Source organism: Drosophila erecta, unplaced genomic scaffold (genome assembly GCF_003286155.1).
Source record: "Drosophila erecta strain 14021-0224.00,06,07 unplaced genomic scaffold, DereRS2 tig00000246-arrow-arrow-pilon, whole genome shotgun sequence".
NCBI classification, from domain to species: Eukaryota; Metazoa; Arthropoda; class Insecta; order Diptera; family Drosophilidae; genus Drosophila; species Drosophila erecta.
This window is the reverse complement of record NW_020825214.1, coordinates 864,100-936,188: the sequence shown is the minus strand read 5'-3', so window position 1 is coordinate 936,188 and position 72,089 is coordinate 864,100. Positions and strand designations below refer to the sequence as shown.

General features: G+C 38.1%; 1 protein-coding gene across 5 annotated transcripts; it reads right to left on the bottom strand.

Annotated features, from left to right (window-relative positions):
* Positions 1-12,800: 12,800 nt before the first annotated feature.
* Positions 12,801-48,143, bottom strand: LOC6548607 (probable chitinase 10). Of its 5 annotated transcripts, none has more exons than XM_026982872.1 (9): positions 48,069-48,143; positions 45,960-46,011; positions 36,926-36,992; positions 33,286-36,858; positions 33,048-33,233; positions 18,001-18,280; positions 16,556-17,935; positions 16,315-16,498; positions 12,801-14,147 (listed from the first exon to the last, which is right to left on the bottom strand). In XM_026982872.1, the coding sequence occupies exons 3-9, from the start codon at positions 36,953-36,955 to the stop codon at positions 12,854-12,856; spliced, it is 6,927 nt and encodes a 2,308-aa protein (XP_026838673.1). In that variant the 5' UTR covers positions 36,956-36,992; positions 45,960-46,011; positions 48,069-48,143; the 3' UTR covers positions 12,801-12,853. The 5 variants fall into 5 exon arrangements, with proteins under 5 accessions (XP_026838673.1, XP_026838672.1, XP_026838674.1 ...); XM_026982871.1 differs by lacking the exon at positions 48,069-48,143 and adding an exon at positions 46,762-46,823; XM_026982873.1 differs by lacking the exon at positions 48,069-48,143 and adding an exon at positions 46,742-46,819.
* Between the last annotated feature and the right edge of the window lie 23,946 nt (positions 48,144-72,089).

The window sequence follows — 72,089 nt, the reverse complement described above, 5'->3', positions numbered from 1 at the left end:
CTGACACTCCCTCGCTGCTGTCTATTTCTGGGTTGTTGATGTCTTCTCACAAGTTCCCAGGCAGTAAGGACTCCAGATTCCTTCACAGTCCGGTGGGCAGGTCTTCTTTGGCTTTGTTAGTGCCGGTGCTGGTGCTGGGCATGCCTTGGGTTTCGGAACTTCATTAATAATTGTTATATTTCTTATATTATCTGAGTGAGTTTTCTCGAGTTTTTGGGTTTTCAGTTTTTGCTGATATTGCAGCAAGTGGTCTAGCTCTGCATGTAGTTTTAGAGCTTTCGACCAAACCGGTGGCGTTTGTTGACCGTATATTAGCCACCTTACGTGGGCTATGCGTTTGTTTAATTTGGTCTTCAAACCGCCACGATGTTTTCCCATATCTCAATAAAACTCTACTCACTCAGATTTATTCCCAGATGAATTGTAGTCCATTCCAGCTTATTGTTGCGAGTAGTGATAGTTTTTCTTTTAATTGTTGTAGCTGTTGCTGCTGATTCTATTGCCGCGTCTGCTGCATCTTTTGTGGTTGCTATTGCTGGCTTGGCAGTGTTGCTCCTATTGTTTTTTGTGGTTAAATTTAATATCCTCCTAGGCAGTTTCTGTTGCTCTTCTATTTGTCCAACGTTGGACGACTGTCACGGTCGCCATGTCGTGTGTTCCATCATACATAATAAGACTTCTTTCCTTGTTTGCAAATATGTTTATTGTAGGGCAGAAAAAGGTTCTGCCCGTTCAAACATTCACAAGTATCTGCCGATACCTTCTTAAGTATATTTCGGCTAAACCTAAAACCGCGTAGCTGCGCTGCCAGATCCGCCAGCAGCGGCTCTCTTATATATCTGTGCTTATAGAGAGAGTGAGTTATGCACTTATGTATTATGTATTTGATCGGCGTGAGAATGCTGACCATGCACTTATACTTGTAGCCTTCAAGTGGACGATCATGTTACTTCCACTTGAAGTCGTCAACATAAACATAGCAACAAAGTGTCGCTATGTATTTGAATGTTTATTGTGCTTTAATGTTCTTAACATTACATAAGCGCACACTACAGTAGGTCAACCAGAGAGCATCCAACGTGGTCTGAAGATATGTGGAGTTGGAAAGCCCACTATACTATGAAAAACGTCTATACCGATGCAGACATTGAGTCGACGGGATGTACTATTGAACAAAAAACTTGTTGCCACGCCCAATCTAACGCCCATAAACCGCCAAGAGCTGCCTCGCCCATACTTTCGAAAATTATATTCATAATTTTTCATTTGCCTGTTATTTTTGTAATGTTCTATGGATTTGCCAAAACCCTTTTTAAAAAAAATTTTAATTTGTTTTTAATTTTATTCTTTTTTTTCCCAATTGCTATCGGTATTTGAGATAATGTTTAAATTTCTCGTTTGCACTTCCACTAGCTGAATTACAGGAATCTGATAGTCGGGGAATTTGGCAATAGCATTCTCTCTTGTTTCACCCGTTACTCGTAGAGTAAAAGGGTATACTAGATCCGTATGTAATAATCAGAAGGAAGCTTTTCCGATCATATAAAGTATACATATTCTTGATCAGGATCAATAGCCGAGTCGATCTGGCCATGTCCGTCCGTCTGTCCGTATTTTTGATCTCAGGAACTACTATAGATATAATGTTGAGATTAAGCATGCAGCTTCCAGAGACATAAACGCAACGCAAGTTTGTTAAATGATGTTGCCACGTCTACAAACTGATTAAAACTGTCACGCCCACACTTTTGAGAAATGTAGTAATATTTTTTCACTTTTTTATATATTTTGTAAATTTCTATAAATTTACAAAAATATGCCACGCCCACAAACTGCCCAAAACTTTCACGACCTCACACTTGAAAAATGTTGTGATATTTTTTTATATATATATCTTATAAATTTTTATAGATTTGCCGAAAAACTTTTTGCCACGCCCACTCTAACGCCCCAAAACCGCCCAGAACTGTCACGCCCACAGTTTCGAAAAATGATTTAATATTTTTTCATTTTGTTTTAGTATTATACATTTTCTATAGATTTTCCAAAAATCGTTTTGCCACGCTTACTCTTCCATCCAAACTCACACGTTTGAAACAATTTTAAATTTTTTTGGCATTTTCTACCGATATTCCACTCCAGCATGAGTAACGGGTAACCGATAATCGGGGAACTCGAGTATAGAATTCTCTCTTGGTTTTATATTTTTTTACTACCTATCATTTGTATAACCTGTGAGGAGTTTTAAAACTCCCCACAAATGGAGGTGCAGGAAAGCTGCCTAGCAACAGCGAAGAAGGTTGGAATGAATGCAGGAGGAGGCAAAGGCAACCAGGTCAAACGGGAAATGATGAACCTTGAACTCGAGCAAAGCGGAGAGACCGTGATCTAACGGTACCGCGCTGGATTCCATGCGGCCAAGGGCACAGAGGACGAACGCAAACGGTGTGGACTTTGGTCGAGCACAAAGAGGACGCACCGTAAACTAACGGGACATTTGGACCTTTTACCAAAACGGGCCGTGCGCAAAAGGGGAAATAACGGGGTTCCCGCAGCCTATAAAAGGGACGGCGCAAGCGCATCTCGAGACAGTCAGTAAGAGTACGCGAAGAGCTATACCCCGGGACAAGTGGACAGTCATACGTGCAAGAGGATAATCGGGCAGGGCACGGGTGCAGTCCCACTACAGCCGCGCGACAGACAGTCAGTGAGAATACGCGAGGAGCTATACCCCGGGACAGGAAGAATACTCGAGGAGCTATACCCCGCGACCGACAGTCAGTGAGACGAAGGTAGACGATCCCTGCAAGTGAAGAACTGGCACGGTCAGAAGGGTCAGTGAAGTCAGTGGTCGGCAAAGGTGGCTTGGGGAAGGGCGTTGGCTTTACCCACGGACGTGACACCTCCCCACCATAACATCCTAAGCCCGAGGACGGCGCAGGAAAAGGAAGTATATCAGGCAGTGCATAGGATCCTGGCACGGTCAGAAGGGACGGTGGAGTCATTGGTCGGCAAAGGTGGTTCGGGGAAGAGCGTCAGCTTGACCTAACGTTAAAGCCCCATTCGAGCCGGCACGGTAAGCGGTCGAGAACAAGGGAAGGACGACTAAGGAGTGACGCCGCCCAGAGAACGGCGAGGACTGTAGGAGTCTATCGTTGAAGAAGTCTGCAAATAAAGCTGTTCGAACCTAAAACTCTGTCTTCTCTTTGATCGGGCAATCAGACAAATCATAAATTTGGTGGGACGAACAAACAAACTCTCTGAGCTAGCCGTTGCTATTTGTAGGGATCAGAACCAAGAATAACAGTTCGTTACAATAGTTCCTCAGATCTCGGCGCTTATACGGACAGACAGACATGGCCAGATCGACTCGGTTTTTGATCCTTATCAAGAATATATATACTTTATATGGTCGGAAACGCTTGTTTCTATCTGTTACAAACTTTTCAACGAATCTAGTATACCCTCTTACATTACGAGTAACGATTATTAATATAAAACGTCAATTACCGCTAATGAATAACTAAGTACCACAAGCTGAACTCGCTATATTAGCAAATGTAAATATTTTTAGGATAGAAATAGGCATTCAAACTAGTTTTACTTTTCGTTTATCTTCGGTAATCATTGGATATCTGTATACTTCCACCAGCTAAAGTTAAAAAGGCGCACCCAAGAAAACAAATTCACATTAAGTAGGTGTTGCTGAAGGTATTGCTTTAAACGTAAAATAAATATTAGGCAAGAATTTCCAATATATCGAGTAGGTGCCCACAGATCGAGGAGACTAAGATTTCCAACGAAATCCACCACAGGTAGTTTTGCTAGCTGATCCTTAAAGGAAATCAACAACGAAAGTCGTCAGTTTAACAGAACAGAGAGAAATCCAGAACCAAAATCAAAATGGATTAAACCGAAGAAGGGTGATAAGTTCTTACTCAGGGAAATCAAATGATCGTGAGGCACATAACAGATTTGGTGGCCAACGCGGAGCCGAAAGACATTACCACAAGATCGAACAACAGATCGTAGCAGAGTAGCAAAGTGTTCACGCCAATTTTTCAGTTCTGACCAATCCGGGGTTATCTTCTTGGAATATGGGTTCTGAGTGGTCATTAAATGCCCGTCATAAGTATTAGAAAAGTAAGACATTAGCACAAGATCGAACGACAGAGTAGCAGAGTGATCAGGCCGATTTTTGGCGATTTTTCATTGGTTACCATTCCGAGGATAACAACTTTGAACATGGCCCAGAAAGCTTCTGGGTAAATATAGAAATAATAAATATGAAATATATAACAGGAAGTGTTACCCTGGCAACTGAGAGACGGAATGAAATATTCTTAGAAGAAAGGGATGTTCAGGAAATCATCGATAAGAGGCTATCAGGTACCTATAAGGTCAAACGAGGTCGAAACCTCAACAACGAAGCCAACGAAGGAGGAAGGTAATCTAATTGAAATCAGTCGACGACGCGGGCTCCCGTAGTCGAACAAATTATTGGTAGACATATGTTTCTAACGAAAGTAGAAATAGTAGGACAAATTTAGACGGAACACCATTGAATAACCAAAGAAGGTTGAATCCAGAACGGATTTACCAACTCATTCATCGATGAATTGTAATGATTGATGGATCATGTATAATAATTAAAGCTTAAGAATTAATTTATGTATCTTCACTGTTTATTGTTTAAATAAAGATTTTACACATATTATTAACACGTAATGCTAGCAAATAATATTAAAAATCGGAGATCGGTAAGAATCAAAGACAATTAAATGGAAAGTCGTTTGTGATGCATTACATTATTAGTGTCTACCATAGTAAGCCGAGGAACAGACAGCTGATTTTATGTGGAGGTATAGTTTTAGATTTTTGTGAATTTATTATATACGGGAACCAGAATTAGCTACATGGGCTCTTCATTAACTTCAGAAAATGAACACATTTCATTCAATCCCTACACACAGCAGACGGAATACCATCAAAACGGAGGTCACCTACCGAGAGCTGGTAGTGCTGGTACGAAATTCGGTTGTGCCTAGATGTCAGGAAAATGATTTCGTGTACCGTAAAATATGCGGTACCGAGCATTGACGGCATATTCGCGAGGCCACCGAATGCCACTATTATTTCCAAGGACGCCTAATGGCTGGTCTCATGTTCCTATGCTGTTATAGCGCTTTCTTTCGCCTTTCGGATTCTGTAACGCTCCGCAGATTACATATCGGCTCAAACAAACCCATTCGCTATGTCCCAATTGCTATCGGTATTTGAGATAATGTTTAAATTTATCGTTTGCACTTCCACTAGCTGAATTACAGGAATCTGATAGTCGGGGAATTTGGCAATAGCATTCTCTCTTGTTTCACCCGTTACTCGTAGAGTAAAAGGGTATACTAGATCCGTATGTAATAATCAGAAGGAAGCTTTTCCGATCATATAAAGTATACATATTCTTGATCAGGATCAATAGCCGAGTCGATCTGGCCATGTCCGTCCGTCTGTCCGTATTTTTGATCTCAGGAACTACTATAGATATAATGTTGAGATTAAGCATGCAGCTTCCAGAGACATAAACGCAACGCAATTTTGTTAAATGATGTTGCCACGTCTACAAACTGATTAAAACTGTCACGCCCACACTTTTGAGAAATGTAGTAATATTTTTTCACTTTTTTATATATTTTGTAAATTTCTATAAATTTACAAAAATATGCCACGCCCACAAACTGCCCAAAACTTTCACGACCTCACACTTGAAAAATGTTGTGATATTTTTTTATATATATATCTTATAAATTTTTATAGATTTGCCGAAAAACTTTTTGCCACGCCCACTCTAACGCCCCAAAACCGCCCAGAACTGTCACGCCCACAGTTTCGAAAAATGATTTAATATTTTTTCATTTTGTTTTAGTATTATACATTTTCTATAGATTTTCCAAAAATCGTTTTGCCACGCTTACTCTTCCATCCAAACTCACACGTTTGAAACAATTTTAAATTTTTTTGGCATTTTCTACCGATATTCCACTCCAGCATGAGTAACGGGTAACCGATAATCGGGGAACTCGAGTATAGAATTCTCTCTTGGTTTTATATTTTTTTACTACCTATCATTTGTATAACCTGTGAGGAGTTTTAAAACTCCCCACAAATGGAGGTGCAGGAAAGCTGCCTAGCAACAGCGAAGAAGGTTGGAATGCAGGAGGAGGCAAAGGCAACCAGGTCAAACGGGAAATGATGAACCTTGAACTCGAGCAAAGCGGAGAGACCGTGATCTAACGGTACCGCGCTGGATTCCATGCGGCCAAGGGCACAGAGGACGAACGCAAACGGTGTGGACTTTGGTCGAGCACAAAGAGGACGCACCGTAAACTAACGGGACATTTGGACCTTTTACCAAAACGGGCCGTGCGCAAAAGGGGAAATAACGGGGTGCCCGCAGCCTATAAAAGGGACGGCGCAAGCGCATCTCGAGACAGTCAGTAAGAGTACGCGAAGAGCTATACCCCGGGACAAGTGGACAGTCATACGTGCAAGAGGATAATCGGGCAGGGCACGGGTGCAGTCCCACTACAGCCGCGCGACAGACAGTCAGTGAGAATACGCGAGGAGCTATACCCCGGGACAGGAAGAATACTCGAGGAGCTATACCCCGCGACCGACAGTCAGTGAGACGAAGGTAGACGATCCCTGCAAGTGAAGAACTGGCACGGTCAGAAGGGTCAGTGAAGTCAGTGGTCGGCAAAGGTGGCTTGGGGAAGGGCGTTGGCTTTACCCACGGACGTGACACCTCCCCACCATAACATCCTAAGCCCGAGGACGGCGCAGGAAAAGGAAGTATATCAGGCAGTGCATAGGATCCTGGCACGGTCAGAAGGGACGGTGGAGTCATTGGTCGGCAAAGGTGGTTCGGGGAAGAGCGTCAGCTTGACCTAACGTTAAAGCCCCATTCGAGCCGGCACGGTAAGCGGTCGAGAACAAGGGAAGGACGACTAAGGAGTGACGCCGCCCAGAGAACGGCGAGGACTGTAGGAGTCTATCGTTGAAGAAGTCTGCAAATAAAGCTGTTCGAACCTAAAACTCTGTCTTCTCTTTGATCGGGCAATCAGACAAATCATAAATTTGGTGGGACGAACAAACAAACTCTCTGAGCTAGCCGTTGCTATTTGTAGGGATCAGAACCAAGAATAACAGTTCGTTACAATAGTTCCTCAGATCTCGGCGCTTATACGGACAGACAGACATGGCCAGATCGACTCGGTTTTTGATCCTTATCAAGAATATATATACTTTATATGGTCGGAAACGCTTGTTTCTACCTGTTACAAACTTTTCAACGAATCTAGTATACCCTCTTACTTTACGAGTAACGAGTATTAATATTAAACGTCAATTACCGCTAATGAATAACTAAGTACCACAAGCTAAACTCGCTATATTAGCAAATGTAAATATTTTTAGGATAGAAATAGGCATTCAAACTAGTTTTACTTTTCGTTTATCTTCGGTAATCATTGGATATCTGTATACTTCCACCAGCTAAAGTTAAAAAGGCGCACCCAAGAAAACAAATTCACATTAAGTAGGTGTTGCTGAAGGTATTGCTTTAAACGTAAAATAAATATTAGGCAAGAATTTCCAATATATCGAGTAGGTGCCCACAGATCGAGGAGACTAAGATTTCCAACGAAATCCACCACAGGTAGTTTTGCTAGCTGATCCTTAAAGGAAATCAACAACGAAAGTCGTCAGTTTAACAGAACAGAGAGAAATCCAGAACCAAAATCAAAATGGATTAAACCGAAGAAGGGTGATAAGTTCTTACTCAGGGAAATCAAATGATCGTGAGGCACATAACAGATTTGGTGGCCAACGCGGAGCCGAAAGACATTACCACAAGATCGAACAACAGATCGTAGCAGAGTAGCAAAGTGTTCACGCCAATTTTTCAGTTCTGACCAATCCGGGGTTATCTTCTTGGAATATGGGTTCTGAGTGGTCATTAAATGCCCGTCATAAGTATTAGAAAAGTAAGACATTAGCACAAGATCGAACGACAGAGTAGCAGAGTGATCAGGCCGATTTTTGGCGATTTTTCATTGGTTACCATTCCGAGGATAACAACTTTGAACATGGCCCAGAAAGCTTCTGGGTAAATATAGAAATAATAAATATGAAATATATAACAGGAAGTGTTACCCTGGCAACTGAGAGACGGAATGAAATATCCTTAGAAGAAAGGGATGTTCAGGAAATCATCGATAAGAGGCTATCAGGTACCTATAAGGTCAAACGAGGTCGAAACCTCAACAACGAAGCCAACGAAGGAGGAAGGTAATCGAATTGAAATCAGTCGACGACGCGGGCTCCCGTAGTCGAACAAATTATTGGTAGACATATGTTTCTAACGAAAGTAGAAATAGTAGGACAAATTTAGACGGAACACCATTGAATAACCAAAGAAGGTTGAATCCAGAACGGATTTACCAACTCATTCATCGATGAATTGTAATGATTGATGGATCATGTATAATAATTAAAGCTTAAGAATTAATTTGTGTATCTTCACTGTTTATTGTTTAAATAAAGATTTTGTTAAATGATGTTGCCACGTCTACAAACTGATTAAAACTGTCACGCCCACACTTTTGAGAAATGTAGTAATATTTTTTCACTTTTTTATATATTTTGTAAATTTCTATAAATTTACAAAAATATTCCACGCCCACAAACTGCCCAAAACTTTCACGACCTCACACTTGAAAAATGTTGTGATATTTTTTTATATATATATCTTATAAATTTTTATAGATTTGCCGAAAAACTTTTTGCCACGCCCACTCTAACGCCCCAAAACCGCCCAGAACTGTCACGCCCACAGTTTCGAAAAATGATTTAATATTTTTTCATTTTGTTTTAGTATTATACATTTTCTATAGATTTTCCAAAAATCGTTTTGGCACGCTTACTCTTCCATCCAAACTCACACGTTTGAAACAATTTTAAATTTTTTTGGCATTTTCTACCGATATTCCACTCCAGCATGAGTAACGGTTAACCGATAATCGGGGAACTCGAGTATAGAATTCTCTCTTGGTTTTATATTTTTTTACTACCTATCATTTGTATAACCTGTGAGGAGTTTTAAAACTCCCCACAAATGGAGGTGCAGGAAAGCTGCCTAGCAACAGCGAAGAAGGTTGGAATGCAGGAGGAGGCAAAGGCAACCAGGTCAAACGGGAAATGATGAACCTTGAACTCGAGCAAAGCGGAGAGACCGTGATCTAACGGTACCGCGCTGGATTCCATGCGGCCAACGGCACAGAGGACGAACGCAAACGGTGTGGACTTTGGTCGAGCACAAAGAGGACGCACCGTAAACTAACGGGACATTTGGACCTTTTACCAAAACGGGCCGTGCGCAAAAGGGGAAATAACGGGGTGCCCGCAGCCTATAAAAGGGACGGCGCAAGCGCATCTCGAGACAGTCAGTAAGAATACGCGAAGAGCTATACCCCGGGATAAGTGGACAGTCATACGTGCAAGAGGATAATCGGGCAGGGCACGGGTGCAGTCCCACTACAGCCGCGCGACAGACAGTCAGTGAGAATACGCGAGGAGCTATACCCCGGGACAGGAAGAATACTCGAGGAGCTATACCCCGCGACCGACAGTCAGTGAGACGAAGGTAGACGATCCCTGCAAGTGAAGAACTGGCACGGTCAGAAGGGTCAGTGAAGTCAGTGGTCGGCAAAGGTGGCTTGGGGAAGGGCGTTGGCTTTACCCACGGACGTGACACCTCCCCACCATAACATCCTAAGCCCGAGGACGGCGCAGGAAAAGGAAGTATATCAGGCAGTGCATAGGATCCTGGCACGGTCAGAAGGGACGGTGGAGTCATTGGTCGGCAAAGGTGGTTCGGGGAAGAGCGTCAGCTTGACCTAACGTTAAAGCCCCATTCGAGCCGGCACGGTAAGCGGTCGAGAACAAGGGAAGGACGACTAAGGAGTGACGCCGCCCAGAGAACGGCGAGGACTGTAGGAGTCTATCGTTGAAGAAGTCTGCAAATAAAGCTGTTCGAACCTAAAACTCTGTCTTCTCTTTGATCGGGCAATCAGACAAATCATAAATTTGGTGGGACGAACAAACAAACTCTCTGAGCTAGCCGTTGCTATTTGTAGGGATCAGAACCAAGAATAACAGTTCGTTACAATAGTTCCTCAGATCTCGACGCTTATACGGACAGACAGACATGGCCAGATCGACTCGGTTTTTGATCCTTATCAAGAATATATATACTTTATATGGTCGGAAACGCTTGTTTCTACCTGTTACAAACTTTTCAACGAATCTAGTATACCCTCTTACTTTACGAGTAACGAGTATTAATATTAAACGTCAATTACCGCTAATGAATAACTAAGTACCACAAGCTGAACTCGCTATATTAGCAAATGTAAATATTTTTAGGATAGAAATAGGCATTCAAACTAGTTTTACTTTTCGTTTATCTTCGGTAATCATTGGATATCTGTATACTTCCACCAGCTAAAGTTAAAAAGGCGCACCCAAGAAAACAAATTCACATTAAGTAGGTGTTGCTGAAGGTATTGCTTTAAACGTAAAATAAATATTAGGCAAGAATTTCCAATATATCGAGTAGGTGCCCACAGATCGAGGAGACTAAGATTTCCAACGAAATCCACCACAGGTAGTTTTGCTAGCTGATCCTTAAAGGAAATCAACAACGAAAGTCGTCAGTTTAACAGAACAGAGAGAAATCCAGAACCAAAATCAAAATGGATTAAACCGAAGAAGGGTGATAAGTTCTTACTCAGGGAAATCAAATGATCGTGAGGCACATAACAGATTTGGTGGCCAACGCGGAGCCGAAAGACATTACCACAAGATCGAACAACAGATCGTAGCAGAGTAGCAAAGTGTTCACGCCAATTTTTCAGTTCTGACCAATCCGGGGTTATCTTCTTGGAATATGGGTCCTGAGTGGTCATTAAATGCCCGTCATAAGTATTAGAAAAGTAAGACATTAGCACAAGATCGAACGACAGAGTAGCAGAGTGATCAGGCCGATTTTTGGCGATTTTTCATTGGTTACCATTCCGAGGATAACAACTTTGAACATGGCCCAGAAAGCTTCTGGGTAAATATAGAAATAATAAATATGAAATATATAACAGGAAGTGTTACCCTGGCAACTGAGAGACGGAATGAAATATCCTTAGAAGAAAGGGATGTTCAGGAAATCATCGATAAGAGGCTATCAGGTACCTATAAGGTCAAACGAGGTCGAAACCTCAACAACGAAGCCAACGAAGGAGGAAGGTAATCGAATTGAAATCAGTCGACGACGCGGGCTCCCGTAGTCGAACAAATTATTGGTAGACATATGTTTCTAACGAAAGTAGAAATAGTAGGACAAATTTAGACGGAACACCATTGAATAACCAAAGAAGGTTGAATCCAGAATGGATTTACCAACTCATTCATCGATGAATTGTAATGATTGATGGATCATGTATAATAATTAAAGCTTAAGAATTAATTTATGTATCTTCACTGTTTATTGTTTAAATAAAGATTTTACACATATTATTAACACGTAATGCTAGCAAATAATATTAAAAATCGGAGATCGGTAAGAATCAAAGACAATTAAATGGAAAGTCGTTTGTAATGCATTACATTATTAGTGTCTACCATAGTAAGCCGAGGAACAGACAGCTGATATTATGTGGAGGTATAGTTCTAGATTTTTGTGAATTTATTATATACGGGAACCAGAATTAGCTTCATGGGCTCTTCATTAACTTCAGAAAATGAACACATTTCATTCAATCCCTACACACAGCAGACGGAATACCATCAAAACGGAGGTCACCTACCGAGAGCTGGTAGTGCTGGTACGAAATTCGGTTGTGCCTAGATGTCAGGAAAATGATTTCGTGTACCGTAAAATATGCGGTACCGAGCATTGACGGCATATTCGCGAGGCCACCGAATGCCACTATTATTTCCAAGGACGCCTAATGGCTGGTCTCATGTTCCTATGCTGTTATAGCGCTTTCTTTCGCCTTTCGCCATATCGGCTCAAACAAACCCATTCGCTATGTCCACGTTTTTTTCCTTAAACTTTAGGAATATGTTATCATGGGCTGAATTTTGTTGCTATTTTAAAGTTTATGCCTATATAAAATGTAGTATTTATAAATCAAATAAGATTCTAATTTATAATTTGAGACAGTAATGAACATTAAACAGCGAGGAATTTTATAAAAATTTAATTTCTATTAAACGATAACGCAAGTTTTTAAAAAAATTTTCGAGTGGAAATACGCCTATTGAATAAGGTAACGGGTAATAGTAACAGGGGAATATTCGATTCCGTATAAATCTTTCGGAAGTGAATCTTGAGACAATCCCGATATATTTTTTAACACTGCTTCGAAACTGAAACCTTACCATCCGTTTATGTTCAAGCCCCGAATATGGGTCTCTTTGTAAAACAAAAACCTTTCACTAATATTTGGAAAAATCTTTGATGGATGGATGCTCTATAAAGCTAGGAAAAGCGAAGTAAATGCTTAAAACCAAATTTTATAAATTATTTATTATTATATTTCATATTTCTTACGTATTTAGGGCATTCGCATTTGTTTTCTTAAAAAAATTGCACTTTAGCTTAATGTTTTGATTAATGCCCATCCATTTTAAATGTTTCAAAACTGTGAAAACACTTTATTTAAATAGTTTAATTGGTAAATATGTAGTTTTATAAAATAAATTAAAATAGATTGCAAGCTAGGCTATTGTGCAAAAATTATTAAGTGCAGTCCTTAGCTTTTTGTCCAGGAAGTCCTAGCAGCTCCTGATTAAGAGTCCGAAGTAATGGGTGCTTGCCGCAGCCACAAATTCCACGAAAGTCGTCTAAATCGAGAGCCCAAATCATGCCACCACCTAGCTGCAAGCTCTTAATAAACTGAGCTTTTCTTCGAATAGTTCTTACATCATCGTATGATATCCACTGGTTGCCACTGTATGCATAGGTTCCGAATATTCCTTCTTCATCCCTCACCACTTCCCAGTCACCGTTGCCGACCTTTTCGCAGATTTCATAGTATGCTAAAAATCCATTTGCTCGAGTTAAGGTTCCTGCCTTCCCCGGACCCACTGTTTTATCATTTAGTGACCGGCGATTTGGGTCAGCCAACGTGAACGTCTGACCGTACATTGGCATTCCCATAACCAGCTTTTCCCTAGGAATACCTCGTGCCAACCAATAGTGAATACTGAAGTTTCCGTTAAGATATAGGTCTGCGTCACCCACTTTGTGGAAGAGCGGGGATGCATGGCCCGTCCGCATAACCCAATGACCGTGAAAGTCGTATGTCATGACGGCCAGCCAGTCAAAGTGTGGAGAGAGTTCAGACACTTTGTATCCGGCATCAATAACCATTTTACTGGGCGAGACTGCTGCCGAAAGAATAAGGCCTTTTGCCTTAAAGGCTTGCGACAGTTCCTTGACAAGAGCAACAAATCCTTCCTTTTCCGTGGGATTACCTTTGTCACAGTCCACTTGCCAACACACTGGGAATTCCCAGGCGAGGTCAAGACCCTCAAAACCGTATTGTTCTACAAAACTTATCACACTTGCTACAAAGCGCTTCCTGGACTGTGAATCGAGTACAAGGCGCGAGTACTTGTTGCCCATAGAGTCATTCCACCCACCGATGGCTAACATGACTCGAATACCTCTTTTTTTGTATTTTACAACCCGCTCATAAAAACGGTTGTCAATATCCGTCCAGGAGTCATCCGTCTCAATGGTTAACGAGTTGCTATCGAGCACCGCGAAGCTGTATATGATGTGGGTGCACAAGTTTGCGTCTATATCTTCAGGCACATACTTGCCCTGGGATGGGCGGTACCATGCCCAGTTCGTAAAGTAACAGACTACTTTGTATGCATTATTGGTAGTTAGGGGCTCTGTGATGGCGTTTGTAGGATTGGAGCTATGGATCGGTGGCTTCTGAGTTATCTGGTCCGATCGCAACGGGCATTGGACATTGTTAGGCCAGTCGCAGAAGTTTTTATTCCATTGAAGTCCTTCAGGGCAGCTAAAAAAAAAATAAATCGATAAAAACAAGATATGTTATAGTTACATTGATTGATTACAAACTTAAATCGAGTTATGATTTTAAAATAAATTGTTTTCCTTACACTATAAAGAAAACGTTTAATGAAATGAAAAATACAGTATTTTTTTATGCAAAAATTAATTCATTTGGGGCTCTGTTTTTATGGGTTTTGGATAGGCCCTCCGTAGGGAATACTTTAAGCTTGAGGGTGATAGTTCTAAATGTATGCATTACCAGAGTCAGTATGTTTGATTCCAAACTTTAAGCATTTAGCGATTTTAGCGGCTTTCATATGAATGGGCTTTGCTAGATGGACTCTGCCGGATGAAGATTATAAGACATCATAGAGCCGAAAACGCTTTTTTCTAACTTTTACTGTATAAAAATGAGGTACAGTTTCTTTTGGTAGACTAAAACTTTAAAAAGAACTCCAACTTTTAAAAACGCCAAAAAACGAGGCTCGCACAAAAAAAAAATATACAAAGTGAGTTCAGAACTTAAAAGAAATGGCATAATCACCTTTGAACATAAAAGGGCTCACAGGGATCTAAAGGTATTAACAGCATACAAATTTAGAAAACAATTCCAGCCAACTGACATTCAAATTTAACCAGGAAAAATAGTTCACATAGACATATTTTATAATAAAATAAATTGTCTTAGACGGATCAAAATATATTCCGCAGCTAAAATTCTAGATTCCAGAGCATACAGAGATATTAAAAATCCGCCAAGGGACATGGCAATACCGTACGATATGCTGAAATGAATAATAATTTATAACGAAGGAGCCTTACATTCAGCTGCCATGATGTTTAAGTTTAGAAAAAAATCTGTACACGTCACATTTAATATTAACTGAAATTATGTGGTAAGACTTTATTCACAAGATGTTTAGTAATATATTTATTCAATGTTCTCAGTAAGAAAAGAAAGTCCTATAGACATATTTTTCAGAAGTAATTTTGAGCTTACCAAAAGACATAGAAATGACGTGAACAACCGATATAGACTATTTAAATACGACCAAAAAGCAATCGATACAATGTACACCAACCGAAAGAGTTATTTTTCAAAATAGATTAAAAAAACAAAGAAACTTACACCGAGGTATAAGACAGAAAACTGCACAACGTCAAAAATCATACATACAAATAAAATGCTTGGACATAGCCCTAGTCATCGACTTTTTCAGCTCACTTTATTATTATTTGAGTATAGTTTGAGTATTAATTATTTATTTATTTATAAATATCCTCCTTGAAACCTAACTAGGTGCAAAGCAAAAGAGACATTTAACATCATCCACATTTTCAATCTGTAAAGTAACGAAGAAATACTTAAAAGAAGAACTTCATTCACTTATCCTAACTCACACACTTCATTCATATCATTCATACGAACATTCATAAGACAGATCCACACTGATTTACACACAGCCTCCAAATCCAACAAAGACAAAAAAGGCAATAGAAGAATTAGGTACTGCGCGGAAAGGTTTCATCATGACGATGAAAACTTGGTAAATAATAATATAAATAATAATATAAAAGAAGAACAATAGACAAATAGTTATAAGCAGATAACTAGATCACCAGCTTACTAGTTTTGCCTATGCAATATTAATAGTAGCTCAGGGCTCAGAAGAGAATATCTCGAAATATACCCTTCCGCTTCCGCTATATACCGATCGCTATTATCCGGGTGGTACTACAGACGCAAAAAGCATTTCATAAAAAGTCCTTCAGTAATTTGCATTTCTCGGTAAACATTACTCTATTCTTATGAGCTTACTGCCTCCAATACTTGAACCAGTGGACTGGTTCCTGATGTAATGGATGGTGGCTCCTGTATTCCTTCTTGCCTTTCTGCATGTTGTCTCGTCTGCTGGAATGATGCTTAGTGTGGGGACTTTTGCGTTCTTGCCGATACGAGGATCTCCCTTTGTTATCGTAAATTTTGGTGATTGTTAGCAAATAATAAAACAAAACTTGAACATTTTTTAAAAGGTGCGGCGTGGCAGTTTTGGGCGGTTTGTGGACTTTCTAACGTTTTAAAACAATCTTGTACAGCTTTTGCGTGTTATTTTTCCCGAATTAATGTTTCCAATGTTACAACAAATGTTCTTCGCAGTTATAATACATACCTTCGCTCCTCGTGCGTTCCATTGTCGCATATATAGTACTTAGTGCAATCGCGTTCGTGAGGCAAATAGTTTTTGCTGCGGCATTTGATGGACATAACATTTAAGGATAAATTTTGCGTACCAGAATGAAGATTTGGTCCAGGTTGTGCATTTATGGTGGACCTGAAGGAGTCGTCGTTTGGCTCTGCGGAAATTGTATGAAATTAGCCTTGTTTCTTGAAATATACTTAAAGTTTCTTACTCATTGTGTTTTTGCGTTGTTCAAGCCAACACTTTGAATGTGGACCCCCGAAACCTCTGAGAACGCGATTTATAGCTTTTAGCAAGGGATATGTTTCGCATCCGCAGACATTTTTGAAGTCGTCCAAATCTAGGGCCCATATCATAGCTCCACCTAGACCCATTGCCTTGATGTACTCGCTTTTATGCCGGATCATGGGTGCATCATCGAAGGAAACCCACTGATCCCCATGATATGCGAAGGGTCCCATACGTCCCTTGGTATCCCTGACAACGTTCCACCTATGATGTCGGATTTTTAAACATATTTCATAGTATGCCAAAAATCCTCTGGCTCTTGTAGCCTCTCCAGCTTCACCACCGCCATAGGTGGGAGCATTTAATTGGTGGTTACTAGTCTCAGCCAGAGAGAATGACTGGCCGTATAAAGGCATTCCCATTACTAACTTTCGCCTGTCAGCTCCCTTCGATATCCAGTAGTTCATCGAAAAATTGGCGTTAAAATTTACTGTTCCTTCAGGGTGGGCGTACATTGGAGCTACGTGACCAGTCTTCTTATCCCACTGACCATGGTAATCATACGCCATCACAGATATCCAAGAAAAGTAATAAGAAAGCTCTGCAACTTCGTATCCAGCATCGATGACCTTCTTGTTAGGGGACACGGCAGCCGACAGAATTAACCCCTTGGGCTGGAAGGCATAAAAAAGCTCCCGCACCAAAGCTGTGAATCCAGTCCTCTCGTCTGCACTCCCTTTTTTGCAATCCACTTGCCAGCAAACGGGATACTCCCAATCCAGATCCAACCCGTCGAAATTATATTCCTCTATAAATTTCAGGATATTTCGGACGAACCGAGATCTTGCCTCTGGATTCGTTACTAGTCGGGAGTACTTATCGCCAGCAGAATCATTCCAACCGCCAATTGCCACAGTTACCTTAACGCCTTTTTTTCGGTAGGCTACAATGCGCTCATAAAATTTGTTATCTAAGTCAGCCCAAGAGTCATGAGGTTGAATCGTCAGCTTTTCCCGACTCAACACGGCGAAGCCATAAATTATGTGAGTGCACAGATCTGCATCAATATCCTCCGGCAGGAACTTACCACCACCTTGGCGGTACCACGCCCAGTTGGTAAAGTAGCAAACGATCTTAAAATCCGTAGACATATCAGAAGCTTCTATGTGCTCCTCCTCACTAACGTTGTTTGGGTCGACTTCATGTAGAGGCTCTAAGAGTTCATGTTCTTCATCTTTATCATTGGTGGACTGCATCACTGATTCAATGGACTGCATCTCCGTATCCTCTCCTCCAGACTCAGGTTTCATTCCATCCACGCCTGGGTACTCTATAGGTTTCGATTCAATAGGAACTAGACCAGCTACAAGAATTTAGTGACAATGACACTGAGAAAGGGTAAATTTAATTGTTTACGATTTAAGTTACCCGGTTTATCCAATGAACTAGGAGTATCCTTAAGCACTTTATGAATTTCACTTAGCAGAGGATGTACGCCATTTCCACACCGATTGCGAAAGTCATCCAGATCGAGGGCCCACACCATTCCGCCGCCCAGGTTCAATGACCTCGCCAGATATGCCTTTTTCCGGACCATATATGGGCTATCGTAGGACACCCACTGAGTTCCCTTGTAAGCATAAGGTCCCATGCGATCAAATTCATCATGCACTACCTGCCAGCCTTGTCGATTAACTCGTTCGCAAATCTAATATAAAGCAGTGAAATTAATATCTTGCAAATAAAGCTATACACAATTAAACAATTCACAACAAATTAAATATTTATATGACAAAAGCAAATGCTTTTAGTATTCTACCCATTGCAAGTGAAGCTATTGTATGTATCGAAGGCTAACCAATCTGAAAAAAAGCCTGAAAGTGTCAATACATATTGTCAAGATAAATAGTAAAATAATAATAAGTAAAATTAAATAAAAAAAAACAATAATAAAACAAAATTTCGCTGCGTCTATGTCTCTGGAATCTGCATGCCTAATCTCAACTTTCTAGCTTTATAAGTTCCTGAGATCTCGACGTTCTTACGGACGGACAGACAGATGGACGGAGGGACATGCCCAGATCGACTCGGCTATTGTCAGGATCAATGGTATCAACTATATATTTACTTTATATAATCATACTTTTCAGGACCTTCCTTCCTTCAGCAGGAGAGAGAAGGAGAGTCCTAGACCCAACCAGAGCCAGTCTGGTAACACTAGATCGCAAAACAATTCAGGAAATGGTCCTTCCGCCTTGTTGGAGGAGAAAAACACCTCGAATTCTTGGAGCAAGTGGAGTTCGCATGGTTCGTCAACACATGCGGATTGGACCTAAACATGATTGTCCAAGCGCTGCCGGAATTAATACAGGGAAAAGCTTCAAAATGGAGGACTTGGGCTGAGTTCATAGGGAGCTTCTACGTCATGCCCAATGGGTTCTTTGCCAAATTTGCAAAAAAGGAAGGACTACATGGTCGAGATGCAGACTGTGATGAGGCAGACGAGTACAAGAAGCTGCACAACGGGTAGCGTTTTCAAAAGAGTATACGGAATTCCGAAACAAAGCCCCAGTTACAGCACCTGTCACATGCAGAAGGTAACATGGGACACAGATCCAGGACCAGTGGACACCACCCAGAGGTTGCCGAAATTAGCAATTGCTGTTCTACCGGATGTGCGGCAAAGAGGCCAGCGGCGGTCGCAAGGTGATACCTCTCTAAGCCAACTGGCAAATTAAGCAGCAGTTTTCCGCAGCGGTGACTATTGGTGGGGAAGCCACAATCGACACGGGGCAACATCAAGCTCTGTTAGCGAAGAACTTGAAAAATAATTTATTTTGTACCATTCGTAGGACATCAGTCCTCACTGCCCCATGAGCTCAGCATGAGCTCAGATTCCTTCCCCTTCGCAATACGATCTCAATTCCCCTAGATTGTCTGTCAATAGTTTGTTATGTAATCGTATTTGACCTATTCCAATTTTATTAAATAAATTAATTGTCAGGTGACTCGCGTATCCGCTTACGTAACACTCGTGGGGTCGCACGGGCGTCCGGTTGCGGAACAAACGCTGTACCTGCACAACATAAATGTGCAGACGTAGCGTCTGCCCAACTTCCGTGAGCAGAGCAGCACCGACGTCAGCAGCATAGGTGGGCAGGCGAAGTTAGGTAGGGACAAATTTGTGAAACTAAAATTAGTTCTGTTTTTGCAATCAATGAATAAAGACCTTATGGTCACAACACCACATAAAGAAATATATTTTTTTATTAATTGGAACTTTATATGAGTTAACTGGCGCCCAACGTTAAGAAGGGCTTGTGCGCGGTACTAAAGTCAAGTTAAACAACGCGAAGTACGCGCAACTTGTAAGTGCACCCGATTAGCTGCCCTGGTTATTGTAATCACGTTCGAAAAAAGTTTTTCATCATATCCGTAGTGAACTGAAAAACCGAAAAAAAATCCCATAAGTGCACCCATTTGGCTGCCAAGGATTAAAACTAACTGCCGCTGATAAACGCACCCAATTGGCTGCTCCAGCGAAACAATCAAGTCCAAGAAGCAAGCGAACTCACTTACATCGGTCTGCAGACGTTGGTCGCAGACAACTGGTTCGATGGTGCTGGAAGAGGTACCCCAGTAGATCAGCGAAAAGGAAAACTACCTGCCAGCCAGTCCAGGATGTATTTTTATAATGTAAGTAGTATTAAGTATTAAGTAAAACAAATCGAGAAAGAAATAGATAATCAAATTAAACAATTGAAATTCTAAAACAACAGGAATAAAACAAAAAATAAAAATAAGAAAAAAAGTCAATTCTAAATAATTAAAAGCAAGCGTTTTTAGAAATACTGAAATTGAAGTAAAAAGTTAAAATAAATTCTAGTAAAGTAAATGAATTCAAATATTAATTCTTAAATATTAATTTAAATAAAGATATCTAAGAAAACTGAAATAAAAATTAAAATAAAAATTAGAAAAAAATCATTTTAAAAAGAAATAATTGTTAAAATAAAGCATTTTTAGGAAAAAAACTTCTTAAGAAATCAAAGTTTTTTTAATTAAAAACAATTAACAGAAATTACAAATAGTACATTTTTTTGAAAGAACTTATAAAAATCATTATCATACTGCAAAGCAATTGCAATCTACAGTATCATTATTTATTAATTTTTGCCAATTCCGCTCACTTATTTTTGCTACTGCCGAACTAAAATTTAAAAAGAAAAAATGGCTAATCCAAATAACCTTGTAAGACCCCCCATTTTAAACGCATCTGCAAACCAGCAGCAGAATCAAGTCCTTCCCATCAATATGGCTGGTCTGCAGGACGAAATACGGGTAATGGTACTGAGAATGATAGTAGATAAGTTAAGCCCAGGGGTCCCTCAATTAGTAGACCAACCAGTAAACATCGAGGGGAATAACATAAACAAACTGGACAGAATTCCAGATGTAGTAAAGTGCCTTAGGGAGTTTTCAGGACAAGCAGGAGAATTCAGTTCTGGATTCTTAACGTCATCAGGAACAAGATCGTGGGAATCGGGATCGGTTTTAGAATCATATCAAACCCCCTTAGACTGGACGGCTATCTCGAAATGCTTGCCGACTCATTACGCTGACAAACGAGATGTCACTACACTCGAGTACCAAACGACGTCTCTAATACAGGGCAACCAGACGGTATCAGAATTTTATTAACGCGTCTATCAACTCACTTGTAGCTAATTTTGAATAAAATTACCTGTATGGAAATTCAATGGATCAATGGATCTTTTTGCTAAATCTTATCGAGGCAAGGCATTGGACACCTTTGTTAGAGGTCTCAACGGCGATTTAGCAAGATTATTGGGATCCAGATGACTTACCATCGGCTCTCCAGTTATGTGAGAAGTTAGAAAATCAAAATTTCAGAATCAATTACGCCAATAATAATCAGGCCAATTCGAGAAAATTCAACGATCCTCCTGGACCAGCACCACCCTTGCCAAGACGAAACATACAACCAAACTCTCAAACATCTAGGCAACAGTTCTTTCCCCAATGGGCCTATATGCCACAAACTCCTCGATGGGCTTATAACCCACCACAGCAACAACAGCAATATTACAGAAGTAGTAACCAACCACAGGGAAACCACTCGGCACCCCCTCCACGCCCATCGGCACCAAAGCCCCAAGCGCGGCCGGAACCAATGGATATAGATCAAAGTATGCAGACAAGACGCATGAACACACCTTTTAATGACACCATGACTAAGAGACCAAAACTCCAAAATGAAATTGGTTCGAGCTGGAGTCCCCCAAGGTTCAGTGCTCGCGCCTACTCTTTTTAATGTTTACATGTATGACATACCGACATTCGTCAATTGTCGTACTTTCATGTTTGCAGATGACACGGCCTTACTCTGTACTGGCTCTTCTTCTGACATTTAAAATATATTACAATTATTACAACTTAATGAAATATCTGATTATTTAACTAAATGGAAATTAAATTAAATGCCAACAAAACAAAAGGAATTTTTTTTACAAAAAAACGTGCTAATAAATTCCTACCTAATCGTGATCTTGTTATTGACAATATTAATATTTCTTGGAAAAACTCCGTTAAGTACCTTGGTATACACCTTGATAAAAAGATTATCTTCAAGGAATATATTAATAAAACAGTTTACAATATAAATAAGACCATTCGCATATTATATCCGTTTACAAATTGGAACTTTAAGCTATCCTTTAAAAACAAATTACTAATTTACAAACAAGTTTTCCTACCCACTATTCTTTACGGTTCTGAGATTTGGGGAAATTGTTCGCATACTCATATTAAAAAATTGCAAACCACTCAAAATAAGATTTTAAAAATAATCCGCAATCTTCCCTTTTTTTTCAACTAGTAAATTGCACGATAAAGCAAAAATAAATTTAATTTTAAATTAACATCTATTATACACAATCAAGTGCGAGCAGATCCTTCACTCACTAGCCCAAGTTAGTTTTACTGAAGTTTTGGCTCTTATCAACTAAGTTAGTTAAATAATAGTTCTAAGTTCATCTGCTGAAGTTTTTTTGTACCACTTTTTCCTTGCTTAAATCATGTTGAATCAATAAATTGTAATATTAAATATAATTTAAAATTTTTCAGTTGTAAAGATGCCTTAAAATCTTAAAGTACATTTAAGCTAGCTTTAAGCAAAAATATTATAAAAATGTTATGAAAATAAAGCAAACTCATTAATTAAAAATAATTAAATAACTAAAAGACCATTGGCACAGCAGACATTTGGACAGACTGACAAAAGACAAATGAACTTCCATGTGACAACTGAGGACGAACAGAAATACCTGAAAACGCAGAACAATATGTGTCTGAAATTGAGGGAGCATCAGCTTCCGAATATAGTGAGGCACAAGAATATAATCAAGAACAAGAGCTAGACAACAACGAACCATTGGAATCCGACTTCGTTGATCTTAATTTTTTAGAGTAACATCCTCATCCTTACCGTACATAAACTGTAGAATCGGTGGGTGAGGAATGATCAAAATACTGATAGACACAGGCTTCAATAAATATTACATGCACCCAAAATATGCAATAAATCAAAAAAAAAAAATTAAAAACCTTTCCATGTAAGATCTGTTGGTGGCACCGTTTTAGTGACTTACCACTTAATAGCCAACCCGTTCGGATTCAAAAACAGTAACCTCAAATTTTTTCTCTTGCCAGCACTCGAGTCCTTTGAGGCGCTGATAGGAAAGGACACAATTAGAGAAATAGGAATAGACATATTTTCAAGACAAGGATTCATAATGTTAGCAAACAAACTAAAAATTAAATTAAATCAACAACCCTCACGAGAAGTAAACAATATCCTACTAGAACACGCCAATAACACTCAAAAACAGATTATGAAAAAGATCTGCTCAGAATTCCCAAAACTGTTCAGTGACCCAAACGAAAGATTAACGTTTACAACAATAGTGGTAGCAACGATTAGAAGTACTAACACCGACCCTATCTATTCAAGACACTATCGAGAAGCACGCAGGAAAGAAGTAGGGAAACAAATACAGGAGCTACTCGAAAATGGAGTCATAAGACCATCAAGATCACCCTACAACTCTCCGATATGGATCGTACCTAAGAAGGTAGATGCATCGGGGCAAAAAAAATTCAGAATGGTGATTGATTATAGGAAGTTGAATATGGCCACCGTTCCCGATAGGTACCCGATCCCAGACATTAATTTTGTCCTTGCACAGTTAGGAAAACACAGGTTCTTTTCCGTTATAGATTTAAAAAGCGGTTTCCATGAGATTCCCCTTAGGAAATCCGAAATCAGAAAACTGATTTTTCAAGCAAACATCAAACTAAAATCATATGACCCAATATTACCGTTTATCATGGAGGAAGTTAAGAATTCCCAAACATTAATCGACAATCTAAGAGTTAAGAATAAGAAGAAAAGGCACATCGAAATGTTAGGTAGCGCATGGAAATGGTTAGCCGGATCTCCAGATAGCAGGGATTTCGATAAATTACAGGAGGAGATTAACGGAGTATTGACAAAAAATAATAACCAAGTCATTTTAAACATAACATTACTCAGGTTATCAATAGCATTACCAACAGTCAAAATATGAGGGAAATGCACAAAGAGACATAAGCACCACCATTATGTTCCAGACCCAAATGCTAAAGGAAGAAATGCTGAATCTCAACCATGTAGTACAATGGGCAAAAGCTGAAATAACCAGTCCTCTGATATTAGGCGATGAGGAAACTAGACAGATAAAGAAGGTACTAGAAACAGATCAAATGCCAAATGCCAACAAATTCAACAGCTTCTCGGGCACAATAAATATTGACGGGACGACCACCAACCTCAACGGTACGTTCCTCGTAACCTACAACAGTTCCACCATAGAAGCAAAGAGTCAAAAATTCGAAGCAAAACATGGAGTCTACGCCAAGCCAATGCCAGCAATCTTGCAAACTGAAGTGGCCATAACCCAAGTCGAAGAGAAATTATCATTGGAAAGAATTATCATTGAAAGAATTAAATGCCAAAAACATCAAGACGATAAGTTTACTGAAGACGACATCACACCTTGTCGACATATGTTTTGGAGGCGTTATTACCATCATTATCATCTTGGACCTAATCCGAATGACGATCAAGAAGAGGGGAAAGATCAACATTGCCGAAACTCCTACCATAATCAACGTACCCGACCAGAACGAACAGGGATGTTCGTTTTTGAAGGTGGAAGAGTTAACACCACAAATGTTTGGATAAGAACATTTGGAGCTGCACGCGCAACTTATATGTTACTTTATCTGATATTTAATTATTGTAGAGGTACCAATTGACGAGTACATAACATTGCTCTTGGGCTCTAGTGCTTGTTCGCAAAAAAAGAACCACCGCTGAAAAATTAACTTAAATAATTAAAAATTTAAAAAATTAACATGGTGTAAAGATAATACACCAGGAAGTGGCTTGAAAATTTATATTTTCTATCTGAATTCTACGTTTATTTTAATCTTTGAATACACCAAAGAATAACACTAAATACTAACAGTTTAGAAGCTTTAAGTGCGCCGAATACGATTCAATTTCTGAAGCAGATAATTGACCTATGGGATTGCAATAAGAGCTATTACTGACGAATTATTAATCAATAGCAACTCAATTAAAATTATATTAATTTTTACATTTACAGCTCGGTTTAAGGTCAAAACTAAAACAACGAAAGATGTTGTAAGTTCCAATGGTAAGCACTATTCTAATAGGATAATTGGGAAACGGGCTTGAAGATCTTAAATATCTGAGCTGCACATGGCAAAAAAAAAAATGTTGTGTTAAGGAGAGGTACTTCAGATTTTGCTTGTAGATCTAGATGCAAGCACCGCACCATTGCAAGGGCAAACTTGTGCAGTCTAAAACTGAAACACGTCGGTCAATGCTCTATTTTCTAGGCAAAGAATGTAACTCTTAACTTTGTTTGAGGGTTTTTGAGGCCAAAGCAGATATTGGTGCGAAATGAAACAGTGTGGACTACCTGGCATTTTCAAGTCGAGTTCCCCCGACTATCAGATACCCGTTACTCAGCAAGTGGAATTGCGGATTGTAGGCGTTAGAAGAGCAATGGTCAATGTGCTTTTGGTACACCGGTAGATTTTGGCAAGTCAAAGAATAAAAATATAAAAAATTTAAAAAACAAAAAAAAAATCGTTTCAGTTTCAGGAAAACAACTTGCGCTGTGTCTACATCTCTGGAATCTACATTCCTGAGATCTCGACGGTCTTCCCGACGGAGAGGCAGACGTACGGACTTGGCCAGATCGAATCGGCTATTGATCCTAATCAAGAATATATGGTCGTTACATTCTTGTAAACGAACTTAATATACCAAACAATTCTATGAGTAACGCGTATAAAGCGTAAAAGTATAATGGGTATAATTATGTACAGATACGGATTAAATTATATCCTGATAACGTATTCTTCTTTCAAATGGTCGGGAAAATGTATTGGTTAATGAACATTTGGAAAAGAAATGTTAATAAAATTATTTGTGTACCCACGTAGTGTCGGCGAATGCTGCTGGGCACAATAGTTCATATATGGTCTAGTTAAGAAATGGTATGCTTTTGCCCAAAATATTGCTTCAAATTTCATGTGCAAAATAACGCATTAGTTACTCTACGAATATATGAGGAATATGTACTTTTTAAGGTGGGAGATGCCCGTGTCCAGGAGAGTGTGTGAATGCGACTATTATATACAGGGTGCGTTATGAAAGTAATGCGCATGGTTTCGTAGCACGCTCGGACCTGTCTGAAAATTTGGGGCGGAGTCTCTCCTTTCCAACGCGCTCGGTCTCAGTTCGCTCTGAGCAATAGAAGTGGTAGGACGTGTCGTAGAGCGAAGTCATTTTTTCTGTTGTGTCACGGTGCGATGGAGCGTTCGCTGGAACAGCGGTACGCCATAAAGTTTTGTGTGCGACTCTCAACGCGACCGAGCGCGTTGGAAAGGAGAGACTCCGCCCCAAATTTTCAGACAGGTCCGAGCGTGCTACGACAGGTAGTTACGTGACAATGAAACCATGCGCATTACTTTCATAACGCACCCTGTATATGTACACGAAGAAACGAAAATCTGAAGTGATTGTTCAATCTTAACCAATCGAAAAGTATCGCCAGTGCTATTGGAATAACCTAGGAAACCTTGAAAATTATATAGTTCATGAGAAAGAGTGGTGAAGGTGTAATGGACGTAATGTAATGTGTACTGCAATAATAAACGTAAAATGCGCATCAATTGGCAACTTATTTGTAAAATTCCGCTGCTCTGTTCAAAAAATATTCCTACAACAAGATTGTTGCGAACTATTCGAGAAGAATACAAATCTGTGAGTTCAACGATAGCAGCCTGATAGCACGATAGCAGTACTGACTGATAGCAGATTAGCAAATCAATCGATCATGTCGAAATAGAAAATATTTATTTTATACAATATAACTATCAGTGTGCAATCTTAAAAGCTTAGTGAGAAAACCTTGGACACTTTGATCACTTTGGTTGCTTGCAGTTCTAGTGGAGATATTGAAACCTCCAATTTGGTGAAGAGTACATCAGGAACAAAGATATGAAGAAAAATACTTCTTCTTAAAATTGAAATTGTTTAAAATTGAATTTGATGATAAATCTATAGAAATATCGAGATTCATATCGGAAAGAACTAAAATGGTGTTTTACATATAAAGCTGTCGCCGACGGTACGCACACTGGTCAAGAAAATTTTGAGGATAGGTTTGCAAAATGCTCAAATAGTCTTCCTTTAGCATAATCCCGTAAATTTTGTGCAACGGTTTAACGTGCGAATACGTGAAATACCCCATGCCAGTACTTTGCCACCTCAATGTATCACTGTTTGCTTCACATGATGAATTTAAAGGTTGTTACCAGGTCCCCGCCAACAATATTGCTTTCCATCCGATTGAAAACTATTAAATTTAGGTTCGTCCGACCAGATAACACGTTTCCAGTCTTCTATTGTCCAGTTCTTATGTTCCAATGCGAATTTTAGCCGAGCCTTAACAATTTCCTCGGATAAAGTGTGGTTTGTTTTTTTTTCACTGCTGCGATGTACTCAATCGTACTAAGCGCTCATCTAGCTGTCCATGGACTCACGCCTTTATTTATTTGTGTAGAAGCATCTTTTGGCGTTAAAGGTCTATTTTTTCTCATTTTAGACATCATAAGTCGAGCGTCAGAGTCTGTTAGAAGGCGACGGCGAGCATTCAACTTATTTTCATCACAAACATTTTGTCTTTTCTGGAACTTAACAACCACTGATTGACTAATTTGCAGCTAGTCTGCAATAGTGAGGGTCGAACACCCACTTTTAGTCAGGGAAATAATACTATTTTCCTTATCAGAAGAACTATTTTGCCTTTTCAGTGAAAAAATAAAGACTAAGTTCCAAATTGAACAAATCAACTATAAACTTGTCGAAGATAGTGTTTTTTTGCATTCTGACAACGTATTATAAGTGCAAAAGCCACTTAATACAAGCCTGGACATAAATAAGCACTAAGAGTAATTAGCGGTGAATGGCACCGGTTTAAGGGCTGAGACTGAACTTGGTGCAACAGTTTGAACAGTAGTAGTAGCAGTGATAACAGCATCTGATCATTGAAGTCAATAATACGAGGGTACATATATATGCTTGTAAGGGCGTTGAAGGCATTGACCAACTGGCAAGACGTTGCTCTCAAAATATGAAATCCCTTTTCCAAAGTCAATTTGAATGCCAAATATGACCAGACTTGGCGGGAGACGTATAGGAAAAATTGTCATATTTGAGGGAATAGAGTACAATGCTTGGTCAATACAGGTCAATACAAAAGTTAGCTTTCGGATAAATTAGGAAATGCAATGAGCGGCTAATTGCTGTATATTTATAGATGTGCAGATTCAGCACATCTCGTAAGAGGGACCATTTAAAGTATAAACCATTTTAAACCAGGATCTCTAACCGAGGCTTTCGTGCAAACCTTTTTTAAAACGCTGCCACGCGCACTTTTATGCCCAAAACTGTTACGCCCACAAATTGCAAAAGCTGTAATGTCAAACGGTTTGAAAAAGATATAGAGCTTTTCATATTATTTTACTTTTTTAAATGGCCAATTTGGAACATGTTGGCTACGCCCACAAGAATGATTCAATGTAGACAAACAGTAAATATTAAAAGCCTATTTCAATAGTGCTTCGCTGTGGGTAATTTTTTGTTTTGAAATAAAATTCCCACTGTGCATTGTTATACCTGTTACTCGTAGAGTAAAAACAAAGACACTAGAATAACAAGTGTTATTCTTCCATTACAATTGTAAAGGCCATTACAATTGTAAAGGGGTCGTATATTTATATGTCCGAGTCGACTTGAAGTACTTAAATGTTAAACAATAAATTTTTTCCATGTTCCCTAACTAAGCTAGTTTTCTAACTTTCCCTCTTCGATATATTCTGGTCTTTTTTTTTTAATTATATTATATTTTTTTTCCTATATAATTTATAAATACATATATATCTATTTTCAGTCTTTAATTATTTAAATATTTTTTAACATTGGACTCCTTTCTTTTATTTATGAGATAGAAAGCTGAATTTTGTCTATCAGCTATCAAAGTCTACTCGCAATGCTTAAAAGGTAAATATTTTATAAGTTTGCTTAAAAGATTAATTTTATTCACATAACACCATATTATTATGTTAATGTAATACATACATTTTTAAAAAGAATAACATATATTTTATAAAAATAATTCATATTTAAAAATTAATATTTATTTAGTATTTTAATAAATATTTAGAAATTGATATTTACATACAAATATGAAACTTGTTTATTTCAAAATTGATTTCTTGTGGCCGAACACACAAGCACCTAAGAATCACAGCCGAAAATCTTTCAAGTATAGTAAGTAATTTATGAAATTGATTATGTTGTATTATGTACATATATTGAGCTATTCCCATTTCTATTTTGTATTCGAATAATTATCATGTTAAGACAATGAAAAAATTGCAGTTTTTTTCATGGTGGCAATTGATCAAAAATAATATAGACTTAAAGCCCATCAACTTTTAAAGTGAAGGGCATATTTAATCGTACATTACATACACACTGCAGTGGTCGACTGTCGCGTATATGCGTACAAGAGAGCTGCTGCAGCATGCTGGCTCTAGAGCGATCTCTCCCTGGTTCTTGCACAAAAATTCGACAGCCTGAAGCCAACAATCTAGAGGCAGCATAAAAAAAACGTGTGCAAGAAAATCGTATGGCGTTACCCATCGAGTTCTTCTAATGTCTTTGGTAAAAGGGTATGTAACATTTTCTATGTAACTTTTTCGTTGAAAAGTATGTAACATGCTGAAGGAAACGTTTCCGACCATATAAAATATATATATTCTTGATCAGGATCAATAGCCGAATCGATCTAGCCATGTCCGTCCGTCTGTCTCTCCGTCCGTATGAACGTCGAGAGCTCAGGGAGTATTTAAGCTAGAAAGGTGAGGAGGTTTAGCATACAGAATCCAGAGACATAGACGCAGCGCAAGCTGTTTCCAAATATTGCCACGCCCACTCAAACTTCCACTAACCGCCTAAAACTGCCTTTTGAAAAAGGTAAACCGCCCAAAACTGTCATGTCCACACTTTGAAATATTTATTTATTTATTTTCATATCATTAGTGTTGCCCCAATTTCAATCGATATGCCAGAAAAATGTTTAATCCTCTCGCATTTCTCACATGCCCACATTGCTGGAAGTCGGTGCACTCTTCCAAGATAAGCTGCTTATCGAAATACAGTGGGGAGCAAAAGTGATTCCACGATCAAAGTTTTCATGTTTGGGAGCACATAAAAACTAAACGAACGAAGTAAATGATACAACTTTTATATTTTTTTAATAGTAGTTCATTTTTAACAAAAAGGCGTATGCAATTAAATAATTGAAGAAGCTATAGAAAAGTAATAATTCAAAAACAAAAACAAGCGGCATGTACTCAGTTTTGCACCATTTAAAAAAAAAATCAAAATAAATGCATTATTAATATTTTGTTCAGAGACCCTTAATATCCAAGACATTTGTTAAACGTTTTGGCATACTTTCAACTAATTTTTTGAATATTCTTTTCGAAATATTATTTCAATCTTGTTTTACACGACCCAAAGATCGTCCAAGCTGGATGGGGCTGACTGTTACTGTCTGAGCTGCCGATTGACCATAGGTTTTCAATCAGATTGAAGTGCCGACTTTGCGCTGGCCACTCCATCACCTTAAAATTTTGGTTTCCGAGCCATTCTTTAAAAATTTTCGCAGTGTGCTTGGGATCTCTATCATGCTCAAAAGTGATTTCCTGCTCTTGGTACGCACACTGGTCAAGAAAATTTCGAGGATGGGTTTGCAAAATGCTCAAATAGTCTTCCTTTAGCATAATCCCGTAAATTTTGTGCAACGGTTTAACGTGCGAATACGTGAAATACCCCATGCCAGTATTTTGCCACCTCAATGTATCACTGTTTGCTTCACATGATGAATTTAAAGGTTGTTACCAGGTCCCCGCCAACAATATTGCTTTCCATCCGATTGAAAACTATTAAATTTAGGTTCGTCCGACCAGATAACACGTTTCCAGTCTTCTATTGTCCAGTTCTTATGTTCCAATGCGAATTTTAGCCGAGCCTTAACAATTTCCTCGGATAAAGTGTGGTTTGTTTTTTTTTCACTGCTGCGATGTACTCAATCGTACTAAGCGCTCATCTAGCTGTCCATGGACTCACGCCTTTATTTATTTGTGTAGAAGCATCTTTTGGCGTTAAAGGTCTATTTTTTCTCATTTTAGACATCATAGGTCGAGCCTCAGAGTCTGTTAGAAGGCGACGGCGAGCATTCAACTTATTTTCATCACAAACATTTTGTCTTTTCTGGACCTTAACAACCACTGATTGACTAATTTGCAGCTAGTCAGCAATAGTAAGGGTCGAACACCCACTTTTAGTCAGGGAAATAATACTAACTTCTTTATCAGAAGACAGTTTCCTTATTTTTAAGTGAAAAAATAAAGACTAAGTTCCAAATTCAACAAATCAACTATAAACTTGTCGAAGATAGTGTTTTTTTGCATTCTGACAACGTATTATAAGTGCAAAAGCCACTTAAAAGTAAATCTGCATTTATATTAGCTGATAAGAAAGTGAGAAGATCAAAAATATGAGCTAATAACGGATGGTGCATAGCTGAGTACAAGCCGCTTGTGTTGCTTTTTAAATAATAACTATTCAATTTCTTATTTTTCTATTTTGCTATTTACACCTAATTTTAAAAAAAAGAGCTAGGTATTCAAAAAAAAAAAAAAAAATTTTTGTCATTTACATTATTCGTATAATATTTATGTGGTCTCAAACATGAAAACGTTGATCGTGGAATCACTTTTGCTCCCCACTGTATATAACACAACCGAACTAAACGAACCGAACTTACAACTAAAACGAACTGTATCAACATAACAGTTTAATAACTTAAGTTCTAGTCATCCTTCCAAGCAAAACTGTGTTTTCATATTTTCTAATGTTTTATATAATTTGCAAATTATTTTTTATAAGCAATCTCTTTTTAATTATTTAATAATTAAGAAAAAGAGAATCTTAATTATTAAATAGATGTGATTTTGTTTAAGGACACTTATTTGTTTCAGCCCGGGATAGAACTACAATTTAGGAAGATTTTAAAGATTTTGTAATTCAGTAAATCATTAAAACTTCATTAATTCTAATGAAATTTACTTTTGGTACCCTTCACAAAGCACTCTACCTAAGTGTTGTGTTGCTGCACCTCTTCATTTCCCTATATTAAAATCTTGAATCTATAGATAAATTATACTTTTTGAGCAATTTATGTGCAGAACTTGCTATAACTTGCTTTTCATAGAGAGTACTTAATTTAATTAAATTGTAGATTTTTTGTCTATTTATTTTTTAAATCATCTTATTATACATTATGATTTTAAGACTTTTATGACTAAATGTCATAAACGTTGGAATGTTGACCTGGAAATAATTTACTCTACGAGTAAACGAGTGTTCAAATTTAACTTTAAAAGGTTTTTCGATCCTAAATTAAAAAATTCAGAAGATAACAAAAAAAAGGTTTCCGCAAACGATAATTTTAAAGGTATAATTTGACGTTTCCTATACAGTATACATATTCTTGATCAGTATCAGTGTGATGGCCATGCCAGTCGTGTAACGCAACAAAATGTTGAATGCATACAAGCTATGTAACGGGTATCTGATAGTTGATGAAATCGACTATAGCTTTCTCTCTTTTTTTTTTCTATAATTATTTGAATTAAGTGGAAAATGTTTAAAAACTAGTTACTTTTAAAAATTAGTTTACCTCATAGTAAGCAAGAAAGCCAGCTGCTCTGGTGAATTCTCCAGCTTCACCTGGTCTTGGGGCTTTGGCATTTAAGCCACTGCTGTTAATGTTTTCCAAAGTGAACGACTGGCCATATAGCGGAATACCCATTACTAATTTTTGTGATGGTGCTCCTTTTTCTATCCAATAGTTTATGGAAGAGTTCTGCCAAATAAGGAGTTAAAACAGTATTTTACTTCAAAGTTCCAATGCTTACCACGTTAAAATGTTCAAAGTCATCATCGGGATGATGATACAGAGGTGCCACATGCCCTGTTTTCTTATCCCAGTGCCCATGGAAATCATATGTCATCACAGCGATCCAATCAAAATAGCGTGAGAGCTTTTGAACGTCGTATCCGGCATCAATGATTTTCCTGCTAGGAGAGACTGCAGTGGACAACAAAAGTCCTCGAGGGCGAAACGCATCAGATAGCTCCTGTACCCAAGCAGTAAAACCCTCCTTTTCCGCGGTAGAGCCCTTGTGGCACTCCGTTTGCCAGCACACTGGGTACTCCCAGTCTAAATCAAGGCCCTCGAAGCCGTATTTTTCAATGAACTCCAGGGCGTGGCGCACAAAACGAGCCCGGGCCACTGGACTTCGAACTAGGCGGCTGTACTTATCGCCTTGCGAATCGTTCCATCCACCAAGTGCTAAGCTGACCTTAATGCCCTTGCCTTTGAGGCTGCTGACCCTCGTATAAAAGCTGTTTTCAACATCGGCCCAAGAATCATGTGTTCGTAGTATTAGTTCGGAATGGTCTAACACTGCAAACCCATAAATTATATGAGTGCACAGATCCGTGTTTATGTCATCAGGAGTATAGCGACCTATTCCCTTGCGGTACCAGGCCCAGTTCGTAAAGTAGCAAATAACTTTGTAGTGGCTACTAAGAGGTTTAGGCACGGGTTTTTCTGTGGGGTACGTTGGACGCGGAAGACCACTCGGGGCTTGTGAAGTAGGAGGCTTCGACATAGCGTTCATATCTGCCTCTCCGCTGCTCTCACCTCCTTTTGGATCGCATTTCGCAGCTGAAGGCCAGTCACAGTTCCCAATTACTTCATTGTAGTGAAGCCCCGGTGGACAGTCACTAGCCTGTAGGCGATTCCATAGGCAGAAGAGATATTTTGAACAGTTTCCCGGATAGGGTACTCGCTCTTCGCCTTTGCAAGGGTCCTCTTCGTTGGCGCTACTCGATTGGATTATTTTAAAATATTTTTGGATTGTTACACACTGAACGTTCTCAGGCCAGTCACAAAGCTTTTTGATGCCGTCCCACTGCAAGCCTCTGTCACATTCACTGGGTACCAGTGCCTTATTAACGCAGATGTAGTATTTCCTGCAGTTTCTGTGGGGGTAGTACTCCCCTTCATTGCACTCCAATATAGTTGGACGCAAATATTGTGGTCCGCTTGAAGAGTTACTGACCTGATGATGCACAGAAGACGGTTTTGTCTCCGGCTTTTTAGACGTTTTAATTGGTTTTGGATAAGAAGTGTTTAGGTGTTGATCGAGTTTATGTGAGCATCGGGCGGACGACGGCCAGTCACATCCCTTTGCCTCGTTGTTCCAGTGAAGACCGCCTGGACAAAACTGTTGCCGCAACTCTCCCGCAGTAACACAGTGATAGTAAGCGTTGCAATTATTTGAGTCAGCGTAGAAGTCGCCGCTTTTGCAATTCGAGGGCTGTACCACTGGGTAGATCACTGCTGGAACGGGAATTGTGGTTGGAGTTGGTCGTGCCGTAGTCATAGTCGGCTCGCGGGGACGTTTCGTAGTTGAGCTCCACCAGGGGATGATGCTAGTAGCAGTGGTGCTTACAAGATTCGGATTTTTTGTAGTGCTGAACATGAGGCTACTGCTGTCCTCCCAGCTCAGCGAAGAAGTTGTATGACCGTGATTTTGTCCCAATCCCCCAGAACCATCGCTACTAATTGTTGTCATTTGGGGCGGCATCGGAGTGACCAATAATGTAGGACGCTTACAGTTTGGATGAGCTGGTGGCTTTGACTCCAAGCGACCCAATTCTCTGTTAATGGCCCTAAGTAAAGGATAAGATTCACTACAACATAGGTTTCGGAAGTCATCAAGGTCAACGGTCCACGCTGCCACTCCGGCAAAGTTATTGTTAGCCGCATATCGAGCCTTTGCTTGGGCACTGGTCGGATCTTCATATCCCACCCACTGGTCGTTTAGCATAGCATAAGGACCGAATTTCAGGCTTAAATCCCGATCACTCATCCACTTGAACTTTGTTAGGCGCTGACAAATCTCGTAGTAAGCTAGCATTCCTGGCTGCTTTGTCAATTCACCGGCCGCTCCAGGTCCAGTAGCTGCCACGCCTGGGCCTACAAGAATTTTCTGCTTTTGTGCCAATGTGAAACTCTGGCCGTAAAACGGAATGCTCAATACAAGTTTTTCCCTGCGCGCGCCCATTTTTAGGAGTAACTGCATGGTGTAGTTTGTATTGTACTGCGGATACGTGTCCGTTGATAAGCCGTAAAGTGGACTCACATGACCTGTGTTCTGTTCCCAGGCTCCGTGGTAATCATAGGTCATTACTGTCATATAGTCTACAATGTCTGACAAAGCGGGAAAATCATAAGCCTCTGTTATAATCTCCTTGTATCCAGAGATGGCTACTCCCAACTGAAATTTCGGATTAACACCCTGAAACTCGGTGCGCAGCTCACGCAGAAGCTTGGTCAGATTTGGCCTGTCGGTCGCAGGTCCCCTTGAGCAATCGCTCTGCCAGCACTTTGGGTAGTTCCAGTCTAAGTGCAGCCCGCTGAATCCATGACGCATTAAAAAGCTGCTCACACTGGATGCAAAAACACGTCGTTTAAGTTTGTCACTAACTAAGCGTGAGTACTTGGAGCCGCTGGAGTCCGTCCATCCACCCAAGGCTATTAGTACTGGCACTCCCAGCGATGTCACCCGACGGTAATATTGGTTATCCAAGTCCACCCATGAATCGAATTCTCGAATGGTAAGGTGATCGGGATCTAAGGAGGCAAACGAATAGATAATAGCAGAACAGAGTTTAGGGTCAATCTGCTCAGGGACAAAATGACCTTCGCCACTTCGATAAAATGCCCAGTTCGACATGTAACAAAGAACTTTTGTAGTCACTTTGAAGTCATTCCTGTTCACCAATCCCAAAGCTCCATAGGACTGCTGAAGGTTACTTTGTCCTAATACACCGTAAGACTGCAGCTCTGCGTACCTATCAAGTTTATCGACGTGCTTAACCGGTTCGACGTTCATCATTTTGAGCAACTCCTGATGCGGTGAGCCGGCTCGGTATGACTTCGGATAAATGTCGTCTAAGTTTCCGGAGTCAATAAATGAAGCGTACTTATCGGAAATGCTCCAGGGATCTACATGTACATTTTGTGTTAACTTTTTGCTTTTCAGGTCTACACCTACAACATCATCGCTAACACCATTAGAATAATTTGTGGAAAGCTCCATGTGTTCCAGTCCATCTTCAACATTTGGCAATGACTCTATAGAATCACGTACAAAGGAACGTATATCAGGGTTCTGCCTCAGCTTAGACGTGTTGCTTTGATAAGGCGTTGGAATACTCTCCACAGCACTCCGCAGCGGTAGAAAAACGTCCCCAAACTCAGGTTTTGCACTGTTACGGACTAGGAGTCTGGCGTCAGTATCCAAAGGAATGCTCTCTATCGCAGAACGAATGAATGAAGGCTTGTAGTTCGATTCAACATTGACCTCCAGTTTATCCATGCGAATGTGGGCTTTTACGGCTATTGCCAAGACTACCTGTTACACAATACGAAACAGCAATGGGTTGGCATAAGTAATGTATGGGATGCAGGAGATGACTTACCACAAGCATACACGGGGCATTGAGTTGCATTTTGAAACCTTTTATAGGACAATACAATTGTATTACACTTTACATGTAAAGAGAAACAGGTAATTAATGTATTACTAACAGTGGTACATTACTACATTATTAAATAAGAAATTATTACTCCAAACCAAATGCTACATATCTCTTATAAAAATTTGCATACCCCTTACTCGTAGAATAACGTTCATCTGCTTGTCCATGTAAACGGCAGAAAGTTGCGGATGCTAGGGAAGCATATGCAACGTAAATTAGTTTTTACTGCCTTGCAGAGGGTATGTACATATATTGATTTCAGTCAGAAGAAGTATGAGACCCGTCCGTCATACACAAACTAGTCCCTCAGCTTTAAAGCACTCAGCATGGAACTTTCGCCAAACTCTTTTTTTTTTAGTAGTTATATTGCTGCCTTAGGGAAAATGGAAAAAATGTGTAACCTTGTGGTTTCTAGTATTATTCTTTCGAAATAATAAAAATTCAATTTTAATTTAATTAAAATTAGACTACATGCAGCTGTGTTAAAAAAACCAAAAACAAGAGAGAATAATATAGTGGAGTTGCCAGACTACCAGATACCCGTCACTTAGCTAGTGGAAGTGCGAACGAGAAATTTAAACATTTTCTGGAACGTCGGTAGAAATGGCGAAAAAATTAATAAAATGAAAAGCAATTTAAATGCCTATGAAAAGTGTGGGCGTGGCAGTTTTGGGCGGTTTGTGGGCTGTAGAGTAGGCAAGCTTTACAAACTTGGCAAAAAAGTACAACTTTAATAAAAAAGAAAAAATATAAAAACATTTTTCAAACGTGGCAGTTTTGGGCGGTAGAGTGGACGTGGCAAAAATATTTTTGGCAATTCGATAGAAATTTACAAGACTAGCAAAAGAATGAAAAAATATCAAAACATATTCCAAATGTGTGTGCGTGGCAGTTTTGAATTTTCAACTGAGAATTGGTTTACTCCAGGCCAAGCAGTTTTTCGAAAATTCTGGTATGAGGATACTCAGTTGCTGACGTAATGCTTTCGGCAAGGGCTGCTGGACTGAGCAAGAGCCAAACTGCAAAAAGTGACCCGATAAATAAGGAGACGCGGTTTTGCAACTGCAACGGGAGACTGGCCAAAGGACTGCGTCAAGCCGAAGAGAACTCCCTGGGTCGTGTTATGGATGTGGCGCGTTGGATCACCTCATCAGTGAGTGCCCCCTAACTAAGAAGAATGGTGTAAATAATTGTGTAAGATTGTTTAAAATGTTTTGTTAAAAAAAAACCTAACCAGCCAATTATTATAATACGCCTAATAGTTTCAGGAAATTCGGTATCTTCTATTAAAAATTTCATATGTACCCAAATATATTAAAATATAACCTCAAGGTTAATATTTTAAACAAGAAATTTGAAATGAATTATAAAAAAAGATTTAAAAAAGTAATAATTTAGAAAACGATATTTTAGAAAGTAAATGGTCAGATAATAATATATCAATATAAGGATATCTGAAGAATGGATATTTTTAAAATGAAATAATGGAAATCTTAAAATATTGCTGAACACGTTAGTTATGATGATCAATATAAGTAAATTAAATTGCTAAACACAAATTATGTACAGGCAGAGCGACCTGAAATTCCAAAAATAAAATGTGATTAATTTCATTTTGGAATGGCTTAAACCATTAAGCTGCGTAATTTGAAACGAATATTTAAAATTTTTACATTTTTAAATTTTATTACACCAATTTTTAAATTTTTATAAAAGTCGGACTATGGTAGTCATGTAGCAGCTACGATATGCACGAACCATATGAAAATTAATAGAAAATATAAAAGGAGAAAAAATCATTGCACTAGTTTATTGGCAGTATTTAATTTCGGATTTAAATTATTCAATATGGGTCTATAATATATTATTAGGAAAGATATCGCAGTTTCGGTTCTTTTGAATATAATTCTTTCTTATTAACATTGTTAATATCTTGGCTTAAAATTTATCGAAATCGGATGACTATATCATATAGGTAGTTCAGCAACATGCGGAATCCTAATTGACTTCCTATTAATACGATTTTATAACTCGTGGAGTACATGGATATACTAGATTCGTTGAAAAGTATATAGAAGGTAGAAAAAAGCGTTTCCGACCCTATATTATATATATATAATATATTGTAACATATCCATTCTTACACCCACAACTCCCCATAAGATAATTATAAGCAACATACACTAGTATAAACTCATATACACACATTAATGTATAAACACAAAATATTAAAGTATAAGCACAAAATGTAATCATAGAACAAGAGCCCTTCGATTAACCTTGGACACCAATTAGTTTAGTACTGAGTACGTTCAACCGCGATAACTCCGCTAAAGCCAATTTAAACTTCCAATAATAATCACAAGGCTCTACTTCTTTCCCTAAATGAAATAAATAAAAAGGTTTAATAAAACATAAAACTCAATCGTGTGTTTTTTTTTTTTTTTAACCCTCGGTCTGAATTTGTAAATGGCGCAGTCGGTAGGATAAAAAGAAAAAGAAAGTACGACTCGTTTACAAATATCAATCTAGTGACAAAAGATCCTTGTACGACCAAGCGTATCTTTTAATGATTGAACCACGCGAATCGGCGCTAAGTGAACGTAAATCGTAATACAATAAACTCTATTTATCCGCATAAGAACTACGTATAATCGGTGGTTGTCACACAATAGTCAACCTACTGCATACGATTAATAAAAGTGTAAAAACAAAAAACCAAAAAACTCTACAGAAACAAAAATCAACCATGGCAACCGAACAAATCCAACTATTATCAGAATCCCACTTGAATCAAGCCTTAAATCAAATTAGGCAAATACCTTCATTCAGTGGAGACACCCAAGAGCTCAGTGCCTTTATACGAAGGATAGAGTTCATACTCCAACTGTATTCAACAACGGACCCCAGACAAAAACATGTATTCTTCAGCGCAATAGAGATGCAGCTCGCAGGAGATGCTCAACGATTGTCACAATTATCTGGAGCAACAACCTGGCCCACTCTAATGAACGCACTCATCAGCGAATATAAAACGCAAATACCATGTGAAGAATTACTCCGTCGCCTCTACTATACACCCTTCAACGGAAGTATCCGTAAGTTAGTCGAAGAATTAGAAACTAAATCATTCACAATATCAAATAAGCTTATGCTAGAAAATAACATTAACAACACCTTATTATACACAAATGCATTAAACAACACAGTTAAGGATGTGATCATGAGAAAATTGCCCGAAAGGTTATTTATGACCCTTGCTAGACATGACATAACGGCAGTATCTAAACTCAAACAAATAGCACAACAAGAAGGTGTATACGAAATAACCTTCAATGACCGAACGAAACACCAAAATAACTCAAATTCTAACACAAATCCACCCCAAACTTCTAAGAATAAAGGAAATTATCAAAATTTCGCGAATAATGTTATGCACAACCCAAATAAATCAAATCCCAACAATAATTCAAAACCTATTGTATCAAACCAGCAGGTTATGCAAGAATTTAAGCAAAAGCTAAATCAGGGTAGAGCCCAGAACCCTTTAAATTACCCACAACAAAATAGTAAGGCACCAAACCCTCCCGTCAAACGGCAGAGAGAAAGTGCTAGTGACCAATACAAAATGGACAAATTTTCGAAAATTTTCTTCAACCAGCCTCGGAATCAGAAAGCGATCCAGAGGAGTAGGTAATCCATTCTTAAAAATTAAATTCAATAATATTACTCTCAAATATTATGAAACAAAATTTCTTTTATTTCCCAATCAAATTCTCTAAAATGAAAGTCCACACTATAAATGGCACTATAGTATTGAACCAAAGCGTTTCATTGCATTCAAGCTAACTTTGTCCGACTAAACGAACATTTTTTATTCATAATTTCTCAGAAAAATATGATTTATTATTAGGCAGAAACTATTTAGAGTCAACCAACATTCAAATTAACTATTCAACACAAACAGTCAACATAAATGGCTACCCATTTAAAATGTGGTACGATCACATCCAAACAGATGAGTCAAAGGTTACCAATGATTTAATAAACAAATCAATAAAATGATAGAACAAAAAATAATTAGGAAATCTAAATCCCCCTATTGTTCTCCAATTTGGATTGTCCCAAAGAAAAGCGACGCTTCTGGCAAACCAAAATTTCGATTAGTCATAGACTATCGTAATCTCAATGAAATAACCATTGATGACAAATTTCCTATTCCCGTAATGGATGAAATATTAGACAAGCTTGGACGCAGTAAATACTTCACAACTATTGATCTAGTAAAGGTTTCAATCAAATTCAAATGGACCAACAGTCAATACCCAAAACCGCATTCTCAACAAAACATGGACATTATGAATATACTCCCTTCGTATGCCCTTCGGTTTGAAAAATGAACCAGCAACCAGCAACGTTGCATGAACAATCTTTTAGAAGATTTAATCTATAAGGATTGTTTAGTCTACTTAGTTGATATTATCGTTTACTCCACTTCACTGGAGGAACACTTAATGTCATTGAAAAGGGTATTTGATAAGCTACGATCAGTGAATCTATAAAACCAAACCGTAACAAAATAAATGCAATTGTTAATTTTCCTATCCCAAAAACTACAAAAGGAATAAAATCTTTCCTTGGATTCTGCGGATCCTACCGTAAGTTCATTCCCAATTTTGCAAAAATAAAAAACCCATGACACTTAAATTGGAAAAAGGAGCAATAATGAACACAAAAGATAATGACTACATGTCCGCCTTAGACTTAATTAAAGAATACTTCTGTAATAAAAAAAATTTACTTCCCTAATGAAATCGACTTTCAGATATTTCAAAATGCTTATATTCAAATCATAAGTCTCGACAATTTCACTAAAACCATGAAAACCAGTAGCAAACTAATAGACATTCAAACATATGCCCAATTCAAAGAAATCATTCTTAAAACACATAAAGAATATTTACACCCTGGCATAGAAAAACTAACACTTCAGTTCAAAGAACTTTATTATTACCCCGATTACCAAAAGCTTATCTAAAACATCAAAAACGAATGTGAAATCTGTAACATCGCTAAAACCGAACATAGAAACACAAGATTAACTAATGAAACAACCCCAGAAACCTTCAACCCCAGAGACAAATATATTATGTCATGGATTTCTACTTAATAAACAATTCCTATCATGTATTGACATTTATTCTAAATACTCCCCCCTGATAGAAGTAAACAGTAGAGACTGGCTTGATGCTAAAAGAGCTATTTTACGTATATTCAACGACATGGGTAAACCCATAGAAATAAAAACCGACAAAGACTCCGCTTTCATGTGCATTGCATTTAAACTCTGGTTAGATTAAGAAGGAGTAACCTTAAATATAACAATTAAAAATGGAATTTCTGACATCGAGACATTTCATAAAACCGTCAATGAAAAATTAAGAATAATATCAAGTGAAAATAAACCCGAAAACCAATTCACAAAATTAGAGAAAATACTTTACGTATACAATCACAAAACAAAACAAAACACAAATGGTCCTGCACCAGCAGACATCTTTATTTTTGCAGGAACCCCTTTCTATAACACACAAAAAAAATAAAGTAAACAAAATTAACAAACTCTATACACTATAAATCTAAGTTTAAAAAGAAAATGAATAGAAGTAAATATAATAACGATAAATCCAGGCCTACTCCCGAGCATGATACTCATGTTATGCCTCCTATCGACAATTAACACACAATACTTAGAAATAACACCTATCCAGGCCAAAAACGGTTACCTAATCTTTCAAACCGGATCATTAGATTTACCAATAAACTATGAATATCACTACTTATCTGTTAATTTAACTAAAACCGAAAACACTTATGAAGAACTTATCAAGCAAGCTCAAATTTTTGAAACTCTACCACAAATTCAGTATCTAACAGAAAGACAACAGAGAAATGAACGGTATAAGAATTGCAAAACGTAGTAAACGCCGTCTCGCTAATTTTATAGGAACAATGTACACATACTTATTCGGCACTTTAGATCAAGAAGATAAAGAAGAATTACAACAACAAATAGGTGACATCTCTAAAAAAAATGTACAAGTAAGCAAACTCAACCACGTAATAGAAGCCATTAATAAATGAATTGAATTGACCAATCATCTAAATAGTAACTTTGAAGGAGAACAAATGTTAGCCTTAGTAATTTTCAACCTACAACAATTCACTGAATACATAGAAGACATAGAACTTGGTTTGCAACTGACACGCTTAGGTATCTTTAACCCAAAATTTTTGAAACACGATTCAATAACTCACGTCAATTCTGAAAAAATTCTTAATATCAAAACTTCTGCTTGGCTTAAATCTGATACGAACGAAATTCTGATAATATCCCACTTTCCGAGAGAAATAATTAAAACACCAGTTTTTGAAATAATACCATACCCAGACGAAAATAGTAACATACTGACTGAAACAATACATGACAAATATTTTTTAAATAATCAATATAATCAATAATAATCAAATAATCAAACTTACACAGCAAGTTCCCAAAGCTTGGTCATAAATAAATGTATAACAGGCATACTTAACGAACTCTCAACACAATGTAGATACAGTAAAACACATTCTGATTTTGAAATAAAATATGTAGAACCTAATATAATTACAACTTGGAACCTTCCCAAGACTATTTTAAGCCAAAATTGTATTATTAGAAAAATTTTAATATAAGGTAATAACATGATAAAAACATTTAATTGTTCCGTTCAATTAGAAGATATAGTAATTACCAACACAATGTTAGATTATACTCAAACTATATATGTAAACAATAACGTAACAAAACTTGAACCACTAGAATACATTCACACAAAAGAAATAATCGAACAACACAATCAGACGAATAATATCTTTCAAATAATAACACTTACAGCATTAATCATACTAGTTGCATTGTACTTTATTTATAAATATAAAACTATACCCCAAAAATTAATTGTAAAATTCAAAAATCAAACCCCAGAAAACGAAACTATTATACACCCTGAAACAGAAAACGTTGTTCCCCTCGTAAATTATCACTCGTTTTCAACCGCGATAACTCCGCTATAGCCAATTTAAACTTCCAACTTAGTGATAATCAAAATGCTCTAGTTCTTTCCTTAAATGGAATAAATAAAAGGTTTAATAAAACATAAAACTCAATCGTGTGTTTTTTTATTAAACCCTCGCTCTGAATTCGTAAATATATAATATATTCTTATATATATATATATTCTTGATCAGGATCAATGTCCGTTTGTCCACTCGTATGAACAAATTGACCTCAGGAACTATAAATGCTACAAAGTTGAGATAAAGATTGATATGAAGATTTCAGAGACATAGACGCAGCGCAACTTTGTTTCCTGGTCACACCCACACCCACTCAAACCCCAAAACCGTCTCAAATGTTGCACCTTTGCAAAATTTGATGATTTTTTCATTTTATAATTTTTGTTGCCAATTTCTGTCGAAATGCCAAAAATATGCTATGCTTTGTGCTTCTGATAGGCCGGTACACCTAGTGTAATACCTTGGACAGATTGGAGAGAAATGGTTATTTTGATTTTGCGTATGGAATTCCTAATTTGCCTTTTCTATAGCGCGTTAGATCTTCTTTAAAATACGATCGTTTTTTTACACGCATAAGTGTAATATTTGAATTGTATTATATGTGCTTTGTTCTTAAGTTTCTTGTTCAAAAGTTCCTTTTGTTATTTCAAGATTGGGCTTTTTCCGTCTATGGGAATTTTCCTGTCTACATAGTCAGTTTGTGCAAAGACACTAGATTATTCTAGTGTCCTAAGAATTTTTCTTTTCCCCATGATTTCACCTCGTGGCTGCTAAATTGAGGCGCATTATTATTATAAAACACAACAACTGCAAATTAGCCCAAAACCAAGGAGAAGTGTGATTAAAACTCGTCGTCCGAAGTTGGTCATGAGTTGGCTATCTGAGATGATCCTTATAAAAGGTGTCGCATATTTTTGTTTACTTTTATACCCGTTACTCGTAGAGTAAGAGGGTATACTAAATTCGTTGAAAAGTACGTAACAGGAAGAAGGTGACGTTTCCGACCATATAAAGTATATATATTCTTGATCAGGATCAATAGCCGATCGACGATCAATAGTCGATCTGGCCATATCCGTCTGTCCGTCCGTCTGCCCGTATGAACGCCTCGATCTCAGGAACTACAAAAGCTAGAATGTTGAAATTTAACATGCAGGTTCCAGAGGCATAGACGCAGCGCAAGTTTATTGCAATGTTGCCACGTCCACTCGAATGCCCACAAACCACCTAAATCTGTCACGCTCACAATTTTGAAAAATGTTTTGATATTTTTCACTTTTGAATATATCCTGTAAATTTCAACAGATTGGCCAAAACACTTTTTGACACGCCCACTCCAACGCCCACAAACCGCCCAATACTACAACGCCCACATTTTTGAAAAATGATTAAAATTTTTAAATTATATTTGTTTTTTATATTTTTATTGATATGCTAAACAAATTTAGGCCACGCCGACTGTAATGCTCATATACCGCCCATAACCGCCACGTCCACACTTTTTTTTTTTTTTAATTGTATTATTTTTGTGCTGATTATGCCAAAAACGTTGCCTAACATTCTCGTTCGCATTTCCATTAACTGAGTAACGGGTACCTAATAGTTGAGAAACTCGACTATAGCGTTCTCTTTTATTTTTTCATTAAATACATCTAGTGCAAAAAGTTATTGGGTTTGTCTTTTCCAGACAAGCATTGACTGTTATTTACTCGAAAATAAATTGTTTTTTTAGAATTAGTTTTAATCTTCTTAATTTATAATAATGAAAAAATATATATTATACACAAACATAAATATATAGCAACAAAATATTCAGTTGTTCAAAGAAAAAAAGGAAGTATGTCTTACTCACGTAATATAAATCCTAAACCATGGCTGCTTATCCGTTTTGCTTTAGTTCTTAACTATAAAGAAATAAATTATTAAGATATTTTTATATTATTTATATTAAGCTTGTGCGCCTGATACTTAATTATGATTAATACTTAATTATGATTAGACATAAAAGACTATTCAAATTAGAATACTAGAGTGTGACTCCTTTTGTTTATTACCATACAAATATTTTTTCGTCAACTTATTTTCTTTTCCGAATACATTCTTTTCCGTTTATGTATATCAGGCTTATATGAACCGGTTTGTTTATTTGGTGTCACATTAATTTTATATAATTTTTTGTGATTCCAGACAATTTACGACAAAGAATCGATTTATAACAAGAAGAAAGAAGCGTATGGAAGAATTAAAAAAAAAATAAATAAATAAAAAGAGGTTTAACAAGTTTTGAGTTACTGAGGCAGGGAACCAGTCGGGTTTTGGTTGTATGTGTTGAGTTCATTGAACGCCAAGAACATTGAATGGTGTTCATATCCTCGTTTTGCTTTCTCGATGTAATTACTGAGAATACGCATTATATTTTTTTTTTTGTTTTTTTTGATCAAGTGATTAAATATTGTAATAACTTGGCTTCCATTACAAACATTTATCTTGCAAGTATCCACTATTTCTTATGTTCTTTACGTATGCTTGTAGACATTTTCATTGACAGTAACTTTTCTATGAAAGTACATTTTCCCTCAGGTCACGGCTACGAACTAAAGGCACACTTTTAGAACAAATCTACCAATTCCTTACTTTTCTATGCTGACACTTACTCAGTTGCTCTGATAACAAGCAACCAACCTTTCACACGTGCGATCAATATAAAACTGTAGGTGTTTGAGCTGAGGACGCTTCTATTTATACTTATACATTAAAAAAAAGAAGCCAGGAGAGCGAAACATTACTGATTCGAAGAGTTCTATGTATCTTTCTACGAAAGCTAGTCACACAGCTACTAGTGTCCTAACTTAACTGTTCACCAACTATGGGAAAGAGGACCCACAATTATGCACAAGTATGTGCAGGACCCTCTGTCAAGGCTTTTTATCATAAAGTTACTCATATTGACGATACAAGAACCAAGAAAATAACCGCCTTATATCTACCGCCTTAATTTTTAATTTTAACATTTCATGCAAATAATATTAACACATGCAAATTTATTTATGAGGAAAGAAGAAAAGCTCACTAGCTGCCCGTCAGCTAAAGCCAGTTAATAATTTAAAACGATTTAATGATTTAAAGAAGAGTATTCTATTTTATTATTGAAATTTATAAAATTAATTTCGTAAGTTTTAATTCTAATACGTCTAATTGAATTCTAATTATAATATGATAAAGTGAAGCAGAACTAAATTAAATAAAAATGCCACCCCCACCGCCCCCGAAAAACCATCAAAAACTATTTTGTTTTTCCTATCGATATGTTTTTGACATTTTGGCCACGCCCACTCTGACGCCCAATACTGTCACGCCCGCACAATTGTTTTTTATACCCGTTACTCGTAGAGTAACTAGATTCGTTGAAAAGTATGTAACAGGCAGAAAGAAACGTTTCTGACCATATAAAGTATATATATTCTTGATCAGGATCAATAGCCGAGTCGATCTGGCCATGTCCGTATGAACGCCACGATCTCAGAAACTACAAAAGCTAGAATGTTGAGAATGCAGCTCCCAGAGACATAGACGCAGTGCAAATTGGTTTCCAAATGCTGCCACGCCCACTTTAACGCCCACAAACCGCACTAACTGTCACGCCAACACTTTTAAAAGATGTTGTGACACTGTTTCACTTTTTTGGCGCCCAAATCAATAATGCACTATTAAAATTTTTTTCAATAAGTCCTTTTGTTGATGAATTCTTTGATAACTAGCTAGAGTACGGATATCTCTGGCAGTACAAATGCACGCTTATTATCAAATATACATCGAAGCCACGATTCCTTTTCCATTCATTGGGTATTAATTTTTTGTCTTTTCGTATGGTAGCTTTATGGTACTGTCTTCCAATTTTTATCAAGGTAAGAACGATATTATATTACATATTGGCAATGAATTGCCAAACTAGAATGCGTACTTCTTCTTGAAACCACTATATTGCGCCTATTTATCTTTGTTACTCACATAGTATTTTGATCGTTATCCCTTTTATCGTCTCCCAAGTCTTAAGCAATTGAATTTAAAAATTTAAAAGACGCAACAACGAATAACCGAGGAAGACGCAAAGAGAAGCTCAACAAAAAAGTAAACTTGATTCGAAAAGCAGAAGCTTAAATACCCTTGTGATAATTATATTTTTAAAGAAAATTGCATAAGAGCATTTTATAATAAAAAATAACGAAACTATGATTTTTGCAAATATTTCTAATTAATCTTGCGACGATATAGTGGTCTGATATTAATGAAAATAAAACCAGAATTGTATATTGTTTTGTAACATATTTGTATATATATTTGTACCATATGTTGTATTGATACATATTTTTTTAATTTCTGAATATATCTACCCTGCAATAGAAATAAGATTTTTGGTAACGTTTCATTCTAATATGTAGCTTTAGGTAAGACATAGAAACGAACATACAGGTTATGCATATCGGCTCGGCTGTTGATACTGATAAATAGCATGGGTTTACATTCAGCCATATAAGCATTCAGCAGAAGCAATTCCCAGGTGCTCTACAATATCCATTAATTTGGGGTTTTGGGCAAATAGTTCACTTTAATTCTATAAAATTGTAGGTTTTTGGTCTATTTATTTTATAAATAATTTTTTTAAACTTATTCTTATTAATAAACGAATGTTTGAAATGTTGGCGCGAAAATAAATAAAAGTAAACAATGAGCCATCGCTTATTTTTGGTTTGAAAAGAGATTCGAGCACTTCTAACGTTTGCTGATTTTAAGCTACAAAATTCAGCATGAAACGATTTAAGTGGATCACCGCTAAAGGGGTTTGCCTGGTTATTAAGGCTTATACGCCTTTTTTTTCTGTTACGTACTATTCCATTAATACCAAAAAACAACGCTATAGTCGAGTATATCGACTATCAGATATCCGTTACCATTGTATGGATATTTAGAAATTACCAAAAATAATAAAAATATGAAAAAAAAATTTTTTAATTTTAAAAAAAGGTTCGTGGAAACTTTGAGAGGGTTGTGGGCGTTAAAGTGAGCGTGGCAACATTTGGAAACAAACTTGTGCTGCTTCTGTGTCCTAAATATATTTACAATGAAGGGTCGGAAACGTTTCCTTCTACCTGTTACATACTTTCCAAAGAATCTAATATACCCATTTACCCCAATGGTAGCAGGTGTACAAATTTAAATTAAAAAGCATTTTCGACGATAAATTAAAAAAATTCGCAAGATAATCAAAAAGTGTTTTCGGCAAACAATAAGTTGGATGGGGGAAGTTGGTGTTTCCTACCCTATGATATATGTATATTCTTGATCACGATCAGTGGGTTTGGCCATGTCAGTCTGAGCGTCCATTTGTCTGTACAACTGTGCAACTAATTGTCGATCTGAATTTATTTATTTTGAATTTATTTTGTTCGCGTTGTAGCGTTTCGTACAGATATTCGTGGACTAAGTTGAACTTACTAAAAATGTCAATGAGAGCAATGCACTTTTCGTTAGTGAGAGTAACTTCCTTGGTCGAGAAATTACTATTTGAGCATATTCGATATGTGATTTTATTTTTTACCACAGTTATAACATTTTTACGTTCTTCTTAAAGGTTGAAACCAGCTTGTCATCACTACGCTTAGTTCTCTCGAGGTCGTACACTTTCTTTCTTTCGTTCTTTCGCTCATAATTCTTACACCGAAAAGCAGATTTTTGTCGATAATATACTGAATTAAAATTGAGTAACGAATATCACCAGGAATGGCCAAATCTTTCATTCGGTATAAGAACATTTTTAATAGTTCGCATTTTGGCCTTTTCAAGCTCAAATTCCTCGTTTCGAGAGCTCCTTCCGCTTTCAAATTATTCATCCTCCTTTTCGTCGTCAAATCATTCTATCGAAAAACCTATTTTCCATTAGGTTGGGAATTTACATTATGTTCATTAGGTTGGGAATCTTTAAGATCCAAGTCAAATCTGGCCAGTATCGTCAGTGCCAGTGTGCATTGGCAATACAATAATTGTTCAATTTTAGGACGCCAAATTATGGTTAAAATTCATAGCCTCTTTTTTGCAATTTCATTTCACTCTTGTCGTAAGTTTTTGTTTGTCGTTTTTCACATCATTCACGCTTAGCATTCAAGTGTCGTATTTTGAGATTACATAAAGTTTATTCATGAAAGTTTATTTATGAACTTCAAAAATAATGGAGGCATGAAGGAAAATTAAAAAAAAAAAACGTTGTAAAATTGAAATATTGTACAGAACTGATATTTGTGGATCTTTTCGCTATGCGATACGTGCGGCTAGCTCACAAGATTTCGTGTGTTTGTCCCACCAAATTTATATTAAACGTGATCACCCTTTCCCAGTAACAACACTTAGTAGTTTTTGTTTCCTTGATCTTCATTTGTCTCGTTTTACGCTTTGGTTTTATTTTTCGGTGTGGGTTTGTCCTTCAGCGCTCGGCCTGCTTGTATAGGCCTCCATTAACTGCTATTCCTTGATGTCACCAGTCTCCGGGTCCAAAAGTCCACGGTTGTACCGTTTACCTGGTCCAAAGTTCAGCTTACTTCCTTTAAATCGGCACGCAGACACACTCTGTTCTACTGTCGTCCTGCTCTTACTCGTGCCATCTCACTCTCGGTCTCCACATTCTCCCTCCCAACTCTTTTTCTCCAAACTTTTTTCCACAGATTCCGTTTCTCCCAAACTTTCTACGGATTCCGTTTCTCCAAACTCTCGTTCTCCAAGCTTTCCGTTTCGCAATGCCGTTACTACGCTCTGATTTGTTACGTAGTTGCAATATTCAGAACCGCCTTCCGCAGTTGAGATCTGCATTTGTGTGGAGTTTTCGACTCCTCACAAGGTTCACTGATATAATCACTGTCAAAGTACTTGAATAAACAGGTCTTATTACCTACAAAATAAAAAATTATCTATTAAAGCCATTGCGTCAATAATGAAAACCTTTGGCCCTTTTCTATATTTTCAAGCTTTCAACTGGCAATACATTGATATGACCAATTGTTGTTTTTTAATCATTTTTATTTGAAATCAATACGAAAGTAAGTTTTAGCTGAATTTAAATTGATTTTCCGTCTTTTGCGTCGGTAATCTCTCCTCCTCTTCCACGTGGTTCTCCTTTCGTTTTCGTCAATACTCGTTGAAAAGTATGTAACAGGCAGAAGGAAGCGTTTCCTACCATAAAAATATATATAGTGACATATTCACTCTTCATATTAACAGCTAAAGACGATCTTTTGGAAAGCTTCACTCTTCAAAAGCCTCATAAATAACATTCTACCAAGACACCAACCGCTTAAGGGTAACAACTTAATGATCCGGTATTTTTGACATATAAAGCTAAATAGAACTTAAAAGGCTTATGTTAATCCTCTGTAAAAGGTTTGCTGGGCCGAAAGAATACATTTGTAAATTAGTTCATAACTGACCTCTAGTGAAACCTATCCAATAAAGATTATAAGAAGAAAAATATATTTTTTTTAATTAAATCTATCACCTAAAAAGTTTATTGGCGCAGTCGGTAGGATACTGAAAAAAGTCCTAGTTATCTCGTTATCCTTTGACAATCTAGTGAAAAGAGTAACCCTTTCTGATTGTACCCGCGAATTGGCCGCAACAAAGTAATTTCGGTTCGTTTAAAGTGACTAAAATCGGTATCCGCAGAAGAACCTGTGCGATTCGAGTTAATTTAAAGCCCTAATTTTGTGGTCTGCTTCGTGAAGTGAGACCGCCACTAAGGTGTAATACAATTAAAAGGTGTACAGTGCAGTTCACTAAGACATAAGTCTCGACATTCTGTAGCAGTCTTTGAACAAAAACAGTAGCCCACTTAAATCAAAAGTGCGACCGCTACTATTGTATAAAACAACAAAAAGTTAACACAGTGCAGTTCACTTAAGGCATAAGTCTCGACATACTGTAGCAGTCAGTGAAAAAAAAAACTGAACTAAAACTAAAATGGCTTTAACTGCGGAAAATCTTTCTCAATTACTTCGGCAAATACGCCAAGTACCGCAATTCTCTGGAGACCCATGAAATCTCGTTCATCAGACGTATCGAATACCTGTTGAACTTATACCCTTCGAACGACATTCGACAGAAGGCAATCATATTTGGAGCCATCGAACTTCAAATTGTCGGGGATGCGGAAAAGGTTTCCCAATTTGGAATGCACAACGAATGGACAACATTAAAAGTCGCCCTAATCACGAAATTCAAGACTCAGACGCCCCTGGAGGAACTACTAGGAAGGTTGTATCGCACACCTTTTAGAAGTAACTTACGTCTATTCTGCGAACAATTAGAAGATAAGTCAACTGTAAATATAAATAAGTTAACATTGGAAAATGACCGAACTAATATGGCGGTTTAGGTTGTTCATGACATGATATTTCAACCGTTCAAAAATTAAGACAAACCGCCCAACATGAAGGTCTATACGAAGTCCCAATTTCAAAAAAATTCGATAGTCAGCCAAGTCTTAATTTAAATTCATTTAACACCTATAAACCTACAAGCAATAATCAAATCAAAAACACTCACCCCAACCAACGATTCATTCGCCCCTTTTTTCCATTAACAAATCTCAAACAGACCCAAACCACTAACGTAAACAATCAAACCCCTTTTAAACAAACTCCTCCGACCAGACAACAGCAGTTTGATCAAAACAGAAATTTATACAACGAACTCAGAACAGACTTACTTCAGGACCGTCAACACGACACCCGAAACTACTATCAGCCCCCCCAACAACCAAGAGTGCCGAATAAGCGTTTTAAAGTAGGCAGCGGACAATCACGTATGGAGACAGATGAAATTCATCAACAGTACGAATTAGATTACGATAACGAAACTAAACACTACAATAATACGAACGGTTCCACGAAGATTAATTACAGAATACTCAGACAGAAATGTTTACAGATCAGCAATATCAAGCTGAAAATTTTCCAATACCAGCCTGGGATCCCACCAATAGAGATCATGTTTAATAACCACAGATATAGATGCAAAGTTGATACTGGCTCTTCAATAAACATGATGAGCTCAAACTTTTTCAACCTTCAAGTTAAAGATAAGCAAATAACTGTCCGAAGTATGACAGGCTATTCTAAATTAAATAAATATCTAGACCTTCCAGCCAACAATCTTTTTCAACAAATACAAAAATTCTATATTCATTCATTTTCACCTGATTATGACATTCTCTTAGGAAGAAAAATACTAATGGAAAATAACGGTTTAATAGACTACTTTAGGAAGGAAACAATAATTAACGAGAAAAGATTCATTCACAAAGAACTAGATCCATGTGATGGGAACTATTCAAACAATTTTACTGCACTCTTACAAGAAAACAACTTTACATCAGAAATAAACTATGCCATGGACAACAACATAGACACACATACAGACTAGAACATTTAAATAGTGAGAAAAAATACAAACTTACAAATTTATTAAAAGAGTTCAGTGACGTTCAATATTGCAAAAATGGAAACCTTACATTCACAAGTATAATACTTCATGATAATATATAAAAACCGATCACGAAAACCCGGTTTTCAAAAGACCATACTCGTATCCGTTAGATAAGCAAATTGAGGAAATGTTAAAACAAGGTATTATACGCGAAAGTGACTCCCCTTACTGCAGTCCATTATGGATTGTACCCAAAAAGATAGATGCCTCTGGCAAACCGAAATTCAGGTTGGTCGTGTACTATCGAATCGTGGACTAATCTAAATGAAATAACAATAAATGATAAATTTTCGATTCCTATTCCTAATTCCGATTCCTAAATGCCAGTATTATACTACGATTTACTTAGCAAAAGGCTTTCACCAAATCGAAATAGACCCTAAGTCTATACCAAAAATGGCGTATTCGACCAAACATGGTCACTATGAGTACAATCGCATGCCATTTGGCTTAAAAAATGCTCCTGCAACCTTCCAACGGTGCATGAATTACGTCCTAAAAGACCTCATTAACAAATATTGCCTTGTTTATTTAGATGATGTGATCATCTATTCAACATCTCTGAACGAACACCTAGACTCACTGAGAAGGGTTTTTGAGAAACTTAAAGAGGCCAATCTTAAACTCCAATTGAACAAATGCGAATTTTTAAAAAAGGAAACAAATTTTTTAGGTCATATTATAAGTCCAGAAGGCATACGAGCTAATAAAGAGAAACTTAAAGCAATCTAAAAATTTACCCTCCCAAAGACCACAAAAGAAATTAAATCTTTCTTACGCTTATGCGGATATTACCGTAAGTTCATTCCATATTTTGCAAAGATTGCAAAACCTCTGACAATATTTCTAAAAAAAGGGGCTTAAATATACATAAGAAACTAAGAATACAATAAATCATATGAAAAATTGAAAACACTCATAATGAACGACCCAATTTTGATTTGCCCCGATTTCACAAAAACTTTTCAAGTCACTACTGACGCTAGCAATTTCGCCATAGGAGCAGTGTTATCGCAAGATAATAAACCTGTAAGCTTTGCAAGCAGAACATTAAATGATCATGAACAAAATTATAGTACTATTGAAAAAAAACTACTACCAATCGTTTGGGCAACCAAATATTTCCGCCCATATCTATATTGAGTCCCCTTTGAGATTTTGAGCGATCACAAACCACTTGTGAGGCTAAATAATATTAAAGAACCTAACATGAAACTACAACGTTGGCGAATTAGGCTTAGTGAATATACTTTCAAAATCAAATAATTAGAAGGTATCTCGCGTCAAAGTGGAAGAAAACATGGTAGGCGAAGAATAAAATATTTCAACAGCAGCAACAATACGCAGAAAGCAACGAAACCTACATTGAAATTACAGAAAAACCAATAAACTATTTTGCAAGACAAATTGAATTTATTAAAGATGCCGTGGAGCAAGTAGAGACAACGAAATACATTTCCAAAACAAAACTGAACATCAAATACACTGACATGACCCTGACAAAAGCAACAGATATCATTAAATACATCTTTAATAATAACAGTGTTATTTACCTGGAAAACAATAAAGGCTTTTTAGTTTTTCAAAAAGCATATCGAGAAACCATTAACCCACACAGTAACGTGAAAATTCTGAAAAGTATCATAAAGTTAAAAGACATAAAATCTTATCCTAAATTTAAAGAATTATTACTCAACATTCTAAATTGTTACACCCTGGTATTGAAAAAATGATTCTATTATTTAAAGAAACTCACTATTTTCCCGATTATAATAAACTTATTCAAAACATTATCAATGATTGCGAAATCTGTAACCTTGCAAAGACAGAACATAGACCAACAAAACTTGCTTTCGAAATAACTCCAGAGACAAATAACCAGCGAGAAATTTATGTTATTGATTTTTATGCAATTGACAACGAACAGTATTTATCTTGTATAGACGTATATTCAAAATTCGCTTCACTTATTAAAATAAACAGTAGAGATTGGTTAAAGGCATAACGAGCCCTTACTAGAATTTTTAACGACATGGGAAAACCAAAGAAAATTAAAGCGGACAAAGACTTCGCGCTTATAAGCACTTTAAAAATTTGGCTAAACAACGAAGACATACAAATGGATATTACCACAAGTAAAATAGGAATAGCAGACATAGAATGCCTTCATAAAACCATAAATTAAAAAATCAGAATTATCAATACTGAGAACAATAAGGAAAATAAACACGAATGGAGAAAATTGTATATGTCGGAGCATAATTTTGCATGTGTTAGTGTATTGGTATTCTGGTAGTGTATTTCATCATAATGGAAATATTGCATCAGCCTCTCTTTTTCGCAGTTATTGGTTGCTTGTAGTTTTGTAGTTTTGGGAAGAACCGTTTTAGCGCGGCGCCAGCGTGTTGTCGCAGACGCCGAGTGTGGTTCGATGGTAAGCACGGAAAAGAAGAGTGCGACACAAGGCAGTTGTGCGTAGTACTTCAGTGCGATCGGAACTCACTGCGCTAGCATTACGGCGAATAACAACGAAACTGCGACATCAGAAGTGGGATCGGGCTCGCTACCTGATATGTCTAGTGAACCATGGCGGATTTTAATGGAAATGTAAAATAGAAACTTTATTGAACTTGTTATAACACTGCAAACAACGACATCCGAAACAACAAATAAAAATTAGGTAGTGCTACCCAAATTCAACGCAGACGGTGCTGGCGTCGATGCAACGGCGTGGTGCTCTACAGTGGACATAATTTTCGCAGAAAACACCATAAAAGGCAGCGCGTTGGTGATGGCTTTGAGTGCAGCGATGGAAGGTAGTGCTTCGCAGTGGCTTGCTCAAATTTGTTATCCTGGCATAACTTGGGCCGAATTTAAAGAACTTTTCGTTCAACGTTTTGCCAGTACGGAAACTCCAGCGACTATGTTTTTGGCAATGCTGGCAGATTGTCCAACTGACGGTGAATGCCTTTCCAATTATGCTAGTCGCATGATGACGTCACTTATTACGAAATGGCGTGATATGAATGTGGAGGAAATTTCAGCTTCAGAAACGCTTGCTAAGATGGCATATGTGGATAGCAGATTGCAGCGATTGACATTTACTTCAAATGTACGGACCAGAAGTGAATTGCAAACGGAGCTTAAAGCATTTACCTTCAGCAAAAGGAAGAAAACTCTGCAAGAAGAAGCGGCTCCATCTGAAATAAAGCGTCATAAACCTTCAACAATAAGATGTCATTTCTGTGGAAAACTATGCCACAAGATGATCGAATGCAGAATTAAACAGCAGCAAAATCTTTCATCTCGTGCTAAGGACAACAACGATAGAAGCGCAGTTGGTCACCATCAAAAATCGGATGTAACCTGTTTTAACTGTGGAGAACGTGGCCATATTTCAACATATTGCAGTAAACCGAAGAAGGAAAAAGGCACGCTTCAGGTGAAAAGGGCGGAACTTTGTGAAGTTGTTGAACCCAAGGGCGAGATGGTTCATCAGTGCGAGACATATCCAATAACTTTTGACTCTGGATCGGAATGTTCTTTAATTAAACAAAAGCTAAGTAACAAATTTGTTGGTAAAAGAATTAATAATGTAGTGCTGTTGAAAGGTATTGGCAATGGTAGTGTTTGTAGCACATTGCAAATACTTAGTAACGTAAAAATTAACAACTATTGTATTGAGATATTGTTTCATGTTTTGGACGATGTGCATTTAAGAAATGATATCATTATTGGTCGAGAAGTGTTGTTCTCAGGATTTAATGTAATAGTATCACCTGGCCAATTTGAAATTATCAGATCAAAAACTGTAAATTATTGTTCAAATGATAAACAACTTTGCGAGTTAAATACTGATCTTGTTGGTGAAGATATGAGCAAATTAAAGAGTCTAATGGGAAAATACTCAAAATCTTTTATAAACGGAATTCCATTGTCTAGAGTTAGCTCAGGGGAAATGAAAATTAAATTGGTAGACCCAAATAAAATTGTTCAAAGAAGACCATATAGGCTTAGTCCAAATGAAAGAGAATTAGTGCGTGAAAAAATTAAGGAGCTATTGGAGTGTAAGATTATAAAACCGAGCTGCTCACCCTATGCAAGTCCCATAATGTTAGTTAACAAAAAGGACGGTTCTCAGCGTTTATGCGTTGATTATCGAGAATTAAATTCAAATACGGTCTCAGATAGATATCCTTTGCCTCTTATATCAGATCAGATAGCTAGACTTCATGGAGCGAAATATTTTACATGCTTAGACATGGCAAGTGGGTACTACCAAATTCCCTTGCATGCAGATTCGGTAGTGTACAGCTTTTGTCACCCCAGACGGGCAATACGAATTTTTGGCAATGCCTTTTGGGCTCAAAAATTCTCATGCCGTTTTTCAGCGTACAGTGATGCAAGCACTTGGAGATCTTGCAAATACATTTGTTGTCGTATATATGGATGACGTAATGGTGGCTGCTTCAACAAAAAGTGAGGCCTTAGAAAGGCTACAGATTACTCTTGATTGTCTCACCAAGGCAGGATTTGCATTTAATTTAAAAAAATGTTCTTTTCTTAAGTCAACAGTTCAATATTTGGGATACGAAGTGAGTGCAGGTGAAATTCGTCCAAACTCGTTAAAAATTGCAGCGTTAACTGCTTTACCACCCCCTCAATCGGTCTCTTCTTTACGACAATTTATAGGATTAGCTTCTTATTTTAGACAATTTATACAGGGATTTTCTTGCTTTATGAAACCGCTATATCTTTTGACTTCGGAAAGGAGTGAATTTATTTGGAATGCAGAGCATGAACAAATTAGACAAAGGATTATCTCTATTCTTACACAAAAGCCAGTTTTAGTAATATTTGACCCGCGACACCCAATAGAGTTGCATACAGATGCAAGTTCTCGTGGATACGGTGCCATCCTATTACACAAAATCAATAATAGGCCTCATGTCGTCGAATATTTTAGTAAGGCTGCTTCACTTGTTGAGTCACGATACCATTCTTATGAATTGGAGACTCTTGCCGTTGTTTTGGCTATAAAACATTTTCGGCATTATTTACTGGGTAGAAATTTTGTTGTCTTTACTGACTGTAACTCGCTTAAGGCATCAAGGTCCAAACTTGACCTATCTCCCAGGGTACAAAGATGGTGGGCTTATTTACAGTCGTTTACATTCGACTTGCAATATAGAGAAGGTAAACGAATGGCACATGTTGACTTCTTTTCAAGAAATTTGACTTCAGCTGATGTAATTGCTACAAAGTGCAAGATTCCTGAAAAAAGAGTTAATCTAGCAGAAATATCCAGTAATTGGCTTTTGGCTGAACAGCGACAGGATTCCGAAATAGTTGATATCGTAAATAAATTAAAAGATTTTTCTCTTCCTGCGGAGGTTGCAAAAACTTATGAATTGAGAAGCGGAATATTATATAGGAAAATTCAGCGAAACGGCATAACCCGTTCCTTATCTATTGTTCCAAGATCATTTAGATGGTCTGTTATAAATCAAATTCATGAGGCAGTTATGCACCTGGGTTGGGTGAAGACATTAGATAAGGCCTATGACTTTTACTGGTTTGCAAACATGTCTAAATATATTCGAAAGTTCGTTGAAAACTGCATTACTTGTAAAATGTCAAAGACTCCTTCCGGCAAAATTCAAGCTAGCCTTCACCCAATACCAAAAGTAAACATACCTTGGCACACCGTTCATATTGTACGGTTAGTAAAGCAACCAAGGCAAGTCCCTTAGAACTGTTTATTGGCAAAGTTGCCCGCCCGTTGGGGTTGCTTCCACCTTGCGATACGGCAGACGAGATTGATTTGGCAGAAGTAAGAGCACGGGCAGTTCACAATATTTCAGCTGCAGCAGCATATAACAAGAAGCAATTTGATAAAGGAAAAGCCAAAGTTGTTAAATGTCAAGTTGGAGATTTCGTGTTGTTAAAAAATGAAGAAAGGCATCAAACAAAGTTAAGTCCGAAGTTTAGAGGGCCTTTTGAAATAACCGAATTGTTGGAGGGGGATAGATATATGCTCAGGTCGTTGACGAGCAATAGAAAATATAAATATGCTCACGATGACATAAGGAAAATGCCAGATTGGCAAGTACAAGAAGAATTAGAAAAATGTAAAAAGAATTTAAATGTAATGAAAAATGAAGCTGTTGAAAGAGACAGTAATGAAGAAATGGAAAATGAAGCTGTTGAAAGAGACAGTAATGAAGAAATGGAAAATGAAGCTGTTGAAAGAGACAGTAATGAAGAAATAGAAAATGAAGCTGTTGAAAGAGACAGTGATAAGGAAATGGAAAAGAAAGCTGTTGAAAGAGACAGTAATGATATGATTAGAATATAAGCTTTAGCAAATGACACTGCGGAGGCCTGAAGGGCTTATAATGAAATTTATAATAATAATGTAAGCACAAGTGCAAAACAATTGTTTTGATCATGGCGTGTGGCGCATTAGATATTGTAATGAAATGATGAATGAATTATGTTAAAAAGTTTTGTATTGCTCTAGGAATGATATTGAGGTGTGAAATTTAATTTGTTAATGTAAGTGTAATTTGAAAATGGTTTTGTTGTATTAAAGAGGAAGCATTATGATAATATTTCACGAGGTCGTGTAATGGTCAGGATGGCCGTGTCGGAGCATAATTTTGCATGTGTTAGTGTATTGGTATTCTGGTAGTGTATTTCATCATAATGGAAATATTGCATCAGCCTCTCTTTTTCGCAGTTATTGGTTGCTTGTAGTTTTGTAGTTTTGGGAAGAACCGTTTTAGCGCGGCGCCAGCGTGTTGTCGCAGACGCCGAGTGTGGTTCGATGGTAAGCACGGAAAAGAAGAGTGCGACACAAGGCAGTTGTGCGTAGTACTTCAGTGCGATCGGAACTCACTGCGCTAGCATTACGGCGAATAACAACGAAACTGCGACATATACATATACAACAAGACTACACAAGACTAAACATAACACAACCGGACAGACACCGGCTAACATCCTTCTTTACGCAGGCACACCTACTTATGATACCCAGATGATTAAAGAAATTAAAATCAAAAAACTCAACAAAAAACGACAAAATTTCGAAATCGACACAAAATTTAGACAAGCACCCTTACGCGCGCAAAATCAAAGAATCCCTTTAGAAAAACAGGCAGAATATAACAATTAGACGAAAAACATTACAACGAAAATAATAGAGGCCAAAACGTAATTTATTATAAAAGCAAATTCAAAAAGAAAAAGAAAGTTAATGACAGCAAATACTTGCAGCAAACCGACACCTCCCGATCATCGGACTCATAATCACTATAATAACTTGTACTGTTTGAATCTGGAACAATATAAATACCCATCACCTTTATGCATCACTGTCTCACAATAAATATTACAGAACTAGAAGAAACATTTAATAGTATAATCAAACAATGTCAAGAATTTAAAAACGTTACACAAATTAAATATTTAACCGAGAAAATGGAAAGAGAAATGAATGGCATACGCATTTCAAAACGAAACAAACTTTGTTTAACTTTGTAGTTTCCACATTAAAATATCTTTTTGGCACACTAGACGAAGTGTCTGTCGTCACCATATTGAATAACAAATTTCGACTCTATCACAAGACACAGTACAGGTCAGCACTCTAAACCACGTTATTAACAGTCTCAATAATGGCATTGAAATAATTAACACCCAGTCCAATTCTTTGAAAAAAGAACAAAAAGTGAATCTATTAATATTGTCAATCTCCCTTCCGCCCTTTTGTCTTTTGAATTTCGCGGCTATGTACAAAGCGCTACAGAGCTCGTTGGCAATACTATACATAATTTGAAAGGTCTTGACATAACCTACAAAACGACGCTATGCATGATTAGTTTGGATATTGCGTTCAACAGTTATAGACGTGTAAACATGGAGTCCACTAACGCCGAAACTCGCGCTATTTTACAGTTTTCCTTCATTAAAGGCAAATCCGCTAGAGAAACGTTCCGTGAGATAAATGGTGTTTTGGGGGATTGTACTCTATCACTTCGAACCGCGGAGGAATGGTTTCTACGATTTAGAGCCGGTGAAAACGACACCATGGATAAGCCAGCCGGCGGAAGACCTGTGACGACAAATACCGATCAAATCATGGAATACATCGAGTTAGACCGGCATGTGGCATCTCGTGACATCGCCCAGGAGATGGGAGTTAGTCACCAAACCATTTTAAACTATCTGCAGAAGGCTGGATACAAAAAAAAGCTTGATGTTTGGGTGCCGCATGAAAACCTGCGATATGCTGCTGAAACGGAACGAACTCGACCCATTCTTGAAGCGGATGTTTGGTGGGATTGGAAGGGAATCATCCACTATGGCTGCTCCCATATGGCCAGACGCTTAATTCTACCATCTACTGCGAACAACTGGACCGCTTGAAGCAGGCGATCGACCAGAAGCGTCCAGAATTGGCCAACAGGAAGGGTGTAGTGTTCCACCAGGACAACGCCAGACCATACACTTCGTTGATGACTCGTCAGAAACTACGGGAGCTCGGATGGGAGGTTTCCACCATATAGCCCGGACATAGCGCCAAGTGATTACTACCTGTTCCTGTCCATGGCGAATGCCCTTGGTGGTGTAAAGTTGAACTCAAAAGAGGCTTGTGAAAAGTGGCTGTCCGAGTTCTTCGAAAATAAGGAGGGGGGCTTCTACGAGGGAGGTATTATGAAGTTGCCGTCTAGATGGAAACAGATTATCGAACAAAACAGCGCATATTTCAACTAAATCCGATCACTGTAACACTTTTTATAAAGCATTGAATAAAGAGCAAAAAAGCGGAAGGGAGATATTTGCCAACCTATTATAAAGCTAAGTAGAACTTAAAAGGCTTATGTTAATCCTCTGTAAAAGGTTTGCTGGGCTGAAAGAATACATTTGTAAATTAGTTCATAACTGACCTCTGGTGTAACCTATCCAATAAAGATTATAAGAAGAAAAATATATATTTTTTTAATGAAATCTTTCACCTAAGACGTTTATTATATTATATATTCTTGATCAGGTCGAGTCGATCAAAACCTTGTTTTCAAATGTTGCCACGAGCACTCTAACGCCCACAAGCCGCACAAAACTGTCACGGTATATTTTTTCATATTTGTATATATCTTGTAAATTGCTATAGATCTGCAAAAAATTTTTGCCACGCCCACTCTGTCGCCCACAAGCCGCACAAAACTCTCGCGTCCACACTTTTAAAATATTTTAAAGTTTTTTTTTCATTTTTTTTCCAAATTTTTACCGATATTCCAGAAAATATTTAAATTTCTCGTTAGCAGTTTCACTAGCTGAGTAACGGGTATCTTATAGTCGGGGAACTTGACTATAGCATTCTATCTTGTTTTTTTTTTACTAATTTATATATCTTTTAAAATTCTATAGATTTGCTAAAATACTTTTTTCCACGGCCACAAGCCGCACAAACTCTCACGCACACACTTTTAAAATATTTTGAATTTTTTTTCATTTTTTAAATTTTTTTCCCCATTTTCATACAATTTTGAAATTTCTCGTTTGCACTTCCACTAGCTGAGTAACGGGTATCTGATAGTCGGGGAACCGACTATAGCATTCTATCTTATTTTGTGTGTTATTAATGCAATAACTTAGTTGATATTAGTTAAATTGTTCACTTCCTTGGCTATTTAGAACCAATTGATTTTTGTATCGACAATTCACTACGTATAATTAACCCATCGTGGGCCGTGCAAATTACCCGGATAGTGGGGGACTTCACGCCCGTTATATTGATATCGTTGTCGCAAGGTTTTTACTCGAAATTCTATTTTCTAAGAAGTTCTAAAGAAGTGTGTTTCTGTTCTGAGTAGCACCTCTTTCTCAACCTGAAGATTCATATCATGCTACTTTGAGGTGACAATCGACACATGTACCGTTATTATAGAAAAATTGAGAAAGTAACCTTTTGGAGCTTATTTCCTTTGCAAAACATGGCTTCAAAAATAATTTGAAACAGATGACATCTGACTTCTACACTTACTTTATGAAAGCGATTGTCTCTGCTAATAATTCACTTTTGGTAAGAAAACTCGATTTATTTATTTTCCCGGATGATTTTCGAATTGGGTTTTAAGTTAATTAGTAAGTAATTCCAGGACGAAACGGCTCTTGTAAACACATTTGTATATCGCTTCTATTTTCTCGGGAATCGATAGACTATACACAACTCAGTCCCTCGTTTGGAGTTGGAGTGGCTGTGGTAAATAAAAAAACCCAATTAAGAATCGTTGTGTGCCTTTTTTTTAAGCTGAAAACCCTAAATTTAACTTAATTTACTGTAAGAAATTTCGTATATTTTAATAATTTTCATATTAAGGCAATATAAAATAAAAGTTTATTTATTGAAACCTATAAATAACATAGATTCAAAAAAAAAAAGAACTTTTAAAATGAAGAGTATATTTCTTCAAATTAATGTTTTTATTTCTTTGGTGTAACATATATATTTGTTAAAACGTCAATAAACCAATTTAATGGCTATAATACGTTGAGTAAAAGAAAATGAGAAAAGCTGAAGTAAAAACGTAACAGAAAAAGAGAAAAATGTGTATAACAATTTATTAAAATCAATTTCTTCTATAGGACTTTGAAGACATTTCGTCTTCTTCTCCAGAGATCGCCAGGATGTCTTCGTTTAAGCCTTCTTCTAGTCAACGGATTAGTCAAGGAGGTTGCCAGGTCGTTGATTTGAGTTGTTCGTTGTATAGGCTCGAGTGACGGTTGATCTGTTCTCTGACAGAAGGAATATGGACGTCATTTGCTAGGGCGTTGTTTCTGATGTACCGTTTAACTGTTTGCACTTTCAGGACATTAGAGTCTGAAGCAGTGCCCCATATTTCTATTGAGGGGACACAATCGATTTGAATTGCAACATTTTGTTGCCAAGGCTGAGCTTTCTCGTTGTCTTCTCGTATTTTCGTTGTGTGCTGTTTTCAGATGAGCCGCTTATCCAGGATCAAACCCAGGTACTGCACCTGGAAAGGTGAGAATTTACAGTTTTGCGACTAGCTTTCTCCGTTTATGAAGAAGGCAGTTTTTTAGCGATCGGCGATGGTTCGTTCATTCAGTTTCCTGAAATCGATCACCAGTCGTTTTTTTCTGTTTCCGTCGGTATTAGTTCCTTTTTTTGTCAACAACCCATGTTGGGCTGTTGAAAGGCGACCTAGAAGGCCGGATAATGCCATCCTTTAAGAGGTGTTTGATTTCGGTGTTATCGAAATCCGCTGCTCCCATGGGGTAAGGATATAGCTTGGAATATGCGGGTTCGTAAGTCTCTGTACGGATTGTGGCAATGATTGAGGTGTTAAATGGAAGCGCCTCGTTAGAGTGCGAAAACACTTGTTTTCTTTTAAAGATCGTTTTTTTTAATTCCGACCTGAGTTAGCAAGTCGAAACTTATTATGGCATCAAACGTACTGATGGTATCAAGTAAAAAGAATGGGGCTGTTAGGCCAAATATGTGCATTAAGCACTTTTCTTTTAGTTTACTGGAGCCGTGAATGGAACTCACAGTGAATGGGGAGTCGACCAGAATTATGTTTTTCAGCTCCTTTAGGGGCTTTACAAAATTTTTTGCCGCTCCAGTTGTATGAGAATATTTAAAACTCTCTCCGCTAGCCTTCGTTCGATGAAGGACAAGCGGGACCTTCCTCTAAAAAATTGATAGGATCGTTGGAGTTCAATGAGTCACTGTCGTCCTCAATCGCATTCAGAGCGGCGGCGGGCGCGTTTTCGTAATCATCATCTTCTTCCGCATTGGCGGTTTGCTCAACATTGAAAACTCTCTTTGGCCAGGATTTCAGAGGAGTATGGTCTTTCAGGGGCATGTTTATTACTTCCTTGCCTAAAGTTCGAGGGGTGTCTAAACTTTGAAGACGATGGATCTATCTCCATCGGTTCTAGGGATTGATTTTGTTTGGCTAGGTTAGAGGCCCCGTCGTCCCGCTTGCGCCATGAACCCGTATTTTGATTCTTGCTTGGCTTTTTGAAATAATGGGGGTTTTTTTCTGGACCGCGGTCGGCACCAGAATTTTTGCCTTGTTTTTCAGGCGCGCTGTGTTGGCTCTTGTTGAAATGAATATTCTGATTTCTTTGCTCCACCGCCCTGGCATATGTGGCCGGGAATATACTTCGTTCAATACTGGCTTCTGCCTCTCTTGCTAGTGCCAGTGTTCCTGGCAGGTCTTTGGGTTGTGCTGGAAAAACAACAGCCCTTAGGGATTTTTTTTAGATCTGAAATAAATTCGTGTAGGGCATCAGCCCTAGCCCCTGTATTAAGCAAAGGTGGCTCTTTCATCATCATATGTTATGACAATTTTGTTTTTAACGAGGGTTAATTTTCGTTTAACCTCATTGTTGTACTGCATTAGGGTTTGGTCGCTTTCCGTCAAGGTCGCCTTCCGACTCATATCTGCATAGGAGCAGTCTAATCTAGCCGAAATGGCTTTAAAATTAAGCACTCTGTTGTGCGAAACTAGCAGCGCACGCGCTGGTCCTTTAATTTTGTTTCTAATAAGTGTAACGGCCTGGAAATTACCGCTACTGCCCGGATAATTTTCGAACAATTCAAAAGCATCAGTGGCCGATTGCCTCCATGCCACGTATTCATCCTGAATGCCAGTGATATCTGGAATGCGGCTTGAACTAACATTTCTATGTGTAAAGGTGTATCGCACGGTGTTGCTCCGGGCTTTACTGCTACCCTCTGGTAAGTTTCTACCTTTGGCGGCACTACACGCAAACTTTTTAATTGTTGATTAACAGCACTAATTTGTACGCGAACTCGGCCCTAAGCCTCTGTTCTTGATTGAACTAACTCTGAACTAACATTTCAATTTGGGACACATTCATTGTGTATGTGTTTATTTTTGCTAGCGCTAGTTGATGTCTGAGGTTCCCTGAGACGAGCTCTTCTTCACTATCACTTTGAGATTTGGTTTCCCTATATGGGCCTGCGTAACTTATAAGGCCATTCATTGATTAACACTAAGCTCAAGTTATTGAGATACCGAATATTTAATATTTTAATTCAGCAAAAAGTTATGTTTACATTAATAACCTTGGCGTTTAAAAAATTTTTATTTAGAGACGGCTGATAATAATTTGTTTTTATTTATGAGTAACATTAACAGTCACACCTTATCGAAAATTTTATATGTTAAGATTTTGTGTTAGACTTGATCAGCTCACTTACATGTTTTTTGGGTCGTAGGTTCTGTTTGTTTGGGTGCCAATTTAGTATTATTAGGAGTGGGTCAGGGGACGGTCCCACTCAGCAATCACTGTACTTTGGCCGGTTGGCCGATGTGCGTAGCCCACAGGTAGCGGTTCCCTGCTCCAGTTGGAGATCGCTAAGAGCGTTTAGTCGGCTGGCTGTAGTTCCTATGTTGGAATAGGAAGATTATATTGGCAGGGGGGGGGGAAATACCCTTCTTAACTGCTGGCCTAGAGACAGTCAGTTTTCAATATGATAAAAGATATTTAACGGCTCTTGCTAGTGCTCTTCTTTGTTAAGGTGATCAAAACTAAACTGAAAAACTTATCAACTGTACTATAGCTAACCGCGGCCGGCAAGCCGACTGCTCGTCCAGCAAAGTGCTGACACCAGCAAAAACAGCATATCTCACCATACCTTACCATACAATTTGCATATAAAAACTCTAGAGTGATCCAATAATCACCCAAGACTTATACCGACTTAAGTTTACTCATTAATTGTCTAAACTTATAATAGGTTGGCATATCTCCCTACCGCTTTTTTGCTCTTTATTCAATGCTTTATAAAAAGTGTTACAGTGATCGGATTTAGTTCAAATTTGCGCCGTTTTGTTCGATAATCTGTTACCATCTAGACGGCAACTTCATAATACCTCCCTCGTAGAAGCCCCCCTCCTTATTTTCGAAGAACTCGGACAGCCACTTTTCACAAGCCTCTTTTGAGTTCAACTTTACACCACCAAGGGCATTCGCCATGGACAGGAACAGGTGGTAATCACTTGGCGCTATGTCCGGGCTATATGGTGGAAACCTCCCATCCGAGCTCCCGTAGTTTCTGACGAATCATCAACGAAGTGTGTAGTCTGGCGTTGTCCTGGTGGAACACTACACCCTTCCTGTTGGCCAATTCTGGACGCTTCTGGTCGATCGCCTGCTTCAAGCGGTCCAGTTGTTCGCAGTAGATGGTAGAATTAAGCGTCTGGCCATATGGGAGCAGCTATAGTGGATGATTCCCTTCCAATCCCACCAAACATCCGCTTCAAGAATGGGTCGAGTTCGTTCCGTTTCAGCAGCATATCGCAGGCGTTGATTCGGTCCAGAAGGTTTTCATGCGGCACCCAAACATCAAGCTTTTTTTTGTATCCAGCCTTCGGCAGATAGTTTAAAATGGTTTGGTGACTAACTCCCATCTCCTGGGCGATGTCACGAGATGCCACATGCCGGTCTAACTCGATGTATTCCATGATTTGATCGGTATTTGTCGTCACAGGTCTTCCGCCGGCTGGCTTATCCATGGTGTCGTTTTCACCGGCTCTAAATCGTAGAAACCATTCCTCCGCGGTTCGAAGTGATAGAGTACAATCCCCCAAAACACCATTAATCTCACGGAACGTTTCTCTAGCCGATTTGTCTTTAACGAAGGAAAACTTTGAAATAGCGCGAATTTCGGCGTTAGTGAACTCCATGTTTACACGTCTATAAGTGTTGAACGCAATATCCAAACTAATCATGCATTGTAGGTTATGTCAAGACCTTTCAAATTATGTATAGTATTGCCAGTATTGCTCTGTAGCGCTTTGTACACAGCCGCGAAATTCAAAAGAAAGGCGGAAAGGAGATATTTGCCAACCTAATATAACACAGGATCCAGGACACTTCCCGAACACTGCTGATGTTTGACCTTTTCTCTACCGCCTCGATGATAAACCTTCGATTAAGGAGGTACGATTTTAGGAGTAGTTATTTTATATTATAAAGAAATGCATGCTTGCCACACGGGGTCAAAAGCTTCCTTAACATCAAGGAAAGCAGAGGAACAGTAGTGCTTGTTATCAAAGGCATTCAAGATGTGATGGACAACTCGATGCCTTCGCATCGGTGGTGGGCGGGAATGGCATTCTGCACGCTCCTTACTGCATTTAATCTGCTAAGAAATATTCTCTCAAATATTTTAGAGAATGTGGGTAGCAAGCTTTTCGGTCGATATGACTCGACAAGGTTCTCCAGTTTTCCTTGTTTTGGTATCATCAACAGCACACTTCCATTGAGAGAGGAAGTGGTGAATACGTATATTTGAGGTAGATAGGAGAACAAGGAACAGTATTCCCTTCTTGGGCAAAGCTTCGGCAATTCTACTGTCAATGCCATCGAAGTCCGGCGCTTTCCTATGATGTGAATATGAAGGCTAAGTTCTTCTGGCCTTACATGCTGGATCGGTAAATCATTTGGAGGAGCAACAGAGGAGAGAAGTTTCTAACACCCCTTCCCGACCCACAAGGTCAAATAGCTGAAAGCGTTTCTGTAGCTCGTCCGCGAAAGCCAAAGAGATTTCTATGTCGGATCTGCGCCATGTATTGTCTGTATTCTGTATGGGGATTTTCCGAAGAGGCTGCATATTCCGTGTAGATTTCCAGAGGTTGAAGCGGTACGGTTTGGTGGGGTCAGAAAAATATTCCCGTTTGGTATCAGACAGAAACTTTTTCAGGTCATCTTCAGCAAGGCGATAAGCGCGTTTGTCGACTGGATCATGGGATCTCACCGAGTCCATAACCTCAGGATTTAAAAGTGGAGGATTTTGGGACGTGTCCACACGTTGCGGACTTAGCTGCAATATGGATGTTCCGTTCAAACAGCTCGACAGCGTCATAGATGTCATCGGGAGAGCTTAACACCATGTTAAGGTTAACAAGCTGCTCAGCCGCTACTTAGAAACCTGGGCTCGCGTTTCAATGAAGGATGTGAGGCTTGGGAGATTGAGATGTGATCAGAGTTAGGCTCAAGACTTTCAGTTATGGAGAGATCCTCATTCAGAGTCTCTCTATAGACAGCTAAGTCAATGGCTGTTGGTGTTCTTTGGCTGTATGGATAATTCGTGGGTCCCTGTAGCAAGAACCTGGACATTTGAACTGTGAACGGAGTCTGCGAGTGCTCTTCCGCGTGTGTGTGGTTGGGTTTCGAGACGATGGTGAGCATTTTAATCCCCAGCGATTATCAAACTTTGTTCCAAGGTCGTCAAAGAGTTTTTCGAAGTCGTCAGCAGAACATTTGGGGTACAACAGATGCCATGGATATTTCACCAAAGTCGGGTTTGACTTTGACTGCGACACATAGAACATTTTGACCTTGCTGACTATAAAACTGGTAAAATTGAATACAGGATTTAATTAAAAGTGCACAACCACCGCGTTTCCGATCGGCAGGATGAGTTGGATATCATCATACTATTTATAGTACAACCTAGAGCAAAAGTGAGTTTCGCGAAGCAACATGATGTCAATATTATGATTTCGGACAAAGAGCTCCAGCTCAAGGGCTTTGTTGGCAAGTGCGTCAGCGTTCCAAACACCAATTTTTATGTCGATTTGTCCCATGGTTTGACTTTGTTAACTGGCAGAAGTCCAACGAGTGCTTAAGCAGTGCCTGAAGAATTTTGGGGCAACATTTTTGAGACAAGGCCCATGGCCCATCGATACCATCATTTGGAATAGCTTGTCAAACTGACCAACTAGAATCGACAGCCTTTTGTTGGATTGCAAAAACGGAATCGTTGGATTATAAGGAAGTTCAACTTGGACCCCTTGCCGAAAAAGTGTTTTAATATCGTGGACTTTCTTGTTATTAGCTGCCGGTTCCAGTTCAACAAACTTGGTTTTGTCGAAGCGGCTTCTAGGTCTATCGACAAATTGAACATTGTAGCCACTCAAGGTAAGATTTTCCCTCATGTTTTCATCCGGAATGGATTAATGGACCCCATGGATGACAACGCAATGGGATCTTTGTTCTTTTAGCTGCCAGGAATGTAATGCTACTTTTTTAAGGGAGAGAGATTGTTATTGTTATGTATACATATAAATGAGCAGACAGAATGGAGACAGAGTTGCTCGGATGGCATTTCAGGGAGTACGGGTGAATAATTTTGTCTGTGAATCTTATGAATCCGTTAAGATTCTCGCAGTAATCAACCACAATGGGGGGTGGTTTGTGGGAGGGTAATTATTCTGCCCATGTCCTTCAGTTCAGAAAAACGGTTATCGGGAACAATGATTTTTGGGCTACTGTAATTTCTCTGAACTTTAATAATTCAGTCAATCGGCGTTGTGGAGGTAAGAAGGCGTTTTCTATTCGCCGAACGTGGATCCCATCACCAGTCCTCATCGTCGACATTTATGGCTGCTAGTTCTGGATCCAAATCCATGTTCGTTTTTAGTTTGGCGTTGTTGGTTACAGCAAATAGCTTTTTAAACTCAGCTAATAATAAATAAACTTGTTGAACTATAGAGGCGCTGATGTTAAACTCATCATAGGAGTTGAAAGACCAGGAATAGTGCATTGCTTGTCGCTGTTTTACCAACTCTTTGGAGAGAGATGCAATTTGCTCGGTTTCCGAAAAGATGATAGTGGCCAGTAAGCTAGGCGCATGCACCGTAAACTGATTGCACCCGGCTCAGACGTACCAGAAGGCGAAAACACTTAAAATTTATTTTTACTTTTATGTAAAATAAAGAACCATTGAATTCGAATTTTAACCAACTAGTGTTGATTTGCCAACCTACTGTCTGATGACAAGTGGCCAACACCAAAGCCCATTTGTCAAACCTTCAAAAGGTTTAAAAATCACTGGTTCGCTTAAATCCCAGCTGCGTATCATGTCCTACAGAATGTATTCCCAATAGGATCAATGGAAGCACTGCAGATGTTTATTACAAAGGCCACTGCTCACAGAGTAATACTATAAATGAATTGTGTAAGGGAATCACTGTCCGGAATTTGACTAGGGTGAGAAATTCAGAACCTTGATCAACTTTAGAGGGCACAACTTTAGAGAACACAGGTGCCGTAAACTTTATTGAGCAATCCACCGAAGTCTTCTTCAGACTGGTGTAGCGTTTTTGAGAAGAATATCTATGCAATCTGGTCGGCTGCGAAGGTAATACCAACCGCAGAGAACATTTTTTTTGACTTTTGAGGCCGTGATTCATTTGTGGAATCTGCTGGCTGATTCTGTAGTGTCTCCACTTCCAAAAAGAAATTTCCAATAACAGTGATTCACGAGAATAAGAGTGTTCTCGGCTTTCTGGATAGCATAACAACCGTACCTAACCTAAACTAGTTTTTGAATCCAATCTTAGCGAGAAATTGTGCGACCAGTCGCAGTATAGCTACAGTT

Bases quoted from the DNA above. Each gene is read 5' to 3' on its own strand.
- LOC6548607 (XM_026982872.1), bottom strand. From the start codon at position 36,955: ATGCAACTCAATGCCCCGTGTATGCTTGTG. The intron at 36,859-36,925 runs GTAAGTCATCTC...ATTGTGTAACAG, and splicing joins ATGCCCCGTGTATGCTTGTG to GTAGTCTTGGCAATAGCCGT. The intron at 18,281-33,047 runs GTAAACTAATTT...GCTTTATATTAG, and splicing joins GCTTTCTTGCTTACTATGAG to ATTTGCGAACGAGTTAATCG.